Here is a 72,089-nt window from a genome sequence, read left to right as displayed (position 1 = left end):
TTAGGTTGCTTCTATATCTTGGCTATCGTAAATAATGCTGCAGTAAACATAGGAGTGCATATAGGAAATAGAAGTGTTAAATAACACTATAAACCAACTAGAACTAATAGATATATATGTATTGCTATATACAGATATATATGTATATCTATCTATCTATCTATCTATCTCCACAAAATAAAAGCAGAATATACATTCTTCTCAAGTGCACATGGGACATTTTTCAGGATAGACTATATATTAGGCAATATCATAAGCCTCAATACATTTAAAAGAATTGAAACCATACAATGTTATCTGATGACAGTGGAGTAAAATTAGAAATTAATAACATAAAAATACTGGGAAACTCACAAACATGTGGAAATTAAACAACATATTCCTAAATAAACAATGAGCCAAAGAAATCACAAGAGTGATTACAGAATATTTTGAGATAAATGAAACTGTAGGCACAACAAACAAAATTTATGGGATCCAACTAAAGTAGTGTTTACAGGGAAATGTATAGCTGTAAACACCTACATTAAAAAAGAAGAAAGATTCAAATCAATAACCTACCTTTCCACCTTAAGAAACTTAAGACAAACAAAAGAACTAAACCCAAACCAATTAGAAGGAAATAATAAAGATTAGAGTAGAAATTAATAAAGTAGAGAATAGGAAAAGAATAGAGAAAATTAATGAAACAAAAAGTTGGTTCTTTGAAAAGTTCAAGAAAATTGAAAAAACATTTAACTAGATTAACCAGGAAAAAAAAGAGAAGACTCAATTTACTAAAAACAGGAATGAAATAGAGGACATTACTACCAACTTTGCAGAAATAAAAAGGATTATAAATCTATACTATGAACAACTATATAGCAAATTAGTTAACAGACAAAATGAACAAATTGCTAGAGAGACACAAACTACCATACCTGACAGAAAAGGAAATAGAAAATTATGAATAGAACTATAATAAGCAGAGAGACTGAATTAGTAATTTTAAAACTACCCACAAGGAAAAAAACAAAACAAAACAAAACTAAGAATTTAAAGACTTTACTGGTGAATTCTACCAAATATTTAAAGAAGAATTAATAGCACTTTTTCATAAACTCTTCTAAAAACTAGAAGAGGAGGGAACACTTCCTAACTCATTTTATGAGGCCAGTATTACTTTGCCACCAAAATCAGACAAAAACATAGCAAGTAAAGAAAGCTAAAGACCAATATATCTTATGAAAACAGAAACAAAAATCCTCAACCAAATACTGGCAAACTGAATCCAGCAACATATAAAATTAATTATACACCATGACCAAGTGGGATTCATCCCAGGATTCCAAGGATGTTTTAACAACCAAAAATCAATTAATGTAATGCACCATATAAATAGAATAAAGGACAAAGCTCACATGATCATCTCAATAGATGCAGAAAAAGTATTTGACGAAATTCACCATCCCTTAATGATAAAAATGCTCCATAAACTAAGAATTGAAGGAAACTTTCTCAACCTGATGAAGGACGTCTTTGAAAAAACCCACAACTAACATTATATTTAATGGTGAAAGTTTTTCCCTAAGATCAGGAGTGAAACATGGATGTCTGCTCTAGTCACTTGTATTCAACATTTTTTATTGAAATATTTTTGACATATAACATTGTGTGAATTTAAGGTATACAACATTTTGTTTTGATACATTTATATATTGTAATATGATTCTCATTGTAGGGATAGTTAGCACCTCCATCACATCATATAATTATCATTTCTTTTTTTGTGGTGGGAATAATTAAGATCTAGTCTCTTTGCAAGTTTGATAATCATAATACAATATTGTTGTCTATATTCACTACACTGTGTATTAGATTTCCAGGATTTATTTACCTACTAGTTGCAAGTTTTATCCCTAAACAACGTCTCTTCTATTCAACATTGTACTGGTGGTTCTAACTAGGGCTTTGGCAAGAAAAAAAAAAAAAGGCATCCAGATTGGAAATGAAAAAGTAAATAATATTATCTCTATTTGCAGATAACATGATCCTGTATATAGCAAATCCTAAGGAATACACTAAAAACCTACTAGATATAATAAATGAGTTCAGCAAGGTCATGGACACAGGACCAAAATACAAAAATCACTTGTATTTCTATACACTAGCAATGAACAAATTGAAAATGAAATTAAGAAAATAATTCCAGCAGATGCAAACTATTATATATAGAATGGATAAACAACAAGGTCCTACTGTATAGCACAGGGAAATATATTCAATATCCTGTGATAAACCATAATAAAAAAATATAAAGAAGAATGTATATATACATATGACTGAATCACTTTGCTGTACAGCAGAAATTAACACAACATTGTAAATCAACTATACTTCAATTTAAAAAAATGATTCCATTTACAACGATATCAAGGAGAAATAGGAATAAATTTACTTAGGAATAAATTTAACAAAAGATGTGCTGACTTGTACACTGAAAACTACAAAATACTGATGAAAGAAATTAAAAACCTAAAATATTAAAAATCATCCCTAAAAATCTGCTTAATGAAATATTTAAATAAATTTGAACACTTTCAAAAAAATCATCCCACATTCATGATTGGAAGACTTAATATTGCAAAGATGGCAATACTTTCCAAACTGACCTACAGATTCAACTCAATCCTTTATCAAGAACCCAGCTGGTTTTGTTGCAGAATTTGATAAGCTGATCCTAAAATTCATCTGTAACTTCAAAGGACCCAGAATAGCCAAAACGACCTTGCAAAGAAGAACAAATTTGGAGGATTCACATTTCCTAATTTCAAAACTTTCTGCAAAGCTATAATAATCAAGACAGTGTGATCAATGGAAGAGCACTGAAAGTCCAGAAATAAACTCTTACATTTATGGTCAACTGATTGTCAACAAGGGTGCCAAGACCATTCAATCAGGAAAGAATGGTGTTTTCAACAAACGGTGCTGGGACAACTGGATATCCATGTGCAAAAGGATAAAGTTGAAACCCTACCTCCCACCATATGCAAAAATTAACTAAAAATTGATCAAAGACTTAAATGTAAGAGCTAAAATATCTTCTCAACAAAAGTGTTGAGCACAGAATACGTAGATTTTACTAAGTAGAAACATCAGATTTCTAGACTTGCAGGAATTAGTTTCCAGCTCTCCAAAAATGTACATTCATTCACTTTGTTATCTTCAAGATACCTTTGTTAGACTAGCTGTTTGCAATCAGGTCCTTTGCACCTATAAATTCATTGTATAGGCTTATCCATGTTTAAAATGCCCATAACTTTTACTCGTCATGAAGGATTCTGGATGTCATCAAAACTTAACCCTTTTTTTCTCAAGAAAAGTGTTCTCGGGGAAAAAAAGTACAGAGGTGACTTGAAATTGTGAAATCAAAATTGGATTCCAAATAAGTTAGAGTTTTCATAAGAAATTGAGGAAGCACTGTTTAATTTGACTGCCCTTTACTGGGTGACATTTTATTTTGAGTTCTAAAGCCATCTGATTTCCAAAATTTACATTGGCACTGTCTACTGAATATGCAGAACGATGAGCAAAGTTGATAAGATAGCAACAATCTTTAGTTTTATATTTTTTGCAGCTTCACTATGATCTTAAAAGAAATCAAGAAGATGATTTGAAATTCTCCTTTTTAAATCAAAGTATCTAAAAGCTAGGAGGAACATTTTTCAGTTGCCATGATTTGACACATCATTTGATTTACTGTAGAAAGCATGATTCTTGGTAAGATCTGACAAAATCAACTCCATGCTGCTAGGGGCCAACCCATCTTGTACCAAAATTTCCCCTTTTGTTCACCCACAGGACATTTTAGTTGCTATCTTGGAATGAGGAAACGTGACTTTATTCAAAGAGCAATGAAGAGAAAGATAGAATAATGCATGTTTGTTGGTATGGTGTATCTAGGGTAAATCAGTGGCCACCAATTTCAGCTGAACATTAATGTCTTTCTGGAAGACCCAAAGCATCTAATTGATTTATAAGCACTTATCTGTCTTATACTTCACTTGTGATATTCAATCTCCATATATGCTTACACATCCTGTTCTCTGCCACGCCCAGTCCCAAATTCTTTTCAGTTTATTGCGCAGTTATGTTCTGTTTTGGTTGTTCACCTCCCTAAGCCAGTTGTATGTGCCCTTCTATCTGTCATCAAAATAACATAGTCATTTATTTAGTTTTCTTTTTGGGTGATTTCTGGGTCAAGCTGGAGTTGGTATTGTGATTGTATTCATTTTCTTTATCTGACCACTCAGAGCACAATGCTCATCATGTTAAAAATTAAAGTACCACTATCTCCATACAAATTGCAACAGTTAATCCACAGGCAAAGTCAAAGACAGAATGTTACAAATCATGACTGAAATACATGTAAATTACAAACAAAGTTGCATTCCTCTGAGTGATACAACAATGAATGATGGGCTATTGTGAACAGCGGATCATGGTTGCCAACATCAGTGGTCAGGGTTAAAGACAGCAACGGTGACTACGGATAGATAATCGATGCCATTGGACACTGAAAATAGCACTGCTTTCAGCCCCTGCTTTCGGAGCCACAGTATGGGTTTGGTACCTTTCCCTCAAACATGAGCAACCATTGCTGAAAATTGATTTTTTGCATACTGGGGAAGAGTTTCCTGGGATGCAGGACTTTCAGTGCTAAAACTGGGACAGTACCAAGGAAATCAGGATAATTGGTCCCCCTATTATGTCTTTGGTAGCCTTCCAGAACACTGGAAGGGCTGTTTCTGTCAGTTTTGTCCAGCTTTTTTTTTTTTTTTTGCGGTACGCGGGCCTCTCACTGCCGTGGCCTCTCCTGTTGCGGAGCACAGGCTCTGGACGCGCAGGCTCAGCGGCCATGGCTCACGGGCTCAGCTGCTCCGCGGCAAGTGGGATCTTCCCGGACCGGGGCACGAACCCGTGTCCCCTGCATCGGCAGGCGGACTCTCAACCGCTGCGTCACCAGGCAAGCCCCTGTCCAGCTTTATAGTTGCTTTTGGGGGGAGAAGATGTGTTAACTTTCTTAATTTATCATGCTGGAAATAAATCTCTCATACTATGTATACTACATATTATTTTTAGTGTGCCTCTCTTTTACTAAACTGTAAACTCCATGACAATGGGGATTTTTGCTTGTTTTGACCACTGCTGTATCTCTGGTGCTTCGCACATCATTCGTAGGCACTCAATAAATTTTTTTTTTCTTTTTTTCAATAAATATTTTTTGATGAATAAATGAATTAATGACACCTGCAGGAGTGCTGGAGATTAAATTGGAAGAGGGAAAATTAAATCAGATAGCCAAGTCAGTAAACTGGTAGAGTGGTCCAGGTAGGAGATGGTAGAGACAGTGGAGATAATGAATAGTAGGCTGATTTTAGAGATAATTAGGAGTCAAAATTGCCACGATTACTGATAGAGTACAGATGAGTGGGGGGAGTGAAATAGAGGGTGGTGTCAAGGATGACTCCTTGATCTATGGCCTAAAGAACTGGGTGGATAGAGGTGCCAGTCAGTGAGTTAGCAAACAGTGGACCAGGTTTATAGGGAGAAGATCACCAGTTCTGTTTCAGACATACTGAGTTTGAGATGCTTTTGAGGTGACTAAGAAATTTCAAATAGGCAGTTGGATATATGGCCCTAGAATTCAGAGGAGAAATGTTGACTAGAGAGCTAAATGAATGTTTTGTCAGTCCCAGTGGGTGGTAAATAAAGTGGTGGGTGTGAATGATTACCAAGGAAGAGAGAGAACAGGGTCTAAGATCAAGCTGCAATTGTACTCTGCATGTGCTTAAGTTTTTCCTTGGATTAAAGAAAGGAAATCACTTGATTATCAACTGGAGCCTAAGTTAGGATTTCAAATCATAAACGTTTTAATGATTTTGCAATGCAACAATTAGAAGCAGTTTCCAGGTTTTCTCCTACTTTTCTTTTAGGTCCCATTTTTAGAGACGAGGCATGTTCATGGCATACTTGGTATCCATTGGTTGTGCTTTTTTTAAATTTTGGTGAAGGTTGTGACTTTAAGTATTTCTCATGTCCTCTTGTGTTTTCAGCACTGTGCTAGGTGCTACGGAGAATATAAGAGATACCTACCTTGTTGACTCCTGAGGAGTCTTCTAACTATTGGTAGGAAGAATTGCATATTAAAATTGGAAGAGATCTTAAAGATAATCTAGTCTGATTTCATCATGTTTTTTAGAACCTGAAAGTGTGTCCCAGAAAGATGAAGTGACATTTCAAGTTCAACATGAAGCGATAGAGATCTGATTAGAAGCCAGGGCTCCTGATTTCTGTCTAATCAAGTTCACTACTGTTTTTCACTAAATCACTCATTCATTTAACAAACACCGAGTGTCTAAATGTTCTAGGCACTTGTGGTAAATTATGCTACTTTTTCTTTTTTCTCCCGCTGTGGAGCACAGGCTCCAGACGCGCAGGCCCAACGCTCACGGGCCCAGCCGCTCCGCGGCATGTGGGATCTTCCCGGACCGGGGCACGAACCCGTGTCCCCTGCATCGGCAGGCAGACTCTCAACCACTGCGCCACCAGGGAAGCCCTATGCTACTTTTTCATTAGCATTCACGTCTGGTGATTAATAGTAGCATCCATGATACCCTGGGCATTCAATAAGCAGACTTGATGGACAACTGGGTGTGGCTTATAGCTAGATCATCCACTTTCCATTTATAGCCATTTCTTCTCTTAATGCCCGAGGGAAGAGGAAGTAAGTGGTAGATTAACATATGAAGCAATTAGAGAATAACATAGTGTATACAGTGTGTAATTAATTGCTAAATTGCATTAAATGATTCTAAGTGCAACAGAGAGTTGTAGGAGCCAAGGCCCAGAATACAAGACAGCAGTCTCAGACAGGAAAACGTCTCCCAACAGCAGTAACCACTGGCTCCCTGGCATGTTCCTGGCATGTCCAACATTTATGGGACAAGCACTATGCTAGGTGCGAAAGGGTAGAAAAAGGATTAGGACATGGTCTCTCCTCCCAAAGAGCTCACTGTCTAGTGGGAAAGACAGAAGTACATATAATTTCAATATAATGTGGTAAATGATGAGATCGAGGTCTGGCCAGGATGCTATGGGAGCAGAGGAGGGGAGCTTCACCCAATCAAAGGGTAATTAAAGCTTCTAGGAAGTGAAGGGCTGACACCTGAACCAGGTTTTAAAGGCTGCTAGGTCCTAGCAAGTCGAAGAAAGCTGTCAGAGGAGTTGTAGGAAGCAAGAACAGCAGAAATAAAGAAACAAAGGCCTTTTGTCTCCCTATTCCACTTATCGGAAAACCTGGAGACAGCTATAGCTACTCTTAAGTAGAACACTCCATATGGCTGCCCATAAAGCTAGCTCTTGTAGCTAATGGTTATTGAGCTCTGTGGGCCAGGAACTGTGCCAGCTGCTGCATGTGGATTATCTCAAGCAATCCTCAAAAAAAAAAATCCTTGAGACAGGTACTTCTGTCATCCTCAGTTTACAGACGAGGAAACTAAGGCTGAAGTAACTGAGAAGTTAACTTGAAACTCGGATTTTTGTCCAGGCCATTTGGTTTTTGTCTCCTGGCACAGACTATATCTCATTGTGAATATTAGCTCCCCACAAATCTTATTCATATATAATTCCTCTAGTTTTTAGACTTATTATTATAATATGTGAGATTAGTGTAGACTTGTCTGATCATGTTATTTAACCAACAGCAAAAATAGGGCCAAGGAACAAAGATGCTCAAGATTACCTGGGACCCAATGGCAAAGCCAATTATAAGGATGTGACCTCACATGTCCTCACTAACAACTATGTCTAAGAATGATATTTATCAGAATGAAGTCTCTTGGGCACTCAGATGAAACTGATGACATGCCCAAGTGAAAAGGTTTTTTTTTTTCTTGTTTTCAGCTTGAAGGCTATAGGTCAGTGGTTCTCAAACTTTCGTGTCTATAACAGTCTTACCTGGGGAGCTTGCTAAAAATATAGTTGCTGGGCCCCATTTCATATCTATGCCAGAATTACTGGGGTGGGGGGCTTGGGCTGCTGTATTATTAACAAACTCTTGAGATGATGTCATTCCATTCCAATTCCACTTCTCCCTGTTCTTCATTACAGTCTCTTTCCCATTCTCCATTTTCTACTCTCTTTTCCATTGTCCATTCTCCACACCCAGCTTCAAATTGCTAAACTAGGGAAAGACATCAACACAAAGTCTCCCGAGGTCCCCATCTCCTCACTTAGGTACAAGGGTAGCTCCGTAGGGTGGCCAACAACAACAAAAACTAAGTAGAGGGACTTCCCTGGTGGCTCAGTGGTTAAGAATCTGCCTGCCAATGCAGGGGACACGGGTTCAAGCCCTGGTCCGGCAAGATCCCACATGCCGCAGAACAACTAATCCCATGCGCCACAACTACTGAGCCTGTGCTCTAGACCCCGCGAGCCACAGCTACTGAGCCCCTGTGCTGCAACTATTGAAGCCCACACGCCTAGAGCCCATGCTTTCACAACAAGAGAAGCCACCGTAATGAGAAGCCTGCGCACTGCATTGAAGAGTAGCCCCCGCTCGCTGCAACTAGAGAAAACCTGCGCACAGCAACCAAGACGCAATGCAGCCTAAAATAAAATAAATTAATTTTTTAAAAAACTTAGAAAAAACAACCTAAGTAGAAGAGCATAGGCACCAAATGCTGGTAGCCTACATTAGCAGGAAGACCAAACAGATGATATGGCAGTTAAGGGATACAAAGAATAATAATAATTGTCCTTCATATTTATTGGGGCAAGAACTTTAATGTACATCATTATCTGTCCTTGTGCTCCATAACAGCTTTGCAAGTAACAGTAATCTCATTTGACTGATGTATAAACAAAGGCTCAGAGAAGTCAAATGAATAACCCGAGGTAACTGCTAGTTAGTGACAGGCCAGCAATTCAAACCCAGGTCTTCTGACTCTTATGCAGCATCTCACACAAATATATAGCATTCTATCGTTTTTCACAGAAACATTTAATATACTTAATCCATCAACTTTAAAAATAAAGAATAAAAAATATAAAATGTATCCAACATACAAAACACAAGTAGACTTCAGTTCCATGTAAGTGACATTTGCTTCCTTCTGAACCAATCGTGCAAAAGTTGTCATAATTTTACAGTGGTTTATGTGATTAATTGATTAAGGTCTTTCTCCCCCACTACACCCAAATGGACCATGTCCATATTTATCTAACACATAGTAGGTGATCAATAGGTACTTAATGAATGAATGCATAATCCACTGGTGTTGATTACAGCTAGAAGGGAGTGAATTTAGGCACTACGTGAATTTAGCCTTTTTGGTTAGGCAGGAGCAGAAATGTTAGCGGTATCTTACACAAAAACACTGAAGATGGGGAAAAAATTACTTTTTAGTTGCTGGATAGGATGAACTTGCTTGTACTAGACATAGTGATTTGAGCTCAAGGACAGGGCTAATCTAACCAGAGCAGATGCAGTTGCTAAATGGTTGTTTACAGGGTAGTGAAAGTCAAGAGACTGTATCAATTCTACAAAAAAAGAATGAGGGAAGTTTCTTAATGTGTGGTCCTCAACAGATTGGCATCAGACTATCTGGGCAGTTTAAGAAGGCAGATTCCTGGACCCAAACCTTCAGAATCCTCCGGGGTGGTGCCAAAGAATCTGCATTTTTAACAAACTTCCAAAGTTTAAGACTGGCTGGACTGGAAGGGGGTGGGGGTCTAGGACTCTGTCTAGGGAGAAGCCTGCATTTAAAAAGAGAAGAAGAGAAACCTACAAAAGAGACTGAAATAGCAGCCAGGGAGCCAGAGTCAGAGTCCATGTTACAAGACAAGGAAGGTGAAAGTTTCAGAACAAGTAAATGGCCTAAAGTGTCAAACGTAACAGAGACGTCAAGAATGAAGACGGAGAAAAGTTGTGAAGATGGATCTGGACCTGTCTTTTAAGACCCAACTCAAAACATTTCCTCCCCAGGGATGTATTTCCTGCTCCACTGGACAGAGTCCACCAAACTTTGCCGTATGTAATTCTATTATAGCATTTCACCTATTGCACTGAAATTCTGTTTTTCTTTCTTATTAGAAATACCTGTTTTTCTTTCTCATTAGACTGAGAATTCCTTGAAGGCAGGAGCCGTGTCTTACTCCTTTTCAAATGTCCAATGTCTGGCATAATACCTGGCATACAGAAAATATCTGCAAATGTCTGCCGAATGAGTGATGGGAGAGCAATGGGAGGGAAAGAACACAGTCTGGCAGTGAAGGTAGAGTCTAGCACTGAAGGTAAATGAGAGCAGGGCAATTGATGCTGCTGGAGCAGAAAATAAGTAGGGAATCAGTTCCTCCAGAGTACAGAAAAGATGTGATTAAAGCCACAGCTTTAGCTTTAAAAAGCAGAAAGGACAATTCTCTCTCTGAATCTTGAAGGAAGCCAGAGAGGATGGGTGTACAAGATAAAGTAGCTTAGCTCAGATGGCCCTACTCTAAATAAGTCAGGAAGTTAAAGACTTTGCTGAGAGTGAGGTACAAAAAAAAGCAGGATCTAGGGCCTGAAGCAAAAAGTGAAAGGAAAAGGAAGAGTGTTGGTGGAAGTGTGCTGGTGAATCAATAAGAGATGAAGAGATCCAATGCTCTATCCTCAGGCATTGTTAAGAGCACGTTATCACAATCTGACTCCTTTCTGTAGCCCTTGAAATAACAGGCTGCATGTATCAGTCATGCTAACTGGAACTGGCTACCAGACCTGGGACCTGAAACTAACTGGAGTCACTGATCTCTTCCTCTCCTGAACTCTCCCTGCACTTCCTTTCCACCGCAAATGCACGTGCTGCAGTCCATCCTCTATAGTAGCTATTTGTCTTTTCCTTGTTAGACTGTAAATAGTTGAGGGCAAAGGCTGTGTCTTATTCACTGTTGCATTGTACCTTAGCATAGTGCTTTGTACATAATAGAGGATGTCTGTACCAGGCACACACCTAATATAGCATTTATCACATCATACTGTGTTTGTTTGCTTGTCTGTCTCCCTTTTTAGACCATGAGCTCAAGGTCAGGGATTGAGTTGATCTATGTCTCTCTTGTGTTTGGAACTTAGCAGCTGTGCAGATGTTTATTCAATCAAATTTTGTTAGAAGGAATGCATGGATGAGAGAATGAATAAAAGAGAGTAAAATATGGGGATTTGTGAAGAAATCTAAAAAGATGACATACTGCACAGGCACTAAATTTTGTCAATTACACAATCTTCAGTCTCATCCTGACATCAGTAAGTGTGTAAAGTTGGTGGAAAATGATGCTGGGCCTGGGGGGAGGACCTGTTTTCAAACACACTGTGAATATTTGGAATACACATTCTGGATCTTCTTATGTAAATTTCCAGCCACTCCCTTTCAAGGGTACAGGGCCTGGGTGAAAGGGCTAAGGGTGCTGCTTTATCCACCCTTATTAGGTACCTGTTCGTATGGGATACAAGGTTACATCAAACATGGTTACTGTTCCCTTGAGGATTACAATTTAATGTTGTCATTGCAGTGAAAAATAAAAAGAATGATGAAGCAGCATAGAAACAGCAGTGGATCAAAACAATGAAAATCCACTGCTTTCCCCCGCCCCCCTTTTTTTTTTACAGGAAAAATAGCTACTTGAAGGGCATCTTTAAAATTTCATTGGTTTGTTAGGAACTTCTTTTCTTTTCTTTTAAACCACTGGCTAGCAGTCTGTGAGCCCAGTAGAAAATAACAAAAGCTGACCCTTACATAGGGCATACTATGTGCCCAAGCGTTATTCTATGTGATTTACATATATTAACTCATTTCTCTTAACAATCCTATGAGATGGACACCACTGTGATCTCCATTTTGGATGTGCTGAAACTGAGGGACAGAGGTAATGCAACGTGCTCAAGGTCATAGAGCTAGAAGTGGGGGAGCTGAGATTCAAACCCACACAATCTGGCTTCATACATCAGAGGAAAGCGCTCAGTTTAGGTGTCAGGTTTACTTGTGTGAAATATGAAGAAAATCACTTATCTTTTCTGATTATGAAAAATCTCAGAATTTATACAGGGCCTGTTATACGCCAGGGACGCTAATACACGGTTTACTGGCATTATCTCATTTCTTCCTCACAATAAACCCGTGAGATACTATTTTTATCCCCATTTTAAAGACACAAATTTAAGGCACGGAGATGAAAAATTATTCGCCCAAAGATTGAAATCCAGGCAGACTGACTCCACTACGAGCTTCTCAGTCTTTCCTGGCAGTAAAACGAGAGAACGGGGGACCTCAAAGGGATGCCACGAGAGTACAATGAAATAATGGATATGAAAAGGCCTCGGTGAACAAGTGCAAGGGATAAGGCCTACCCACTTGAATCACTGTTGAAAACTGGTTACCCGGGGCCTCTGGCCAACGGTTTCTAGTCCCAACCCAGCCCCTTCTCCGCCCAACCCACAGCGATATCTTTGAATCTCTTTCTCTATCTCCTCGGATCCTGCCCCCAAACACTTGGCTGAGCGGCGGACCGGAGAATAGAAGGTACGCGCGCGAGCAGAAGGCGGGGCCTGCCGCCCCGATCCGTACCGGGGGTGGCTTCTGCACATGCGTTGTGGCTCTACGGCTTCAGCTGCCTCCTCGCTGCAGCCAATCAGGGCCCGCGGCGCGTTCGAGACGTATTAACGCTATGTGAGTCGTTGCGTGCGAGGGGGGCGACGTAAGGGCGCTCCGCGAGCCCGTCTGTTCTCGAATGAAAGGAAACAACCTCCGGCGACAGAACCCCGCTCCCAGGCGCTGCCGGAGAACCAAGACCGAGTTCTTTCTCTTTCCCCTCATTGGCGCTTCTCCCCTGCCGTTCGCCTCTGGGCCCCGCCGGTGAGTCCCCACGGTACCTTGGGGCCCCCCATTCTCTGCCCGGCGGGAGAAGACAAGGAGGATGGCGGTGGCCAGGCCGCCGCCCCTGCCCGTTGTTAAGGGGGACTCTTGGTGGTCTCGCTTTATTGTCAGGGACCCCAGAAGCGCCGCTCATTGAAGGCGCTTGGCAGAGAGGCTGCTGAGAAAAGTGCTTCGGAGGAGCCAAGGGAGAGGTTAGGCTTAAGCCTAGACTTCGGGGGAGGGGGCGCAACATTTAAGGAGGACAAAATACCGGGAATTTTTAGCCTTTGCCATCGCTTAGGACATATTTGGGAAGGAGGGAGACTCCCAGTTTGGGAAGAGTGAGAGGAAGAATTGTTAGGATGGCAAGAAGGGTAACCTTACGGAATGAGGAAAAACTCCGGGGTGGGGGGAATTAGGGGTGAAACTGAGATAGGAAACGAAGACTATTAGAGGACGAACTCCTGGCGGGAGGAGGGTTAAAGAAAGTGGTAGGGTGATATTTTCCTGGATCCAGGAGGATTGGAAAAGGACAATTAGGGGACCCTGACTTTACGACCGAAAGGAACCTGCTAAAGTGCTTTATTGGAAGATAGTTTTGCGAGTTTATCTAGCGCTTGATTAGAGGGAGATCTTGGAGTCTAGTGTGTATTGAGGAATAAATAACGGAGAGGCTCCGGTACGTTATGTGTACCATCCTTTATTATATGGACGAGCAGCACGGCATTCTTTTGAAATTTCTTCGTTTCGATATTCTGCGTGGAAGTTGAAAAATCCTTTAATTTCGAAAAACCTTTTCTTTTTATCGGCTTACTACGTAATATCAGGTCTTATTCATACAGTTCAAATTCTTTCTCTACCCTTGGGTTTGAAACAACTGGAAAATTCCTTTAGTTTCCTTTTGAATAACCGCAAAAAGCAGTGCGAAGCATGTAATAATATCGTGCAACCAAATTCAGGTGCCCTTCCGGTTCATCTCTTATTCGTTTATTTCTCTCCAGTGTAACTTTCCTGACAGAAATACTGCTTCTTGGATCGTTTATATATTTTGATCTGTATATTTCAACTTCCTTGCGTGTGGAATTGTTTGATCTTCCGGAACTGCAGTTTTTGTTTTGTTTTGTTTTTCCGTGAAAATGGTCTTTCAGATATCAGACACTGAGTGAGCTCTCGAGTTGGTTCTTGAATGCTCTCCTTGATGTTTCAGGTTATTTCCACCTTGGTGCTTTAAAGCATCTTGGAAAATCTGAAATGCACTGATTGCTTCAGCCTAACTAATCGGGTTTTTATATTTTTTCGGACATGTAAATTATGTTTCTCACGCTGTTATCTTTGCCTCTTTATTTCTGCTTTATAACATTATCCATAATGCTATGTTTCTTTTAAGGAAAAGGTTTCATTGTTGGGTGGAAGCATCAAAGTTTGATCTCCGCATGCCCTGAAAAACCTTTTAGACTAAAATTAAAATGCCATATACTGTATGGATCATTATGAACCCCTTAATATTGGTCCTTGGAATGCCCTTATTCTCCTCAAGTAGAGACCACAAATGTGACAGCATTAGATAAAAATCTGCATTTTTATGATGAAGACATTTTTACTAGGAGTCATTGTTTCCATGATGTTCTCCACTTCATGTTTTACAAGGAGGCTGTAAAAAAAATTAGCAAGATATGCACAGATGCATTATTTGAATTTTAGTGGAAAAATCCATTTACTCATTGCACGTTGGGGAAAGTTTTTAATTGGTTTGGTGCACTTTTATGTGCGTTTCTGTTCACTTTACAAATTATATTTAAACTGATTACAGGAAAAATACACTAGAGTATTTTTGAATGCAAAATAAAGTGTACCTTTTTTTCTCTTTTAGATTTTGGGGTCTTTGATACCTAGAAAAGTAGGTTCTCAAAATTAGGATGAGAAATTTACCTGTTTATAAATGGAAAGAGGCAGGATTCAATATGGGTAGAATTTTGGGGACACCATTTTCAGAATTAATTTTAAGAATAAAAAGTGATGTTCTAATCTAGGAATTTACTTTGTCTTAAGCTGTTTTTATAGCTTATGCTAAGGTTGTACAGAAATTACACATTAAGACGTCTGTATAGATTGGATTCATAATGTGCCATCCTTTCAGCTGGCCAAGGATGACCAGGAGAAATGCTGAATACATTACAGTGCTTTCAGAGTGCTTACTGTTCATTGCACAGTAGTAAAGAAAGCTAATTTAGAACTCAAGTAGCAAATTCTGGAGCTATTTATGAATTTTGATGTTTTGCATATTTAATTCTAAAGATGTTGGCAGCTACATTCTTGATAAAGCAACTGAACACATATTTGCCTGAGCAAATGCAAACACACTTCCCCTTTTGTTTCTTTTGTTTCTCTGTTATGTTCTTTTTTTTTTTCTTTAATCCTAAAAGTATTTGCTGCCTGTTTTCAATCAGTTTCACGGTTTATAGCCAGTGCTATGAATACAGTACTGTTGTAAAGTATCCGATGCCATTTGGAAGAGTGAAGTATTTAAAATTGTAAATAGCCTTAAGAGTTTGTTAAACCCATCAATGCAGAGACTGTCAGGGCCTTTGAAGTTTCATTAAAGAGAAAAACCTAGATGTAAATTGCTGAGAAGACCTGTTTCTTTGTGACTTCGTGTTCAGTTTTAAGTATTTGCATTGTTACATTGTAAAGCACTGAATGGTTTGCAGCTACCACCTTGCTGGCTTCCAACTGCTCCTGTTCTTGTTGGTGAGCAAGTGCTTCTCAGAAAGAAACAGTGTAGTGTTAGTGAGTCCATTTTTTCAACATATTTTGAAAATGTTCAAATGTATGGAGGAATGGAAAGAATTTAGTAAATGTTAACACAAAAATTTGAGATTTTATTGACTGTAATGTGTGTTGTGGTAACCTGGGTCCTGAACTGCTTAGTTATGTTGATTTGGGAAACCTCCACAATTCAAATAACTGATTCTACATTTGTTTATAGTCTTCTGAAGAATCCATGTTGAGATTGATGATCTAAATCTGAAACCTTCCATGTTAGAGCTTTTCTTCCCTTTTTTTGTTTGACTATACTACCTATAGTTATAATTTGACTAAATTTAAGGCTCATTCAGAAAAATTTTCCTTTCTTTATACAGTATTACTAATTAAGGTATGAAAGTTACTACATTTAGAACACGACTGTCAGTTTGTAACTTTAATAAGCATATTTTTGGAGTAACTCTCAGAGTCAGGTAATACAGTTGTTTTTATAAATGATTGGTTCCTAAAGTCTGCGTTTTTGAATAGACTGGTGTAAAGCTGAATGTTTTCCTTACTTGCAAAAGGAATACAATAGCAAAAACTAATAAAGATGTATACATGGTTTTTTTAAACTTGAAAATAATTCAACTTTTAAAAATAAGTGTTCCAAAGTCATGGTTATGTAAATTCATTTCTCATTTGTTGGATTATCAATATGTGAGCTTTAAGGAGTTGTGCAGTTATAGAATTCTGTTCACCCTGGATATTGTGTAGTTCTCTTATTAGTTTTTGCTCTGCTCTTAGATGTATAATTCTTTGTCTCCTTGAAGGGGCACCTAGCTAGCTATACATGAAAAATGTTTTTCATTAATTATGTCAGCAGATGACTATTTTAATATCATACACTGTTCGTGTTTTATGTATCCATGCAGAAATAGTTCTAATTATTTCACATGTCCCTTAATTTGAGAGCAGTTTGATTTTTCTCAGTACTTCATTAACTTATCTTTATGCATATGCTGTACATTTTTTAAAATTACAGAGGTTTGAATATTAATTTGTCTATACTAAATAGCTATTTTTAAATGCATATATTAAGACCTAGGTCAAATATTAAGCAATTTATATTACTGTGTAAACTGATTTTTAAAACAAAATTAACCATTTTGTTGCCCTTCTTATTCTCTGTAGCATTTCTTGAGACATAAAGTGGCATTCTAAAGGCAATTTAAAAATCATGTCAAGCTCAGTTGAACAGAAAAAAGGGCCTACAAGACAGCGCAAATGTGGCTTTTGTAAGTCAAATAGAGACAAGGAATGTGGACAGTTACTAATATCTGAAAACCAGAAGGTGGCAGCACACCATAAGTGCATGGTAAGTATGCCCGCAGCAACCAAGAGATCTGAAACCATGAGAATCTTAATAATGAATATTCCTGATTACTAAACAAAACAAAACAGCAAAACCAGTTAAACTTCTAAGAAATGGTTTCTCCCTAATGCTATGCCATTTTTACTTGAATATTTCCTTTTAAATTTAGCATCTTATTCACTGTTTCACTGTAATTTCTTTATATATGAACCTTAATTTTTTTTAAATGTAATTTATAGCTCTTTTCATCTGCTTTGGTATCATCACACTCTGATAACGAAAGTCTTGGTGGATTTTCTATTGAAGATGTCCAAAAGGAAATTAAAAGAGGCACGAAGCTGGTAAGTTGGTATTTCTGCCTCTTGAGAATAAAACTTACTTTAAGCTCATTAAGGAGGAAATTGCTTATTTTAGAGTGTATCATGTTATTAACTGAGTGTAATTTTTTAAATTGCAGTCTTATTTTTTTCCCCAAATCAGCAAATTGCAAGGCTAGGTTTAACTTATTTGTCAATCAGTGAAAAAGGAGTGAATCAATATGTATATTCATTTTTTTTCTTTTCAAAAAGAATTAAAATCTTCTTGGAGGCCATGTTGACTTACAAAACAAGCAGTTTGCTTAATTTGAATATTTCATGTATTAAAGTCTTCATTCACGTATATTTTGATAATTAAAATTCTGAAATGTTTTCATTTTCCATTAATAAAGTAATTGTGATCATTACAAATGAAGATGACAGAACCCTTTCAACAGGAAAATGTTAGTAGTTGCTGCACAACGTATTTTACCATGGTTCAGCTATACAACACAGCATTTCTGACTTTGGATAACTTTTGGTGAATCTTACAGTTTTTCTGAAGCTGTGCTGAGTGTAATGTTCCTACAGTTGTCTTCACTACCAAGTAACCAGTTTGGCAAGATACTGTATTGCTCTTTTGGAGAGGTAGTGTCGTCTCTGTTGCTATTTAATACATTATGGTTTACATTGAGACAGTGTCTTCTCATTTGGTTATTTTTCTCCTCTGAGCTCTTTATTGAAATTACATCTGTAAATGTACCTTCAGTAGCTCCACTATCAAGTGTTTCATTATTTTAAAGATGGGTTTGGCAGAACATATATCTATGTTCCTAGGCACTAAGTAATCTCATATTTCGTAAAGAATCTAATGGGAAAGGGGGGGCTATCTTTTTTTTTTTTTTTTTGCGGTACGTGGGCCTCTCACTGTTGTGGCCTCTCCCATTGCGGAGCACAGGCTCCGGACACGCAAGCTCAGCGGCCATGGCTCATGGGCCCAGCCGCTCCGCGGCATGTGGGATCTTCCCGGACCGGGGCACAAACCCGTGTCCCCTGCATCGGCAGGCGGACTCTCAACCACTGCGCCACCAGGGAAGCCCGGGGGCTATCATTTTGATGTCAGGAATAATCTATTTTGAAAAGTAGTCAGTTTTCTAGTATTAGTTGAAAAAAAAAGAGAAAAGCAATACGAAGATGTTCAAAGATAACATTTGAGATTTGTTTTAAGGATAAATAGTCTCAAACCCTAGAATCAGTATTGGCACAAATGGGAATTCAGAGGTCAGACAGTTTTTGTTGTAGTGAGACCTTAACTGTGAAAATGTTTATATTCCCCACCCTCAAAACTGTAGATAGCAATAGAATGCTGCATTTTTTTAAAAATGCGTTTTTTTTTTTAATTTGGTGGTTTTAGATTTCTTCATGTTACTGTGGCTTGCTGAGTTTTGAGAACCAGAGCAGTTATGTTTTTATTTCCTAGTCCTTAAAAACAACTTTGGGTACAAAGAAAGAATACTATTTACTTGAAGCTAGTTGTACTGTAACCCTTATCACCCCATTATTTATTCCTTGGCATTATGAATATTCCTGGAAAATGCATCTACATCCTGACTTGTTAGCATTTTTGTTATTTGACATGGCTGCTCTAGTCAGAACAGGAGCAGGTTTGGTCCCTGATGTTACTGTGTTATTAACAAATGCAGTGCCTAGTTTTATATGAAGCAGCAGCATTCATCTGGCAGTATTGCTGAATTCAATGGAGATTTAATTTATTTGTACCTGTTTGTGCAGAAAGCATCAGAACTTTGTACAGATTTCACTATTATAAATGGTTTTGATTAATTTTTAATGGTATGGTGTAGGGAGTTAATTTTTTTGCCCAAGTGTAGTGAGTTATAAATAACTAAGCTTGTTCCTTGATCTAGGGAGTAGAACAGTATTGGAGGTTAAGACCACAAGCTTTAGTAACTAACTAGCTGGGTGACCCTGGGCAAGTTGATTTACTTCTCTACACCATGTTTTCTTCGCCTGCCAAAAGGAGATAACGGTAGTACTTGCCTTCCAGGGATATTGTGAGAATCAAAAAAGAGACGATACAGGATTTAGCATGGTACCTGGTACATGGTTAAGACTTGATAAATGGTAGCCCCTGTTGTAGTTATTGTTCGTAAGTAATAATAAGATCCTGCTAATATTGTTGTAGGCTAATGAAAAGGATGCTGGGCTGGGAATTCATGAGGCCTGTTTTTAAATAACTGCCACTGACACATTATATAACTTAGGACAAGTCACCAACAGTAAACGGATAATGCTGTATCACTGCTTACTAAACAGTGATGTTGCATAACTAAAGAGTGCTATAAGAGATATAAAGAGTTACCTTAGGAAAGGTGTGGGTTTTTTCTTTTTTCTTTTCTTTTTTGGCTGTGCCGCATGACTCGTGGGATCTTAGTTCCCCGACCAGGGATTGAACCTGCGCCCTTGGCAGTGAAAGCATGGAGTTTTAGCTAGTGGACCACCAGGGAATTCCCTTAGGAAAGGTGTTTTGTAGCCATTTTGAGGCTGTGGGCATCCAGCATTGAGGAATAGTGGCAGAAGGAGAGAACTTTTGAGCCAGGTATATAATTTTGCTCCCTTTCCTTCTCTTAAAATGTCAGAATTTAAATAATTTACATAGGGGCTAGGACTGGAGTAGCATTTGTATGTTTAATTTTGAAATAATTTTTAAGTCACCTTTTAACCTTTAGTTTTGTTCCTTCCATTACATCATTTTTACGTGAAATACTATCAAGTAACCAAAATTCCAGATTTTGGTTTTCTTATTTACTTTTCCCTTTGTAGATTTGTCTAAGCAATAAAAGGGCCATAAATCAAATAGAAAGGGAGAAAAAAAGTGAAGAGTTTCATGTAAGTAGGTAAGCTACGTGTAAACTAGATAATCAGTTTCCATAATTGACTTTTTAAGGCATTTTATCCTGTGAGTCTGCCCTGGCTCCTGTTCATCTAGATTTTAGGTGAAAAGTGGGTCATGAATTCCCGTTGAAAATAATGAAAAACAGGAGTGCTGGTCCATGGGTGCTTTTAAGACAGGTTCCAGTCTGTATCTCGTGCTGGCTCCAGAGATTCTCACTTGCCCCAAAGAAAAGTATAAAGAGAAGAGTCTGGGGTTTGAGGTGAAAGTATATAGGCGGCCAGATGGGTCAGAGTCTTGAGAGGATGGGAATTCACAGTAGAGCAGGAGGTATGGGTGGCAAGTGTGTTCTTGCTGCCATAGGCCATTTTCCAAGATTTTCATGTCAGCCAGAAGGATCAGGGAGGAAAGCCATTCCACACAAACATATTCATCTCTTTTACATCACCTTTAAGCACCAAGATGGACCAGGAGACATTTGCCAGCCTACTAAGGTTTTTATAATTTGAGACTCTGTTTTTGCAATTAAGACAGATTTTTTTTTTCCAGAATGGTTTCTAGTTCCTCTTGAATTCATATGTGGAGACACCACATCTGTACCATCTACGCTTATTCTCCAGCCATCTAGCCAAGAAATGCAAATTTCCAAGTAAGATTATGAGTTATCGTTGCCGTTTTCATTTGTTTAAGGAGACACTTGAGTATATTTGAAGAACATACTCTAGCTGGATGAAACTAGGTGGTGAGATCATTAAGAGTATCTACATCGGGGGAATTCCCTGGCAGTCCAGTGGTTAGGACTCGGCACTTTCACTGCTGGGACCAGGGTTCAATCCCTGGTCAGGGAACTAAGATCCCACCAAAAAAAAAAAAGGAAAAGAAAAGAAAAAGAGTATCCACATCAGATAGTTACTGTTAAAATTGGTACCTATGTCACATATATCACAGACTCTAGGAACAGAAGGAGTTGAGAGGCCATTTAGTTCACTTTCCTTCCCCTTAGGCAAGATTACCTAAAAGCCATGTAACATAGATTTTTTTGTCTATCTTATTTTAAATATATCAAGAAATTGTGATTCTACCCAAGCAACCTGAAACAGGACCAGTATTATATAACACTCTTCACAGTTGCGAAATTCATCCTCCTGTATAACTCAAGTATCTCACTTAAGTTAGAGTCATTTATTCTAGGTCTGCCTCTTTCCATTAAAGGAAATATTTGGTTTTTTCTATATTAAAAATGAAGAGTCCTTCATAAACTTGATGACTATCCTCAGGTCATTCCTAAACTTTCCCTTTTTCAAACTAAATTTTACTCACATGTCTTAAGAAGTCCTTTGAACATTTTTCCTGCTTTTTTCAGTAGCAGAAATAGCTAACATTTATTGAACACTTAATATGTGCTAGGAACTGGGCTAAGTACTTTAAATACATGAACCTTTTTAATCCTTACAGTCATATTGTGAGATAGGAAGGTATTCATTCTCACTTTACAGATTAGGAAACTGAGGCTCAGAGAAGTAACCTGACTATGGTCATATAGCTAGTAAGTGGCAGAGCTGGAATTTGAATCCAGGGCCAGTTAACTCCAAAGCCAGAACTCTTAATCTCCAAAGCCAGAACTCTTACTCTCTAGATTATACTAGACTGCCTTTTAAGCTACCTAACCAAAAATCACATTTTAAAAAATGTAATGATTAGAGCTTAGAAGTTTTCTAATAAAGATGGAAATAGTACTGAATTTAGGACATAATCAGACTCCTATTAATATATTCTGTTAATAGCATTGTTTTGGGGACAAAAATCCTACATACATACTATGTAAGAATATGCCAAGTCTCTATTGCCCTCAAGATACTTTTTGTAGCCTCTGAAAATAAAAAGACAAATTTTACATAGTGTTTAGTTTATTTACTCAGTACCAGTAGAGTGCTTGGCACCCCAAACAGGGTGTCTCATTTTGAGAGTTCATGATCTAGATATTGGGCATGCCATGAATCTGCATACATGACAATTTATAGATACACCTTTTTATTCTCTGCGGGAGGGATCTTGCCAATTTAGGTGGTTAAGACTACTTCCTAGAGATGGTAAGTTTAAAAAAAAAAAGGATGAGTCCATGAAATAGGTTAACTATAACAGAATGGGTCATTGAGACTGGCAGTAATGGATTAGAATTGAGAAAGGTGGGATGATTACAGGGTCTTCAAACATTAGACAGGAATTTCAACTTAGATAGGAGGGGTAAAGCAGGATTTTTCAGGAGACAGGTGATACACAGTAGTCATTGTGGAGGATGAAGTATAATAATGGCAGCATATTTGTCTGCTGTACATAGATGTCCTGCAGGCATCTTAAACTCAACCAGTATTTATCATCTCCCTACCCTGAAACCAGATTCTCTTTCTGAATCAGTTACCTTCAGTTCTTCCTTCTTCCACATCAGTCACATCGATTCTACTTCTGGGATGTCTCAGCCCTCTTGTCTTTCTTACTGCGACCCTTACTTACTGTATCCAGTCTTCCTCTTCCCATCCTTCCAACATACTGCTGGTATTTACTTGATCTCTACTTTTATAACCTAGTATCACTCACTTCCTGACTCCAAACCTTTACTTATTCCTTACTGCCTACAAAATAATATCTGCCCTTCAGAAGTCGTACCTTAACCCACTTTTTCCATTCCTAATGTCATCCCCTCTCCTCTCAGTTTCCCAAGTATCCTCTGCTTGTCCCCATATCTGTGCATGTACAGATGTTATTCATCTCCTAGCTGCCTCTCAGAACTTCTGTCTGTTTTTGAGTCTAACTCAACCTTCACCTCTGTCATAGAGTTTAACAGTATGCATTGTACTTGTTACACGTGCGCAAGCCATGCTTCTCCACTGTGTTGTGAACTCTGGGAGAGCAGACTGTATTTTCTTTGCCCAGCATAGGATTAAGTGGGGGAAATGCATGGAAAACACTTAGCATGATGCTTGGCGTATCATTTGTGCTCAGTTATACTCTAGTAAGTGGGCACTCATTAACTGTTGGCTGAATTTGAAGGAGGGAAGGGCTTCAATTGGATGATAGTGTGAAGCTTAAATAATGGGCTAGGTGTAAATTGACCACGGAAGTAATAGTATAAGCATAAAATTCCTGTGTTTTGGTTAATCAGTGTTTTAGTGTTGTTTGCAGCTCTAGCAGTTTGAAGGGGAAGGAGAGAAATCTAGAGGGAAAAATCAGGTTGGTTATTTGTTCAGGATGGTGGAGAGCTGTGTATGCCTCAAACAAGGGCGTTTTCATGTTTCTTCAACCTTCACTCTACCAGTAGGGTGTTAAATTTTTGTTGTTTTCCTCAGGCATTGTATTCGTCAAGGCCTCCATCTAGATTCTAGAAATCATCTGTCTGTCCATTTATCAGATACTTAATTGGGTGCCTACTTTGTACCAAGCACAATGCTAGACACTTTGTATGCAATCATGAATAAATGTACTTTAGCCTTAGAAGTATGAAAAGAATGCCACAGGGGAGCTGGGAGAGAGGACCATAATTAATTTTACCTGAGAAGTCAAAAGACTTCATAGAAAGTGACATTTGAAGTGTGTTCCACTGGGAAAATGATGCTGTAGAACTCAAAGGGGGAAGAGTTTCAAGGAGGAGGAAGTACTTTTGACAAGTATTAAATGAATATTAAATGCCAGTGCTATTTAAAGTAGAGTGTGTGTGGCTTATTTGGCATTCAGTAAGGGTAAAATGGAGCACCCAAAGTGTATAGAACGCAACCACTGCTTACTACATACAAAGAAGCAGAAGATGCCAGGTAATTAATGGTGCTACCAAATCCTTAGAGCACTGGTACTTAACCAACTATTAAACCAGAAAGGGGTGTGGGTGGGTTGCAGATAGGTATTTTCTGAAAAAGATTCCCAAGTGATTTTTGATGAACACTTTCCGTTACGGACCATTGCCTTAGGACAGGGGTTGGGACACTTTGTGTAAAGGATCAGATAATAAATATTTAAGGCTTTGCTAGCCATATTGTTTCAGTTGCGGTCACAGACTATACACAAAGAAGTGAACATGTCTGTGTGCCAGTAAAACTTTATTTATGAAAACAAGGTGATGGGCCGAATTGGGCTTGCAGGATCCTTGCCTTACAGTATTTTGGGGGAAAAACAGGTAAATTTTTTCCTGAAGATTTGTTCACTGGCTTCGTTGTCATCTGTGTAACTAAGTGTACATGCGTCATGAATGTATTTGTATAAATGTGAATTTTTTGAAAGCTCATTATGGCATGCAGATTAATTTAAATGTGCGCAGATACTTTACCTGTCGTTTATATAAAATGAACTTTGTTTTACTTTGGAGGTGATTAAGGAGAATGAATGTGAGGCCAAAGAGAAACTTCAGATCTAATGATGAAGAAAATCAGGTCTTTGACTATTACTGAATAAATTAATTTTTAAAAAATTCACAAATTTTTTTCCTTTGCCTTCATTGAATATTGATACTTCTTTGTAATTGAGAATACTGTAAATTTATGTCATTATATAATCACTTCTCGCTTATTTGTGCTAATGGAAGAGAACCCAAACCAGTAGTATAAAATAATCTATGTCTGGTTTTGGGGGGATGTCTTGGTACTTATTTGAGTATGGATTGTAGTTGGTGTTCTTCACAGATTAAGTATAGTAAGCAGCGTGGCACTTTAGAGTACCCTCAGCCTGAAAGACCTACATCTTAGAAGAGCTTAAACAAAAAGATCTGAGCTCAGAAAAACTCTGAATCTTTCAGATGAATAAAACAAACTTCAAAAGCTCCGATAAGATAATTTTATATTCCTCATAATGATGATTCATAAAGTTGGATGGAGTTGGAGTATGTGATATTGAGAGCTAGGTCAGGAGACTAGGTTAAGTAAGAGCTTGACAGGCTTACTTGCCCTCTGATTTCCAAGAGACTTCTGAAATTATTTATTCAGTAACTGCTTAGAATTATCTATTACTTCAGTAAAAAACAAGTGCTTTTCAGTAGCCCTGTTTTTTAGAAGCACTTGGAATTTAAGGTCCTAATCTATCAAATCACTTTTCAGTGACTTTGACAGCGTTCAGATTTCATTTTTGCTTTCTAGCTTTCTACTTAGACCTAATTATTTTATTATATAACCCTTATTAAGAATATTTTATTAAGTTTGTATTTTTTGAGACCTTCTTCAAAATGCTGTATATATATATTTTTTAATTGTAGCTGTAGGATAAACCAGAAACAGTTCTGAGTTCATGTTCCACCTTTCCGGGCAATGGTAATTTTTTTTTAGGGGTTTTTAACAAATCAAGTGGACAGCATCTGCGAACCAGATAATTCAGAGGTTACTCTGTTTTCTGACTGTGTTGGATATGTGAGGTATTACTCTATATCAAGTAATGAACCTGGAGTTAGGAGCATTTTTTAGGCAGCTCTGAAAACTTGCCCCAACCGCACTGTCCTCCATTCTAGTTTTAACCGGAGGTAGTGTTTTCTGTTATTAAAAATAACACAGAATAACAAACACCAGTGTAAGGTGAACTACTCTCACTTTATTTTTGTCTCGTTTCTCCTGTGAAAATATCCTAGGTACACTATTCCCAACTCCCAAGTGCTTTTTTTAAAAAGATTTTTTGACCTGGACCATTTTTAAAGTCTATTGAATTTGCTACAATATTGCTTCTGTTTTATGTTTTTGGCCCCGAGGCATGTGGGATCTTAGCTCCCCAACCGGGGATGGAATCCGCACCCTCTGCATTGGAAGGCGAAGTCTTAACCACTGGACCACCAGGGAAGTCCCTCTGATTTTTCTTTGTTTTGCTTTTGGTTTTTTTTCCTACAGACTTTTTTTTTTTGAAACCTCTTTCATTCTCTGTACATTTGTAGCAGTTTTCTTGCAGCAGGTATCTTGAGAGTAGTAAGTACTTGGCTGTGAGAATTTATATTTATACACTGGTGGTCAGTTACTGACATGCATAGTAGATATACAGCAGTTAAGCTGAGCAAGCTAAGACTTAGAGCTTTTCCCCAAGAGCCTTCTCTTTCTGCCTGTCCTAGAAGTTGGCAATCTCATTTGTTTTGCCTTGTCTCTGTCTGTGGTCTTAGTTGAGTTTTCCCTGAGCTTCCCCCATAGCAACTAAGAAAGCAGTATTTTTCCTTTTATTAACTTAAGACTTCTTCCTTTTGCAAAGTGAATTTCAGTCCTGGCCTATTTCAGTTGACTGAGGAGCAGGTATGTCCCAGCCTCTGTCTTCAGCGGGACTTTAGCTAAGTCATAGTCCTTTCAGTTCCGTTTGTCTCCTCTCATGCGTGACTTAGTTCCTCTTTCGTCTGTGGATCAGCTCCTTGAGACTCTGCTTGTGTGGCACAACTTAATCTTAACATAGTAAAGCTTCACAGACAGTAGAACCCTGGTTACCAGGGGCAGGAGGGGTGGGGGAAATGGGAGATGTTTGTCAAAAGGTACAAAGTTGCAGTTATGTAGGATAAATAAGTCTAGAGATCTCCTGTACAGCATGATGACCGTAGTTAATAATACCCTATGGTATCGTGGAAATTTGTTGAGAGTGGATTTCTGGTGCTTGTACCACATGCACTAAAAAAATGGCAATTATATGAAGAGATGGATATGTTAATTAGCTCAACTCTAGTAATCATTTCACTATGTATATGTATATTAAAACGTATACATCCTAAATATATATAATTTTTATTAACATTTTTTAAAAAGATAGTATGATACGTAAACATCTATAAGAGTCTCTTTTTCTAATCTTCCCATTTTGGAAGAAGTAATGGATTATTGAAATTTATTAGGTCTACTAGGTAGCAAACTGAATAGAGGAATAAAAGTAAAAGAAAAATCATTAACAACAAAGAAATTTTCACCTCTATTTAAAGAACTTGAAATCAGGGTATAGGCAGGATAAGCTGAGAATTGACATTTATACCTATATTGAAGACAGGAAGTTGGCCTTCAACAGAATATTTGATATGTGGGACAGACCTTTTTTCAGGGAAGAGGAAGTCCGCCACTGTCCTTGAGAAATGTGTTCCTGTCAGATTAACTTTGATTTGCCCACATGGAGAGCAACCTGGCTACAGTGCAAGCATGACACTCGTTCTGCTGAGGGCCCAGTAGGGCCTGTGACAGATTGGAGGGCAAATAAATGTTTTGTGTAAAGAGGAATACAGGATAACATCACTCAGGTCCAACCAACTGGTGCCTTGCTGTGTCGGGGGGGCCCGTTTTCCTATTATTCTACTTTTTTTTCAATAGAAGTCCTCTTTGTTTTATTTTCCATAATACTTTTTTTTAAAGAAAAGTATACTAGCCACCTATCTATTTTCTCAACTTCTTTAATTTTCTTTTTATCTCTTCTTGATTCTCTCTGCTCATTCTGTGTCCCTTCAATTGGATTGTTCGCAATTTCACCTTTCCAAATCAGACTTTTAAAATATTTTTAGATGTATTTTAAGATAATTATGTCAAGTCTGCAGGTATTAGAAACGTGAATGAGAAAAAGATATGCCATATGATATTAAAATCTTCAATAACAGAGTAACCTGAGTTTCTGTAGTTAACTGGTTATACTTTGGGCAGATTTGAATTTATAACCAGCCAAAACACGTTTTGATATATTTTGGGCATTTGGTTTCCTTCTCATTCTCGATAATTGAGTACTACATGGTAAGTCACAGTGTTTGTCTTCCAAAAAACTCGTTCTAGAAGCACTTGATGGATAAAGTCTATACATTTATAAAGATAAATTAGTCATACAAGGAAGTAAAATGGTAATAGCCAAAATGAATACTCTATCTTAAGTCCCATAGGCGTTCAAGTAAAAAGAATTATTTCAGGTGTTGCAATATAGTAGTGATGTCTTGAACACAGTAGTGTTCCCATTCTGTATTCATAGGTACGCAAGCAGATATACATTTTATATTTAGTTTTATTATGGACACTTTTTTGGTATTTTCTTAGTACTTTGCCAGAATTTCTTATACAAGCAGAAATACCTGCTTGTGTATGAATGCTGCATAAAATAGATCCTGTGAATTCTAATTAAGAAAAATTCCTACTCCTAGCCTTGAGAAGAATCTTCCACTCTCTGAAAACATTTTTATTGGGATATCTTCCTCTTTCTTTTCTTCCTTGAGATAAACTGACAAAAATGAGAATAAGCTTTTTCTCACTTAAAAAATTTTTATTTGTTCTGAGTTGCTGTAGTTAACTGGTTATACTTTGGGCAGATTTGAATTTATAACCAGCCAAAACACATTTTGATATATTTTGGGCATTTGGTTTCCTTCTTATTCTCAGTAAACTGAGAGATGGGTATTGAAATCATTTGCTAGAGTATTTCCAATGGTTTTTAAATAATTTTTTGTAATTTCCCCTTTGTAGAAAAATCAGAAAATATATGAAATGATGAAGAAGAAAACCAATCACACACAGTCACTCAGCATTTTGCTATGTTTACTTCCACCTATTTTCAGAGTATATGTTGTAAACATAATTAGCATACCTAACTCTGCATCCTGCTTTATTTTTTCACTTAATGTTATACATAAACCTTTTCCCATGCCATTAAAATGTTTTTGAAAAGAGTAAAGAACATTCCTACATATGGTTGTACCGTAATTTATTTAAACATTTTTCAGTGGTTGTTTTCCACAGGTGGTTTTACATTTTGGGCTATTCCAACTTTGCAGTGAAAATGATTGCATATAAATTGTTTAAGTATGATTTATTTTGTAGACTAGATTAATTCAAGGAAAATTACTGGATCAGAGAGTATAAACTTTTAATAAGTTCTAAGATAAATAAGGCAAGTTGCTGTCCAGAGAGTATACCAATTTCCAGCAGTATCTGAGAGTGCCCATCTCACTGTGTTTGCCAGTGCCGAGCCTCTACAGGATTTTTAACAGTACCTCTCCTTTTATTTTTGCTTGCTCATTGAACTCAATAATTTTTTTCAGAATGTACCCATGCAAACACATTTTTGATGTAATTTCAAAATGAGCTACTTGCAGTACAGTTCTTAATGAAGTAATGGTAATGTTCAGTTTATTAAGTTAAAAACCAAGTGACAGTATGTACAAAATTACATAGAAAAATACTTTCACGTAAGCATAGCAACACTGTAATGGTGTCTACACTTGGTGAGTATGAGTGATCTTTTAATTTTCGTTGTGCTCTTTCGTGTTTTCCACAATTTCTGTAAGTCTATGATTTTTTTGATTAGAAGTATAATTTACTAAAATAGTAGAACCTCATAAATAAGTTGTAGTACAAATGCTCCACCTCCTCAAGAATTTATAAGCCACCCAAAAGCATTTAACAGCTTTCCCTGCTTGATAATTTGGCACAGTGTTTCTTTTTACAGTATTGCTTTGAAGTTTCTATATTTATTTAAGGAAGTGGTGTATTTCTTTCGCATTAATAATGGGCACTGGCCATCATGTTTTCTGGGAAGTACCTGTATTGAGAATGTTTGTTTCTGACTTACATAGGAGTCTTTTTTAAATGATAGCTTGAATGAGAGGTTGAGTGTTTGACTTGCTTAGAGAAATGTAAGGCAATTTATTAGAATTTACATTAGCCTCTTGGTACACTAAAATTGCTTAGGAGCCAAGTAATGCAAAAATTAGGATGTTCTTTATGTTAAAATTAATCAAGAGGAAGGAGAACAGTTCCAAATGAGGCATCTAACAACAAAGAAACAAATGAACAGATTTTAAGATTTACCTTACTGTGAATTTATTTTTGCATGGCATTTATAGCTTAGGAGACAGCCTGATTAAAAGTCCACTCAGTACCGTATACTATGATATGTTAATCAAAACCACTAACAGTCATTGTTATGTACTTTTCTTAAAGAATTTGTTTCTAAATTTAGACATGAGCTAGTTAAACAGTATGAATTATCCAATAAAGTCAGAAGGTAAGGTATATTAAAATATCTTGAAAGAATCTGTTTTATCTACTTCCTTGACTTCATAATGTGAGAGGTAAGTAACAGATTAAATTAAAATAGATGAGCATGTTTTCACAATCAATTTGACATCACAAAATATTTTTAGGGCTCGAGGTATTTGAAAATCTACCTAATTCTTTTATCTTCTCTCCTTCCCTCACTTGAAATTGATTTTACCAGGTTCCCAAATAGTATGTGAGTTTTTTTCTAAAAATTCTCATTGATAAGTGGAAATGTGAAAGAAAATTTTTTCTGGAATGAGCCATTTTCTCCAGTTACTCATTTCCAGGAAGATCTGGATTGTGAAAAGGTCTACAGCTTACATTCCTGATTTACAACATTTCAGATTTTCTCTTAACCACAATGAACCAATAGATATTAATAATATTCCATTAATATTGTCATAGTTTAACATGGGAAAAAATACTCCCAGTAGAATTTGATTTGAATTATTTCTAGGTGAGAAAACAAGAAAAGTAGCATTATTAGTTACAGAACTTTTCAATAACCAATTTGTTTTCCTTGACAGAGATTTGATATGCCTCTAACCTGATTTCATAGCCATAGCAAAATCACACACTAATAATATTATTTTATTGTTTTCCTGTAGATGTGTTCTTTGTGCCATTGTCCTGGAGCTACAATTGGTTGTGATGTGAAAACATGTCACAGGACATACCACTACCACTGTGCATTGCATGATAAAGCTCAGATACGAGAGAAACCTTCACAAGGAATTTACATGTAATTATTTAACTTCTCTTTTAGTTTTTTTAAAACAGTCATACTTTCTTTAGGCCTTTGTAAAAATTTGTTCCCATTTCAAAGCATTTCATCATCATCGTAAAGGGTGTTTTTGGTAGGGAATTTAATGCTTAGAGAAATGGCATAGAAAGTTTAATGATAAGGTTTTTGGAATCCAGCTTGTGAATGGGGTGAAGTGTACTGCTCATTCTTAATTTGAAAAATGAATTTGGTTTGTTTACTTTTAATTTCTTCATTTTTTGTAGGGTTTATTGCCGAAAACACAAGAAAACTGCACATAACTCTGAAGGTACGTTATTCAGCCACTTTTCAATTTCAAGAGGAAATTTGAGTAAAATATGAGTGAATTATACTGTATTGACTTTCACCACAAGACATATCTCAATATTGAATACATTTTGAAGAATTAAAAGCATTCGGGTGCTTTCTTCAGTAGCACATATACTAATATTGGAACGATACAGAGAAGATTAGCATGGCCCCTGTGCAAGGATGACACGCAAATTCGTGAAGCGTTCCATATTTTTCACAACATTGTAAATCATCTATACTTTAATTAAAAAAAATAGAATGCTTAACCCAGTTCCTACAGAGATTCAAAGCCCTTTGAGAGCAGTTTTATTATATCTGTAAATTAATTCCCTTTTTATTCCTATTATTAAGATTTATAACTAAGATATTTAAGTATAGAGAACACGTTCTGTTCGCTTTTAAGTTTAAGCCCTATAAAAATTATTCAAGTTATGAATGAACCATTATGAGGGGGGAAAAAAGAGAGAGAAGCATTCAAATAAACTAATGTACATAGTGAAAAAGATCTGAATTTTTAAGAAAACTTTTACCCCAAAATTCTTATGAAGAGTATGTTGAGAATGTATTTATCTTTAGGGGGAAATGATGCTAGTGGTTACAGATTTCTGTGTTCAGGTAAGTATGTTAGTAGATTGTAAAGGTAATAATTAGAAACCTTGCTACTGTCAGATAAAGAAAACGTGAACTGGGGATACTAGTGCATTTTGTGATAAACAGGCTTTCTGTTAAATTTTTATTCACATTGTAGTACTTCTTTTTCTTAATACAGACATGTTCATAAGAGGTAATCACTTTTAAAATACAAAGTTTTAAAATTGTTTTATAGTTTATTTCCACTTAAATTTATACAAAACCAGGATAGTCATGTTCATGTATAGTTAGCCAAGCTGTAGTTGGTCTTTAAAAGGTATGGGAAAGTTCTCAAATTGAATTCTGACTTGTTTCAAACCTTTTCAAACAGATGGTTTTGATACTTTTACTAGCAATATAAAAAGGCTTAGATTTAATTTGAGATTGTTCTATCCTTCCATTTAGATTAGAGATCTTTAAAGTTTTTGTTAGCTTCTGAGAACGTGTTGCTTAGAATTAAGAATGGTTTGAACCTGTTGTTTTAGGAAGTTGTTGCTTTTATAAAGACTTACCTAGTTATCAGTGTTAGCATATTAAAATTTGTGGCCCTTTTTTGATCTCTTAGATCTTGGTTTTATAATACAAAATAGTATTGTTTCCCCTTCAGGACCAGATTGGTCTAAATACTTCAGAAGTGCTGGTTAAAAATTCAGTGTTTAGCAAAAACTTGTCATTAAGGTAAACATATTGGACAAATAATAAGAACAGAATGTTTTTGAGGTGATAAAGTACAACTGATAAACTTTATAGTGTTTTCCTTCAGTTTTTTCCTCACTTAATTCTGTAATTGAATTGAAAAACCTTTCGTGAAAGGTTAAGAGTAAACTTTCCCACCTTTCATTGCTTCAGGTTTTAACAGCGGATTTATTTGATTCTCTTCACAATTGTAGTGAGCATATATGAAAAGGCAAGGATTGAGACTTAATAATCTGACGAATACAAGTGTGTCAGCATACTGGGGCAGGATATTTGAGGGTGGCAACAATGATTAATATAGTCATCTCCCCTTTTATTTCCTCAGTTTCTGAGGCTGATAGTACCATCTAGTGGTAGAGATAAGTCAGTGCAGACTACATAAAAATAATTTTGACCACCTTTTTGCTTTGAGAAACTTTTTAATGAGGAAGATCTAAATTCATGCTTTTCAGGAGGGCTTTCCGTTTTTTTTAAGATTTTTTCATGTGGACCATTTTTAAAGTCTTTATTGAATTTTTTACCATATTGCTTCTGTTTTCTCTTTTGGTTTTTTGGCCCTGAGGAATGTGGGATCTTAGTTCCCCGACCAGGGATCAAACCTGCATCCCCTGCATTGGAAGGTGAAATCTTAACCACTGGACTGCCAGGGAAGTCCCAAGAGGACTTTTCTTTCAATATAGCTGGCAGGAATACTACAATTCAAATTTGTGATACGATTGATTTGAATTTTGGGTTCAGTGTATAGTTTGGTAGCACATTTGGGTTCCCTGTATTATTGACACATGTAGTATGTTTATACTCATCTTGTAGAACTTGAAAGGATAATATTACAGTTTAAAAGTATGACAGAGTTTCTGTTTATTGAATTTTGACTTTTATCACATTCATCTAGCTTGAATTTATTAGATATTGAGTGCTTTGTCAGAAACAGAACTTCCAATTATTTCATTATTCTAATGGGAAACATATATGCTACTTTATGATTGTAATTTATGTTGGGGGTTTATAGGATTGTATTTCAGGGACTGTCTTTGAGAATTGTATGGCACTAATCTATACAGCAAAGAGGAATTGATACCTTTGGCGATTTCTTGATCGTTTTTGCCATTTGTGGCTCAGTACCTACTTTGCTAATACTCAAAACGATAAATACTATGTAATTCAGTCTGTCATGTTAGCTTGATATAACATGAACTGTGCTTTGAAATATTAAATTTGAGAATCTCTTTACCATCTCCATACTTTTGCCTTTTCCAGAATGTCATATAGTTGGAATCATACAGTATGTAGCCTTTTCAGATTGGTTTCTTTCACTTCGTTGGCCTTTTTTTTGGTGGGGGGGGGGATTAGTTGTTAATGCTTACAAGAAAGGATCCAATGAACGAGAAGAGATTGAAGGTACAAGAAGGAGGATTCAGTGCACAAGTGGAACAATTGTCCTGTGATAAGGAGGTCCTTTCCACTGTAATAGGAGAGAAGGAAGAGGATAAGTGGTTCCTATCAGGTCTGTTTTCTCTGTGAGGGAGAATGTAGGGGGAGGGGTGGGGGTTGGAAGTTGAAGGAGAGAGAAGTTGTTTTGAAAGAATAGTTGTGAAGACCAGGGGAGGAAGTTTGCCTAGAGAAATGTAAAGTTTCTGGACTGAATTGGACCAGTTGAGGTTGGTAACCGTGAATTTATAAAGTGATGCCATCAGTCAGGTTGTGTGACATTTCTTACAGCAGTACAGGATCCTGGGTGTAGAATAGAGAAAGTATCTAGTTGGTTCATTCAGAATCGGAATTTTTCCAAGTGGGTTCAACATAAGAGTAAAGGGATAAGGGAGTTTAGAATATTTGCGAGAGTAAAGAAACTGAAAGGAATTAATAGACTGGAGGTCCTGGTAAGATTGAAGAACAATGAGAATGAAAGTACTTGGGAAAGCAATCATCTGTGGTTCCAAAGTATGATATAGTGATTTCAGAGGTAGAATCCTTTTAGGTGACTATGAGGTATCTGGGTATGATTATAGGGATTAGGTGGTTGATGGAGGACATCAGTGAAGTCTAAGGAACTGAATGGCTGGGTGTTGCTTGGATTGTCCATGTGGATAGTGAAATCACCCAGCATGATGGGCAGGGGTCAGGATGGAGAAGAGGGCTGTGAGCTGTGTGCTAAAGAAAGTGATGTGTGAGTGGAATGATTGGAAGTTGACAATTATTAGCAAGAAGGAGAGGAAGAAGGTAGCATAGTCTGTGGACCAGCAGAATGGACGTCATCTGGGAGTTGTTAGAAATGCCTGATCTGAAGCCCCACCCCTGACCTACTTAATAGGAATTTAAACAAGATCCCAGGTGGTTTGTATGCATATTAATTTGGGAAGCAGTGGTTTAGTTGAATGACATGGACCTCAAAGGTGCAGGGCTTTTTACAAGGGAATGGAGAATTAATGGCTCAACAATGCTGTCTAGCAGAATTTTCTGTGACGATGGAAATGTTCTATATTTGCACTGTCCAATATGGTAGCCACTAGCCACATGTGGTGATTGAGTGCTTAAAATGGTGTAGTGCCCTCCTATATGTTAGAAATGGACAGGAATAGCCAGAATTAAATCCTACATCTTATGTTCCCCCCCCCCCCCGTGGCGTGTTTTTATAATAAAAGGTTTATCCTTTACCTTTTTTTTAATAACTTAATTTATTTTATTTATTTATTTTTGGCTGTGTTGGGTCTTCATTGCTGCGCGCGGGCTTTCTCTAGTTGAGGTGAGCGGGGGCTACTCTTCATTGTGGTGTGCCGGCTTCTCATGGCTGTGGCTTCTCTTGTTGCAGAGCACGGGCTCTAGGCGCACGGGCTTCAGTAGTTGTGGCGCGCAGGCTCAGTAGTTGTGGCTTACGGGCTTAGTTGCTCTGCAGCATGTGGGATCTTCCCGGACCAGGGCTCGAACCCATGTCCCCTGCATTGGCAGGCGGATTCTTAACCACTGTGCCACCAGGGAAGCCCTTTTACCTTTTTTTTAAAGCAATATTTCAAAAATGTCAAATGTTCGCAATAGCAAATAGCTTTAGCTTGTAACAGATGCCAGTCTGTATTTTGTAGAAGTACTTTAATATGATAATTTGTCATCACTAAACATATGACTACTTATAAGGAACTGTGATTACAAATGAATGGTGGTTCTTTTAAAATCATTTTCATTAAGGGTATTACGGTCTTTGCATTAAATAATTTATATGGAGCAAAGTAATCTGTGAAGAGATAGAAAACAGTATCTAGAGTAGATGCTGAGTGTTAGATATTCACAGCAAGAATGTGTAGAATGTAAATCATCATCACAAACATAACCTCAGCTCAGTTTAAATTCTTAATTGTAAGGAGCCAAACTTGTGGTTTATTATACTTCTTAAATTACCCAATATAGAATGTTTTGCATGGGATGGGTACTCGAGAAATGTTTGTAACTTATTCATTTTCTTTGGCTTGAAACTAAGAACGGTATTTAACGTGTCACTTGTTCTGGGGTGACACTTCTTGTCCTGTAGCTTCTCTTGTGCTGGGTGTCAGTAGAGAAAGATGAATTAATAAAACAGGGTTTCACTCTGGGGGGAGTTACAGAATTTAGCAGCAGATATGTGACTAACTGATTAAAATACAGTGGTGATACATGGAAGTACTTAGAGATAAAGGGGCATCATGTTTGCATCTTACTCTTTAACCTTTCAGAAAAAGGTATATGGATAGAGGGAATGAATGATAACGTATATATGGTAAGATATTAACATTTGGGTGAAGGGTATATAGGAATTTTTTTTTACAGATTTTTATAAGTCTGAAATTAGTGATAAGTGCCACAATTACAGTGACCATAAAATCCCAGGTGTTCTGAGACAGTGTAAACAAATCAGGGACTTGGTGGAGCCCCTGATGGACAATTTGGGAGCTTTATTAGAGGTGTTTGTCAAATCATATCTCAGTTTATGTTTCAGGAAATAGTTATATTGGAAGTATGTTGAAAGTGTGTTGTCATTTATGTAGATTCAAGCCTTTGCCTGGTTTAATACTCCCTTAATATTTTCTTTCCCTTGTTCTTTTTCTCTAGATTATGCTGCAGTTTCCAATCTACATTACTTTTATTAAGTGGAAGTTTAGGGAGATTTTAATATGGTATCAAAGTGTTTAAAAACCTTTTTAATTTAGGTGCATTGAATACATTTATTAAGTACTGGAAAGGCAGTTTTGTACACTGGTTGAATATGGGCTTTGAATTCAGATGTATATTTGAATCTTAACTCTGCCACTTACTAGTCACATGATCTTGGGCAAGTTATTTAGTATCTCTTAGAACCTTAATACTGCATCTGTAAAATGGGGATTAAAAAAAACCCACCTGTAGGATTATTGTAAGAATTAAATGAAATGATGCATGTGAAGCTCTTAGCAATGTGCCTGGCACATAGTAAGTTGCTCAGTAAATACTACATTCTGTATCATTATGGTTGTAACCATTATTCCTTGAAAACTCTACCTACCTCTCTTACCACTCATCTTTTCATGTGCTCTTCCTTGGAAGATAATAGAATTTAAACTGTGTGATTTATTGACTCCATTTTCTTTCTTTGATTCACCAGATTTGTTGACTACCCATGTGCAAAGTGCTGTGCTAGGCATTATTTACACTCATCTTTGTTTTAGCACACTTTATAAACTTTCATTATAGGAAGTTTGAAACATACGCAAAAGTATGTTTGAAAAAAAAATCCCAATTCACAGAAAGATAGACAAGATGAAAAGTCAGAGGGCTATGTACTGGATGAAGGAAAAGATAAGACCCCAGAAAAACAACTAAATGAAGTGGAGATAGGCAACCTTCTAGAAAAAGAATTCAAAATAATAATAGTGAAGATGATCCAGGACCTCGGAAAAAGAATGGAGGCAAAGATCGAGAAGATGCAAGAAATGTTTAACAAAGACCTAGAAAAATTAAAGAACAAACAAACAGAGATGAACAATACAATAACTGAAATGAAAACTACACTAGAAGGAGTCAGCAGCAGAATAACTGAGGCAGAAGAACAGATAAGTGACCTGGAAGACAGAATGGTGGAATTCACTGCTGTGCAACAGAATAAAGAAAAAAGAATGAAAAGAAATGAAGACAGCCTAAGAGACCTCTGGGACAACATTAAATACAACAACACTTGCATTATAGGGGTCCCAGAAGGAGAAGAGAGAGAGAAAGGACCCGAGAAAATATTTGAAGAGACTATAGTAGAAAACTTCCCTAACATGGGAAAGGAAATAGCCACCCAAGTCCAGGAAGCACAGAGTCCCATACAGGATAAACCCAAGGAGTAACACACTGAGACACATAGTAATCAAATTGGCAAAAATTAAAGGCAAAGAAAAATTATTGAAAGCAAAAAGGGAAAAACGACAGATAACATACAAGGGGACTCCCATAAGGTTAACAGCTGATTTCTCAGCAGAAACTCTACAAGCCAGAAGGGAGTGGCATGATATACTTAAAGTGATGAAAGGGAAGAACCTACAACCAAGGTTACTCTACCCGGCAAGGACCTCATTCAGATTCGATGGAGAAATCAAAAGCTTTACAGACAAGCAAAAGCTAAGAGAATTCAGTACCACCAAACCAGCTCTACAACAAATGCTAAAGGAACTTCTCTAAGTGAGAAACACAAGAGAAGAAAAGGACCTACAAAAACAGACCCAAAACAATTAAGAAAATGGTCATAGGAACATACATATCGATAATTACCTTAAACATGAATGGATTAAATGCTCCGACCAAAAGACACAGGCTCGCTGAATGGATACAAAAACAAGACCCATCTATATGCTGTCTACAAGAGACCCACTTCAGACCTAGGGACACATACAGACTGAAAGTGAGGGGATGGAAAAAGATATTCCATGCAAGTGGAAATCAAAAGAAAGCTAGAGTAGCAATACTCATATCAGATTAAATAGATTTTAAAGAATGTTACAAGAGACAAGGAAGGACACTACATAATTATCAAGTGATCAATCCAAGAAGAAGATATAACAATTATAAATATATATGCACCCAACATAGGAGCACCTCAATACATAAGGCAACTGCTAACAGCTATAAAAGAGGAAAACGACAGTAGCACAGTAATAGTGGGGGACTCTAATACCTCACTTACACAAATGGACAGATCATCCAAACAGAAAATTAATAAGGAAACACAAGCTTTAAATGACACAATAGACCAGATAGATTTAATTGATATTTACTGGACATTCCATCCAAAAACAGCAGATTACACTTTTTTCTCAAGTGCGCATGGAACATTCTCCAGGATAGATCACATCTTGGGTCACAAATCAAGCCTCAGTAAATTTAAGAAAATTGAAATCATACCAAGCATCTCTTCTGACCACAGTGCTATGAGATTAGAAATGAATTACGGGGGAAAAAACGTAAAAAACACAAACACATGGAGGCTAAACAATACGTTACTAAATAACCAAGAGATCACTGAAGGAATCAAAGAGGAAATCAGAAAATACCTGGAGACAAATGACAATGAAAACACGACGATCCAAAACCTATGGGATGCAGCAAAAGCAGTTCTAAGAGGGAAGTTTATAGCTATACAAGCCTACTTCAAGAAACAAGAAAAATCTCAAACAATCTAACCTTACACCTAAAGGAACTAGAGAAAGAAGAACAAACAAAACCCAAAGTTAGTAGAAGAAAAGAAACCATAAAGATCAGAGCAGAAATAAATGAAATAGAAACAAAGAAAACAATAGCAAAGATTAGTAAAAATAAAAACTGGTTCTTTGAGGGCTTCCCTGGTGGTGCAGTGGTTGAGAGTCCGCCTGCCAATGCAGGGGACACGGGTTCGTGCCCCGGTCTGGGAAGATCCCACATGCTGCGGAGCAGCTAGGCCTGTGAGCCATGGCCGCTGAGCCTGTGCATCCAGAGCCTGTGCTCTGCAACGGGAGAGGCCACAACAGTGAGAGGCCCACGTACCATAAAAAAATAAACAAAAGTAAAAGCTGGTTCTTTGAGAAGATAAACAATATTGATAAACCATTAGCCAGACTCATCAAGAAGAAGAGGGAGAGGACTCAAATCAATAAAATTAGAAATGAAAAAGGAGAAGTTACAACAGACACTGCAGAAATACAAAGCATCCTAAGAGACTACTACAAGCAACTCTGTGCCAATCAAATGGACAAACTGGAAGAAATGGACAAATTCTTAGAAAGGTTTAACCTTCCAAGACTGAACCAGGAAGAAATAGAAAATACGAACAGACCAATCAAAAGTAATGAAATTGAAACTGTGATTAAAAATCTTCCAACAAAAGTCCCGGACCAGATGGCTTCACAGGTGAATTCTATCAAACATTTAGAGAAGAGATAACACCCATCCTTCTCAAACTCTTCCAAAAAATTGCAGAAGAAGGAACACTCCCAAACTCATTCTATGAGGCCACCATCACCCTGATACCAAAACCAGACAGATACTACAAAAGAAGGAAATTACAGACCAATATCACTGATGAATATAGATGCAAAAATCCTCAACAAAATACTAGCAAACAGAATCCAACAACACATTAAAAGGTTCATACACCGTGATCAAGTGGGATTTATCCCAGGGATGCAAGGATTCTTCAGTATATGCAAATCAATCAACGTGATACACCATATTAACAAATTGAAGCAGAAAAACCATATGATCATCTCAATAGATGCAGAAAAAGCTTTCGACAAAATTCAACACCCATTTATGATAAAAACTCTCCAGAAAGTGGGCACAGAGGGAACCTACCTCAACATAATAAAGGCCATATACGACAAACCCACAGCAAACATAATTCTCAATGGTGAAAAACTGAAACCATTTCCTCTAAGATCAGGAACAGGACGAGGATGTCCACTCTCACCACTGTTATTCAACATGGTTTTGGAAGTCCTTGCCACGGCAATCAGAGAAGAAAAAGAAATAAAAGGAATACAAATTGGAAAAGAAGAAGTAAAACTGTCAGCGTTTGCAGATGTCATGATACTATACATAGAGTATCTTAAAGATGCCACCAGAAAACTACTAGAGCTAATCAATGAATTTGGTAAAGTTGCAGGATATAAGATTAATGCACAGAAATCTCTTGCATTCCTATACACTAAGGATGAAAAATCTGAAAGAAATTAAGGAAACACTCCCATTTACCATTGCAACAAAAAGAATAAAATACCTAGGAATAAACCTACCTAGGGAGACAAAAGACCTGTATGCAGAAAACTATAAGACACTGATGAAAGAAATTAAAGATGATACAAAGAGATGGAGAGATATACCATGTTCTTGGATTGGAAGAATCAATATTGTGAAAATGACTATACTACCCAAAGCAATCTACAGATTCAGTGCAATCCCTATCAAATTACCAATGGCATTTTTTACGCAACTAGAACAAAAAATCTTAAAATTTGTATGGAGACACAAAAGACCCCGAATAGCCAAAGCAGTCTTGAGGGAAAAAAACGGAGCTGGAGGAATCAGACTCTCTGACTTCAGACTATAGTACAAAGCTACAGTAATCAAGACAATATGGTACTGGCACAAAAACAGAAACATAGATCAATGGAACAGGATAGAAAGCCCAGAGATAAACCCACGCACCTATGGTCAACTAATCTATGACAAAGGAGGCAAGGATATACAATGAAGAAAAGACAGCCTCTTTAATAAGTGGTGCTGGGAAAACTGGACATCTACATGTAAAAGAATGAAATTAGAACACTCCCTAACACCATACACAAAAATCAACTCAAAATAGAGGAGAGACCTAAATGTAAGACTGGACACTATAAAACTCTTAGAGGAAAACATAGGAAGAACACTCTTTGACATAAGTCACAGCAAGGTCTTTTTTGATCCACCTCCTAGAATAATGGAAATAAAAACAAAAATAAATAAATGGGACCTAATGAAACGTAGATTCTTTTGCAAAGCAAAGGAAACTACAAACAAGACAGACAACCCTCAGAATGGGGGAAAATATTTGCAAATGAATCAATGGACAAAGAATTAATCTCCAAAATACATAAACAGCTCGTGCAGCTCAATATTAAAAAAACAAACAACCCAATCGAAAAATGGGCAGAAGACCTAAATAGACATTTCTCCAAAGAAGATATACAGATGGCCAAGAAGCGCACGAAAAGCTGCTCAACATCACTAATTATTAGAGAAATGCCAATCAAAAGTACAATGAGGTATCACCTCACTCCAGTTAGAATGGGCTTCATCAGAAAATCTACAAACAACAAATGCTGGAGAGGGTGTGGAGAAAAGGGAACCCTCTTTCACTGTTGGTGGGAATGTAAATTGATACAGCCACTATGGAGAACTGTATGGAGGTTCGTTAAAAAACTAAAAATAGAACTACCATACGACCAAGCAATCCCACTACTGGGCATATACCCTGAGAAAACCATAATTCAAAAAGAGTCATGTACCACAATGTTCATTGCAGCTGTATTTACAATAGCCAGGTCATGGAAGCAACCTAAATGCCCATCGACAGACAATTGGATAAAGAAGATGTGGTACATATATACAATGGAATATTACTCAGCCATAAAAAGGAACGAAATTGGGTCATTTGTTGAGACATGGATGCATCTATAGACTCATACAGAGTAAAGTAAGTCAGAAAGAGAAAAGCTAATATCGTATATTAACGCATATATGTGGAACCTAGAAAAGTGGTACAGATGAACCAGTTTGCAGGGCAGAAATAGACACAGATGTAGAGAACAAACGTATGGACACCAAGGGGGGAAAGCGGCAGGGTGGTCGTGGTGGTGGTGTGATGAACTGAGCGATTGGGATTGACATATATACACTGATGTGTATAAAATTGATGACTAATAAGGACCTGCTGTATAAAAAAATAAAATTAAGAAATTTAAAAAAATGTAGGGACATGAGGAGAGCATAAAAAAAAAAAAGCCCCATCACCCAGCTTTAGTAACTGTCAGCTCCTGGCCAGTCTTGTTTCATCTATACCCTTACCCACTTCCTCCACCTGGATTATTTTAAATTCAATCCCAGCTATCCTATTTCATTTTGGCACACTTAATTAAGAATAATATATTTATGTATGTTACATATTTATATATGTATATGCATATGCCTAAAAGAAATCATTTTTCTGATAACTTTACTGGAAAAGCAGAGTTTACTTGTGACCAGGGGCATGCAGAGCAAGTGCTCACCACGTTCCCATTGGAGACGGCAGGGCAGATGACCTCCAGTCTTGCTTTTGTAGCTGCCCTAAAGATTCAAAGCAGATGTGGTAATGCTTACCCCAACTTGAATGCTTGGCCTTTTTCTTAAAAAACATTCCGACAAATGTTATTGAGTGCCTGCTGGGTGTAGGCAAATTGGGAGTTTAGAAAAGAAGCCCCTTGTGGACAAAGAGCTTAAAATCTACACAAGGTATGACAAGTAATAATTAACAATTGAATAGAATTTCATAGTTTATAAAGTGCTTTTCTCAAACATTTTCTTAAAGCAGCCTTTTCAGGAAGGTGTTCTTATTAGTCCCATTTGATATACCAGGAGACTTGCGAGTGTTAAGTAACTTCACCAAGTTAAGGCCTAGAAAGTGGCAGACTTCAGACTTTCTGTCCAGGGGTCCTTTCTACTTCATACTGTTAAGTGATGTGAGAATTTAGGAGAAGGAAGGAAATGGGGCTTAAACCAGGAAGATATAAGATGAGGAAAACATTGATTAGGAGGGAGAAGAGAATTGGTAAAGGGACAGATAGGGCTTATACAATACTAGGAGGAGGGGAGAGTTGGTTTCCTGGTAAGTTGGTCACCCCCCTGTCGCATAGGGGCAATCAGAAGGGTAACAGAGAAGGGCCTGGCCATTCTAAGGTGACATGGACATCTGTACTCATAAAGGTGGGGAACACTTGGTGGCACAGGAAAGGAGGACAACCTTATTTTGCTACCTACCTTATCAAGTCTGGATTTTTAGAAATTGTAGTTGTGAATACAAGGGTAAGGTTTTATTTTCTCCCATATTCTTTTGTTTGAATAGGTATATGAACATTGTACAAAAATCAGCAATACAAAAGAGTGTAGACTGTAAGTAAGCTTTCCTCTCATCCTTGTCCTTGTATCTCAGTTTCCAAATTTTTTTTGCTAAAAGCAACACCTACTGTCAGTTTCTTTTGTGTCCTTCCAGAGCGATGCATACATAAGCATATGTATAGCTATCCTTTTTCTAACTTGCAGGAGCATATGAAGATGTTTATTTCCATGATAGTGGGTATTACTACTTCCAAAGCATATAGTAGTGACTCACTGACATGTGTTTGTCCCAACTCTGCTACTCCCTAGCTTTATGATCTTAGGCAAAACTATTTAACTTTTCTGAATTTACTTATCTATAAAACGGAGGATGGGGATGGTGACTGATACAACCTCATGGGGCTGTTTTGAGGTTGAATAAGATAATGCATGTAAACTGCATAGCACATCCTGTATAGTCAAAACTCAAAAAGCTCTAATGTTAGCTCTTATATTTTGGGTATTTGCATTTACATATTAAGTGAAAAAGGGCAAGATGCAGAATAGTATGCTTAGAATGCCATTTGTTTGTATATGCTTTTAAAACGGATTTGCATATGCATAGAAAATAATAGCTGACATTTATTGAGAGTGTCTTATGTGCCAGGCCCTGTTCTAGATTAAGTACTTTACAGGAACTAACTCATTTAATTCAAGAACCCTCTGAGGTAGGTCTCAGGTCCAAGGACACACAGTCTGTGACAGATCCAGGATTCAAAACCAGGCTCTCTACCCTTGAGATTGAGAAAAGAAGCGTTAAGTTAACGGTACCTTGAGAGGAAGGGAGTGAGTATGAAGAAAGGGAAGCAAGGAAGCTAGGGTACCAGCTGGGAGTGCAGAGCAGATGGAATTGGAAGGTGGAAAGGAAGATTTTCCCTACTTTTATGCAGATAGTTCTTTATAATTATTATTAAAAATAACTTTTAAGAATGTTAAAACATTTTCACAGTTTTGAATTGGAAAAATAAACAATAAGTAACCATGAAAAATTTAAACAAAGGTGCTGTGACTAGCTTCATACTCACATTTTCATGTGCAAATAATTTTCAAATATTTTCTAGGATAAATTCCCAAAAATAAAATCACTGGGTCAAAGGGTTTAATCTTTTTAAGGTTCTCAATATGCATTGCCATATTACTTTCTAGAAAGATTGTGCTAGATTATATTCCCGTCAGCAGTGGCTGACTTTACCCCCTCCTTTCACCACACTGGATGTTATAAATTCTTTTAAATACAAACGTAGTACATAGCCCATTGTTAAAAAAATTAAAATAGTACAAAAGTACTATAAAAGTAATTCAGAAAGCCCTCTCTTCACCCCAAAATCACACTCTCAGTAGTAGTAGAGTTCCTACTACTAACAGTTTGTAAATCTTCCTAGAACCTTTCTTACATACGTACAATCTTACATATATATGCATATGCTCACTATTTGTAATACAATGGCATCATAGTATACATAGATAATGTTATGCAACTTGTTTTTTTCATTCTGTGATGTATCAGACACCCTTCTCTGTGCATACAGATCAACCTCATTCTTTTTAACAGTTGTGTTACATCCCATAGAATAAATAGAACCATAGTTTATTTAAGGATTTCTCTTAATAAAAATCAGTTATATTTATTTTTTATGTGAAATAGGAATAAAACTGCATTGATCTTCCTCATACGTATGTGCTTATGTACTTATGCAAGTGATTCTATAGGATAAAGTCCTAGAAATGGGGATGCCAGGAGAGACTCTGTGCATTTAACATTGGGAATCAGTACTGTCACATGTACCAACAGTGTATGAGAGTGTCCAGTTCCCTACAACTGTGCTGGATATTATCAGTCTTATAATTTTTACGAATCTGATTATCTCATTTAATTTCCATTTCTCTTGTAATTAGTAAGGTTGTGCTTCTGCCCATGTTTTTTCAGTCATTTATATTTCTTCTGTGAATTGTCAGTCCTATCCTTTGCACGTTTTTCTTTCAAGGTTTGTCTTTTTAAAATTGATTTGAAGTGCTGTCTGTAAAATATAGATATTAATTCCCTGCCACTAAATGGCTTCTTAGGTGTCCTAACCCCAAGATTATAAAAAAAATAATCTCTTCCATTTTCTTCTGTTACATTTCTGGTTTGTTATTTTATTAGATTTTTTGGATCCATCTCTAATTTTTTCATATAGTATGAGAAAAGGAATCTGAATTTTTAGAAAATGGGTACCCAGTTGTGCCATTATGTCTCTCCCCCACTCATTTGAAATGCTACCATTATCATACTCTGATTTCCCATATGCATGTGGGTCTCTTTTCAACCTGGCTTTCTCTTCTGACATGTGTCTATTCCTATGCCAGTGTTTTAACTACTGTTGCTTTATGGTATATTTTGATACCTTTTTTAAAAAAAGATAGTCTTGTGTATTATATATTTACTCTTCTAGAAAACTGTGGAATCAACTTTCAATTCTGTTTTATCAGCGTTTCATTAAATTAGGTTAGCAAGAACTGATACCATTCTAATGTTGATCCTATTCATCCAGAAGCATGGCTTATCTCAACATTTTTGTGGGGCTTCTTTTATATTTGTATTTCTAACACATTTTTTGTTGGGTTTATTGAAGTTTTTTACAACTACTTAAAGACTGCTATTTTGATAGGTGAAAATGGTGTATCACTTAATTTACACTTCTTTGACTTAGAGACATCAAATTTTCTAAAAGTGTATTTATTTATTTATTTTAAAGTTTACTTTGGCTGTGTTGGGTCTTTGTTGCTGTGCGCGGGCTTTCTCTAGTTGCGGCGAGCGGGGGCTACTCTTCATTGCGGTGCGCAGGCTTCTCATTGCGGTGGCTTCTCTTGTTGCAGAGCATGGGCTCTAGACGCGTGGGCCTCAGTAGTTGCAGCACGTGGGCTCCGTAGTTGTGGCTCACAGGCTCTAGGGTGCAGGCTCAGTAGTTATGGCGCACAGGCTTAGTTGCTCCGCGGCATGTGGGATCTTCCTGGACCAGGGATTGAACCCGTGTCCCCTGCATTGGCAGGGGGATTCTTAACCACTGTGCCACCAGGGAAGTCCCTAAAAGTATATTTAACTACTTATGTTCTACGAATTATTTGATCATACGGTTCACCCATTTTTCTGTTGAGGTCTTAATCTTTTATGAGCTTATCAGATCATAAAGATACTAATCCTTTGTCATAAGTACAGCAGATATTCTTCCAGTTTGTTTGCCTTCTAATTTTATCACTTTTTTTTACTTTCAGAAGTTTAAAAGTCTAATATAATTAAATCTGTCAATCTTTTGTGATTTTTTTTTTTTTTTTTTTTTTACTATTGCTGGTAAAGTCCCCTAAAATTTTATACTGAACGATTCCATGTTTAGGACAGACAAATACGCCATCTGGAAAACTAGCCATGTTGGCCTGATAATGGAATCAGTTAAGTAATTTCTTTATAGGTGTTTAACAATGTAGTGTTATTATAGTGTTAGTGATTATTTGTTTTCATTGTAAATAACAGAATATTATGTATATCATATATATGCTGTAATATATATCAGGATGATTGGAACATTTGGTTATGATTTTTCATTTTAATTTTTGGCACATGCAAGTAATTCTAATAGCTTTAATGAAATTCTGTGTCTTAAAAATTGTCAGATTGAATGTTTAAAGTAGGTGGCGTGTTCTGATGTGAAATTTGCTATAGTGTTAAGATCAGAATTATCTTTAATTGACTTGTCTGTCTTCACAGGGAGAGTTATTCACATGAATTTGTCTTATTGCCTATAAAACACTATCCACTTTTACCTTCCCCCCCTTTTCTTCCCTTAAATCCTACCATAGTTAGGTGAAGTTACATTGATATAAATTTTTATTAACTGTTTTGCAAATGGTCTAATGCTCTCAGTTCTTAGAGTTTATATATTCAAATATACTGATTAAATTACCCTTTTCTTATCATAATGAATGTGCTTTTATTGCTTAGGAAAAAACCCTTTAAAGTATTTATTAGGAAAGATCAGCATCTGAGAAGAGGAGTTGATATGCTTTCTCATGGAAGAAATTAGTCCGTGGAATTATAGTCGATAATTTATGGTAAAAGAAAAAACAATGTAGGTATTAGAACTATGCCTAAAACTTTCTATAGTTTGACACTAAGACAAGTGAATATTTGATTTTTATACCTTTTTGAACACTAAGTACATTGTCTTATATACAGTAGGCCCTCAATAAATATTTTTAGTGAATAACTGAATGAAGCACCTCTATTAATGGTAGAAATACTTTTCAAATTACTGGGAAGCACAGTTCTAAAACTTCTCCATAAATTTTGTTTAATCCATTAACGTATACACAGACAACCTGCACCATAGCTTTTCTACCACTTATGTTAGAAATTCCTTTTATACTTAATATTTGTTTAATTACTTGATCAATTGGTTAGTTCATTTGTAGATATGTTCCTTGGTGAATTTGATCTTTTGATTTTCATGATAGTTTAAAGAGCTATCTAGAGCAGTGCTGTACAATAGAACTTGTCTGTAATGATAGAAACATTCTATATCTGTGATGTCCAGTAGAGACTCAGCTTGCCACATGTGACTAATAAACACGTGAAATGTGGTCAGTGTGACTGAGAAACTGAAGGTTTAATTTTTTTTTTTTTTTTTTTTTTTTTTGCGGTACGGGGGCCTCTCACTGTTGTGGCCTCTCCCGTTGCGGAGCACAGGCTCCAGACGCGCAGGCTCAGCGGCCATGGCTCACGGGCCCAGCCGCTCCGCGGCATGTGGGATCTTCCCAGACCAGGGCACGAACCCGTGTCCCCTGCCTCGGCAGGCAGACTCTCAACCACTGTGCCACCAGGGAAGCCCTAATTTCATTTAATTATAAATGACTTAAATTTTAAAAAGCCACATGTTGCCAGTGGCTACTATATTGGACAGCACAGATACACCTACTTTATTTTCATTTAGCTTTCCAAGTTATAGCAAGTTTATTTTCTGGGTAATTGTTCTGATTTCACCAACAGTGTGAGGTAAAACTCTTTGAAACCTATGGTAAAAAAAAAATTATACAAGATCTAATTCTAAAAAATTCCCTTATTAGAGTTTAGAAATGTTTATTGAATTATGTGCACAGTTAAGATCACAAAACTCATTTTCATAGAATTATAACTTTGATGGAAATAATTAATTTTACAGTTATTATAGTAAAACTATTTCTTTGTATTTCATTTTTGTTGCATTTATATGAAATGTTAGGCCACTATATCAAACATACCACAGATCATTTCTCCCCATATCTTGAGGTGATTTTATTCTAAGGAGAAACATATGTTCTAAGGACCCATGAACTAATGCTCATTTTAAGATTGGTCCATGTAAAGCTTTTATTCATTTTTAAGCAGCTGATCTAGAAGAAAGTTTTAATGAACATGAACTGGAGCCTTCATCACCTAAAAGTAAAAAGAAAAGTCGCAAAGGAAGGCCGCGAAAAACTAATTTTAAAGGACTGTCGGAAGATACCAGGTCCACATCCTCCCATGGAACAGATGAAATGGAGAGTAGTTCCTATGTAAGTAGAAAAATGTTGGATTCTTTCTTTTTGTTGCACCATGAATATTTCATCTGAACTGTGTTGATAGGTAAAGTTAATCATTTGAAGTGTTAACTAAGCTTGAGGTACTGATAGCATATTTTCATGGATTTTTTTTCAAGGTTTTCATTTTCTTTTACATTTGCAGAGAGATAGGTCTCCACACAGAAGCAGCCCTAGTGACACCAGGCCTAAATGTGGATTTTGTCATGTAGGGGAGGAAGAAAATGAAGCAAGAGGAAAACTGCATATATTTAATGCCAAGAAGGCAGCTGCACATTATAAGTGCATGGTAAGTATGGTTCTTTTTATGTGCTTGTAAACACAAGTTTTGGAAAAGCATTTAGCTAGTAACCAAATATAGAACTTTCCTCCCCAGCATTAGTGTTTTAGAATTATGAATAGTGTATCCTATAATCTCAAATCTTTTTTTAAAAGTATAATTGACTTACAATATTATATTAGTTTCAGGTATACAACATAGTGATTCGATATTTTTATACATTACAAAATGATCACCACGATAAGACTACTTACCATCTGTCACCATACAAAGTTATTACAATATTATTGACTCTGTTTCCTATGCTGTACATTATATCCCCATGACTTATTTATTTTATAACTGGAAGTTCTATAAGCCCAAATCTTCATAAACTCTAGATTTTAAAAAATATAGCCTTTATGATTTAGTGCGATTTAAAGTAATCCTAAGTATAGTTACTATGTTCCAGATAATCCATAATTAATGATTTCATAACTGTAAAAATTTCAGCTTTATAAACTTGTCTTGGAAGCTATGTTTGGCCTCCACTATAACCTCGTAAAAGTCTTTCTTATTGCACTTCATATACTATATTGCAGTTATTCATTTATGAACCTCTTTCCCCTAATAGACTCTTAAATCGCTTGAGGGTAAGAACTATATCTTATCTTTGCATCCTTAGATCCAGGTCTGACATATAGCATATGTAAACATTTTTGAACTAGATTGTATTGAATTACTCATCCCATTTATGATTAGGTTTTAAAAAATTATATTATTTAGGGAATTCCATGGCAGTCCAGTGGTTAGGAGTCCACGCTCTCACTGCCAAGGGCCCGGGTTCAATTCCTGGTCGGGGAACTAAGATCCCACAAGCCACATGGCATGGCCAAAAAAAATTTTTTTTTTAAATTATATTATTCATATCAGAGGTTCTTAACCAGAGATGCATATCAAATTTACCTGGGGAGCTTTTTCCATAATATGTACCCTTGGAGTAGATCCCAAACATGTCTAGTTTGAAAAAAAAATCTCTAGGTGATTCTCATCTGCATCTATGATGGAAATTTGTCATTTTAAACTATTTTTGAAACTGTGGAAATGTAAAATAGTTGAGATGACAGGGTGACACTGCTGAACTCTCCTTGTTAAATGAAGCATTTAATCTTGGCTCCACACTGGCAACCTTAGTTTTATTCCATTGTCCTTATTTTGGGTTATATTTTAATCAGACGTGAATAGATTAAAAAATATTTGAGTCAGTACTTGATTATTATTAAAGAAAAGTCATCTTTCTCAGGATATTAAAATAATGTAACGTAAGTGTTCTTAAGTTGTTTAATCTTTTTCTCACAAGGATTCTGAATATTAAATGTTCCTGCATTTTTCTTTTCTAGTTATTTTCTTCTGGCACAGTCCAGCTCACAACAACATCAAGAGCAGAATTTGGAGATTTTGATATTAAAACTGTACTTCAGGAGATTAAGCGAGGAAAAAGAATGGTCTGTGCTTTTATGTTTATGCTATGCAACATTACTCTTCTGACTTTGTGCTTTAAATTTAGAACACATCTCAAATTTATCCAGTCATCAAAAAATTTAATATAAAGTAGTTCATATGTTAAAGTGAAGTATATATTTGACTTATTTGTAATATAATAAAGGATGCTGATGTTACTGAAAGTTATTCCTCTTTCTATGTAACTTCATTACCTAAGACAATTATACTGAGATTTATACTTCAGGGTATCTGAGAGTCTTTTAGTAAAATAAATGAAGATGTGAACATGACACACCTTATTAAGTTTAAAATGTTAAATTGTTTAAGCTCGCTTAAAGAAAAATTCCATGACCCCAATAGAACATTGAGAATCCCCCCTTGTTGTTATTCATTCTTTTTTTTTAAATAAAAGGAGATTTTTCCAGAGCCTTCTGTTTAGTTAAAGTTCACATACATAGTTATATCTTTTAATATGTTTATCATAGCTTTAAAGTTTCCTTTATAAAATGTGCCTAAGTCTCATGTTTTTAAACATACTGAATTACTAATAAATAGCTTTAAGAAATAATGGCATCTTTATTTGATGACTTACTCCTTTACGGTCTGTGAATATTATAAAATGTCATTGGAATGCAGAATCTTTTCTTTAAGACAGCAGTTGTCTCTAGAAATGACTATTTAAAAATTTTTTTATTGTGAAAATTTTCAAACATCAAAATTAGAAAGACTAGTAACACACGTCTATCCATCACCTTGACTCATCAGTTATCAAGAATTTGCGGCACTCGTTTCATCTATGCCTTTTATTCTTGTTGCTTGAAGTATTTTAAAGCAGAGCTGAGACTTCATATCATTTCACCTCTACATATTTCAGTATGTATCTCTTAAAAGTTGGACATTTTCTTACCTAACCACAATGTCATTACACCTTATAAATTAACAATGAGTCTTCAGTGTTATTTAATACCTAGTTCGTATTTCCCCAATTGTATCAAAACTATCTTTTTAAAGTTGGTTTGTGTGAATCAGAGGAGGTTCACATATTACATTTGGTTGTTATATTTCCCTTAAGTAATCTAGGGCACTCCCTCCTCCCTGTCTTTGTTGTCTCTGTTTTTGTTTTGTTGTATGCCATTGACATGTTGAAGAAAACAAATTAATTGTCCTGTAGAATATCCCACATGTTTTATTTGTCTGTTTGCTTTTTCACAATGCTATTTAACTTGTCCCTCTATCCGCCAGATTTTCTTTTAAAGTGGAAGTTAGATGTAAAGCTTGATTAGATTCATTTTCAACATTTTGGGGGGTAAGAACACTTCACAGGTGGGACTATATCATCCATATTTTATCACATCAGACAAGTCATAATGTCTGACCTTGGATTCAGGTGGTGAGTTGATCCCTCCGTTGTGAAGCTCCCCTTCGATCTTTCATCTGGTGGTTTCAGGCATTGTTGATCTTTGTCTGAATCCATAAGAAATGACTTTTTCTTTGTGGAACTGTATTTTTGAAGGTATAAAGATTTTTGATGTCAGTTGTTCCATTTAAACCCAGTTCAGTTTTTTGATACTTTGATTACTCTTCTAAAAATGAAACTCCTTTAAAACAGAATGTGGAGTACTAAAAAAAAAATAAAGGGGAAAAAAATCACTTCATCGTATGTAGCACAATGTTGTGTCATACAGCTAAAGTCAAATAGGTGACTAGGATAACAATTCACATTCTCTTGATCAACTTATTTACCTCTGCACTGTTGAATCTTAGTGTCAACACTAACCTAGCATTTCCCCAAGTGTGCTCCAAAGGAAGTCAGTCCATCGGGATGCTCTCCCACTGCTCCAAAGTTAAAAGGGCATCTGGAGTTCAGTAAACTTGGGAACTGTTTACTATACCCTCCTTCCTGGAGGAAGGCTGTCAGAAGTTCTACAATCAAGTAATCTGTTGAAAACTAGCATTTCTCAAACTTCTCTGACTATGAAACCCTTCTTCCAACAATCACCTTAAGTCTTAAAAAGATGTCAGCCCCTTTAGTCTGTTTCTGCCCTTTTGCCTACTTGGTAGCAATCCCTCTCTGAGAATCTTCTCATTCTTCCCCCCCAGCCATAATAGGAAAGGAACTGATCTCAGGGAGAAAAAGAAGCCAACCACTAAAATACAGAATATATTTTTGTGTGTGTGTTTGGCAGTATTAAGGAGTGTTCCCTTTATGTTTAGATGTCAGCTCTCTGATGGTTAGTAGAGTTAAATAATGGAAACATCAGGGGTGACTACATATTAGAAAGTCTATCAAAGTATGATTTAAATTGCAGTGTTATTTAATACATATGCTATACAATAAGTTCAGTGCACTCTTTTTCAATAGAAAAACTGGCTGTTTTCTTTGTAACGTGGACTGTTTGGCTGAAATAGCTAAAATAGAAGAAATAAGATTGCATAAACTTTGAAATACTGCTTATGATTATTCTTTCTCTTCCCTTAAACAGAAATGTACACTTTGCAGTCAGCCCGGTGCTACTATTGGATGTGAAATAAAAGCCTGTGTTAAGACTTACCATTACCACTGTGGAGTACAAGACAAAGCTAAATACATTGAAAATATGTCACGAGGAATTTACAAGTAAGAGAACAATTGTCCATTTTCCTAAACTTGTCAGTAAGTAACTGCCCTTAAATAGATGACATTAGTTTACTTGCTCACTCTTCTTAGGTGGTGTTTAGCCAAGTGTAGAATACTAAGGACTCTGTATAAGAAATGAGTACTGCAATTGACATTTTCCTCTGCCTACACATCCCTGGATTAGCATTCATTCAATCAGTATTTTTATGCTTCCTGTGTGCCAGGCATTGTGCTAGGAGCTGGGCATACATTAGTGATCAAAACAGACAGAGACAGTGTCCTCATGAAAGCTTACAGTCTAGTGGGAGAGAGATATATCAATTAAATGGTCACATAAATATACAATCATAAACTTCGTAAGTGCTGTAAAAGATGTTACAAAGCGCTGTGACAGCATGTAACAAGGAGGAGCTAACCTACTAGTCTGTAGTGGGGGAGTGTTTGGGAATTTCCTTAAGGAAATAGTGCTTGAGCAGAGATATGAAGGGCGAAATGAATGTGGGCATTGGGAAGGCGTTCTAGGCAGAGAGAACAGCGTGTGCAAGGCCCTAAGATGGGAGAGAAACAAGGGTGCAAATGAGGGGGTGGGTGGTAGGAGGCTACTGCTGAGGGTCCAGGTGAGAATTGTGGGTAACTTAGAATAGGATATAGTTGTGAAGGCAGAGGTTGAAAAGATACACTTGGAAGACTGATGAAAGAGTAAGGTTTGGAGATTTGGGATTACATGTTACCCTCCTTTTTATGGGCCTCCACTTACCAGTGCTGCGTTGGGCTAGTGTTATCAATGTGAATCTACAATGGTTCCCTTTGTTTAATCGAATGGAGAATAAGTTGGTAGAGATCCCTGAATATTTATTTGGTTTGCCTTTGCAAGTTGTAAAGCACTTCCTCGCTCTCACATTCCCAGCGTGCAATAAACCAGTGACTCGGGGTCTCCTATTCCATGGACAAAGCAGTTTGCGTAAGCAGTCACCAAGTCATTTGGGTGATTGCGTGAGGTGCTAATGCTGTATTATAAAATTGGCCAAACTTCGCTTAATAATAAAGGCACATGTTTTTCAAGTGAGTTCTATCAAGCCTTGAAGGAACAGATAATTCCAATGTTATTTAAAGACGTCCAGCACATAGCAAAAAATGGAAAACTTCTTGGTTCATTCTGTAACACGTGCATACCTGTGACACCAAACCTAACAAAGACAGCATTTAACAACAAAAATTTTAAAACTAGAGACCAGTCTTAACTTTTATAAATATATGTACCAAAATCTGAAATATAATATTAGCAAATCAAATCCAGGGCTGTAGTCTAACAATTTAAAGATTATTCAAAATTAGGAAATATATAAATGTGACCTGTTACAATTAATAAAGAAAAATCCTAGTGGATAGTGAAAAGACATTTGATACCATTCAACATCCATTTCTGAATTTTAAAGTAAGGTAGCAAGAGTGCTCTTGGTGGTAAGCTAGGAGTCTTAATAGAGTGTTAGGAGAGACAAAAACGGCAAACAGCTTATTTAGTGTTAAAGTAAATGGACCATGGTTCTTAGCCAGAGCTGAGCCTCAGAATCGCCTGGAGGTGGATACGGCCCTCTTTAGAAATGTTCATGCCTAGGCCCTACCCTCAGATTTAAATTCAGTGGGTTGAGTCCCAAACCATGTATTTTGATGACTCTGCAGGTGATTCTCAGGTTCATCTCTAATTGAGAGCCACTATATCAATACACTTTCATTCAGATCAGGAACAAGACAAGGGTGCCAACTGCCAACGTTAACTTTCACTCTTTTTCTGGAGGGTTAAGCCTGTGCAATGAGAAAAGGAAGGAAAATGTATAGTAAATGTTGTGAAGGAGAAAAATACAATTGTCAATATTATTGATATTACTGTCTACCAAGAAAATCCAAAGAAATCAGCTCTGAATTTATTAAAACTTATAAGAGCTCAGTAAGGCTGCTGAATATGAGATGAATTCTTAAAAACAATTCCAGTAATAACTACTTAGGAAATGTAAAGGAAAAATGTCTATCCCACCACACACACACACACACACACACACACACACACACACACACACACACGTGCATACACATACACCAATGGTGAACCTTTTTTAAAAATAGCATTTTACATAGGACCCCAATGAATGACGAAATATATTATGTTCCTTGATAGGCTCAACTTTGAAAGATACCTATTCTCCCCAAATTAATCTATATACTTAATACAATTTTAATGAAATCCAACTTTTTGAGTTTTATCTAAAAAAGTAAATGTGGTATTATTGTCTATTAGTAATGATTGTTACCTTATATAACAGGAAAAGAAATAGAAGCTTAAACAAGATAGAAGTTTGTTTCTCCCCTAAAAGACGTCCAGAGGAAAGCAGTGCAGATGTGGTAGGCAGCTTTTCAGTGTTATCGTTGGCCTCCATTAGCGTCTTTCTGCTGTCTCCTCCTTGGGCTTCCTTCCATAGGAAGCAGGAGGAAGCAAGGGCAAAGGAAGATGGAAGGACAAAGTAGCTGTTGCTCCAGCTGAGTCAGGCTTTAATCAGCCTTCCTAGAAGTTCCATACATGCTTCTGCTCAGCATCTCATTTGCCAGAATTTAGTCATATGTCCAAAGGAAGCTGGGAAATATACTCTTAGTGGACACATTGCTACCCAAACAAAATATGGTTTAGTACTATGGAGGGTGGTGGGGGATAGATAGTGGGGTAGCCAACTAGTATAGCACATGAAGCCAAGAAAATTTTTAATGCAATTGAGAGGAGAAATCCCCTGTTAGATATCAAAGCCAATCATATAGTAATTAAAACAGTATCACATAAGATAGATCACAGAAGATCACAGAAGACAGATCCGTGTCTTTGTTGGAATCTTATAAATAATTGTGGTAGCATTTTATATATGTGGAGACAATGGATTAATTCAGTACCTGATATCTATACAGTTGGCTCTCCATTTAGAAAACGGTCTTGACCCAGGGAACTCTACTCAATATTCTCTAATAACCTATATGGGAAAAGAATCACTGATTCGCTTTGCTGTACACCTGAAACTAACACAACATTGTAAGTTAACTATACTCCAATAAAAATTTAAAAACAAAGAAAAAGAAAAGAAAACAATCTTGAGTATAGGTGGCCTTTCTAAGCATGATAGGGAACTCAGAACTTTTATTTGACTACATTAAAATTAGACTACCTAAAGAGAACTCCAAATCATTACGAAAAACACAACCCAGTTTAAAAAATGGGTAAAGGACGTGAACAGGCAGTTTATAGAAGAAATAGCCATGGGTTATAAGCACATGAAAAACTGTTCAACCTTATTAGTAATGAATCAAATGCAAATTAAAACAAGATCTTACCAATTTTGGCAAAGATGAATAGGATTTAGACTATCTACTGTTAGCTAGGTTTTTGAGACACAGGCATTCTTATTCCATGTTAAGGTTGAATATAATAAATTGGTACAATTTTTTAGGAGAGCAATTTATTATTGGAGATGAAAACCTTAAAATAGTATATATCTTTTGCTACTAGTGTGCTTGTAGGGATTGAGCAGACAACAGTGCAGAGATGTATGTGCAAGAAGTGTCATTGCATTATCGTTAGTGATAGTGGCAACACCCACTAGGGCATCTTCTTAGACTCAACTATACTTCAAACTGACAAGATTACCCCAGATGGCATCAGTCTACTCAGGAAGAATATAGACAAGAACTACAGCTTGCCAGCAGGGTGGCATCAAATATTCGTCTTCTCTGAGAGTCCTTGCAGCAGTCATTGTAGCAGTACAGCTCAGGTCCAATAAGATATGATCCACATTGGGGAAAAGCCTCATACCCCATTGGAGTCAGCACCTCTTAACAATACAGTCATATAGGCATAGATAATTTTCAGGTTACACCACACTGAAAGAGGACCAAAGATAAGACTTCTTATCAGAATATGCATATTTTTCCCAGTCCAGGTACAGTCTACCAACTGGGGGGGTAACATAGCTTAGTAAAATAGTTGACACACTAATTTTTGTTAAGTTGCTAGAGGAAGAGAGCTAAAGAGTTAACCAAAGGTGAAATTCTCATGTGGAATGGGAAAAGATTTTTAACTTTTCACCCACAATAGCAAAGAAAGAAAGAGAGAGAGAGGGAGGGAGGGAGGGAGGGAGAAAGAGAGAAAGGAAGGAAGGGAGGAAGGGAGGAAGGAAGGAAGGAAGGGGAGAGAGAAAGAAGGAAAGAAAGAAAATCAAATCAGAATTCTATCAGGAGATTTAGTAAATAAATTTTAGTACATACATGTATCTAGTGGAATACTATGCAGAAATTAAAGAATAAAGTAGACCCATGTGTAGAGTTGTGGAGAGGCATTTCAGTGATTGAGTCAGGGGAAAAAGTTGCATAATTCTATTTTAGCATATAAAAAGTACGTGTGTACACACACGTACAAGATTTGTGTATGTTTTTTATACATAGAAAATTTTCTAGGAGCATAGTCAGCAAACTTAATAGTTGTCATCTCTCATTCGTTGCATAGGGGTGGAGAAGAGGCAATTTTATATTCTCCTTTATATGGTTCATGAGCAATCCATTATTTTTAAAAGTAGCCAATAATATTTTAAAATAACAGGCCCATTTAAAATGTTTAGAATTAGATATGTGGAGAATTATTGTGTTTACATTTTAACTTTATTTAGATATTTTCACAATAGTTATCCGTTTTCATTTCAGGAAAAGATGGAAAATGTAGATAAGAAAAATAAAACCAAATGTCAACTTTAATTCTACCACCAGAGATAATAACTTTAAATCTTTTGGAATATTTTCTTCTAGACATTTGTGTGATTGTGTATATGTGTATATTTATAAAAACAAAACTTTCTTATATATACTCTTTTATAACCTGTTTTCCACTTACTATATCTTTAGTAGAGGCATTTTTTTTCTGTGACGTTAAACAGTTGTACATCACCATTTTAATGGTTGCATAGTATTCCAGTGTATGGGTGTACTAGTTTGTTTAATCAGTTCTCTTTTTAGACATTTAGATGGCTTTTATTTTTTAGCTGTTAGAAAACCATGTTGCAGTGATCATTTCTAAACAAAAGTATTTGGACTGGGATCCATGATGATTTGAAATGCTCTTTTTACTTTTTCACATTGAAATTTGTTTCTTAAATCTGCTTAGAAGTGGATTCCAGATTTTTTCATAGAGACCATGGAGTTCAAATGAGTCCTTAAGCAGGCAGTTTGGGGAGAGAAGAATGGACAAATGAAAGGAAATGCAAGGAGGAATATTTCTGAATGAAGTGGCTTCCTTCCCTCCTACATGTGACTTGCTTTCTTTCTTTACCAGCCCTTTCTGGATCCTGAATATATTCATATTAAAAAGGCGAGGGAAGATTATATAGTGATCTGTTTATCCTGTTTTATTGTCTTTATTGTATTTCTAAGCTATTTAAATATGTATTTTTCTAAAATGTCAGCCTCCCACCATAAAACAGTAAGTTCTGTGACAGCAGAGATCTTGTTTGACTGGTCAGCACCTGCGGCCTTGGTGTCCAGACTGGTGAAAGACACATAATAGGCCTATGGGAAATAGTCCTTGAGTGAAAAATAATCCGATAAAAAGATTAAAATTTGTTCTAACAAGAAAGGGCTCATCCTTTTAGATAAAACTCTGTTATAAAAATTTCTAAAAGCCCACAAAAATAGAAGAGTATAACAACCCCAGTCTCAGCAGGTACCAACTTATTGCCACGGTTGTTTCATCTACATTTTTTTTCTTTCTGAGGTATGTTAAAGCAGAATCCCAGATCTCTTGTCATTTTATCCTTACATACTTCAATATCACTATGCTATCATCACATCTTATAAAATTAACAGTAAATTCTTAGTATCATCTTATACCTGGTTCACTTTGGCATTTCCCCAGTTGTCTTGAAGATGTCTTTTTAGACTTGATTTGTTCAAACCTCAATACATGCAAGGTCCTTACATTGCATTTAATGGATGTCTCTTAAGTCTCTCTCAATATAGAGCAGTCCCCACTCCACCCTTGCCTTTTCCTTCTACCTGTTAAGGAACCCTGATAAGTTGTCCTGTAAAAGTCCCATATTCTAGATTTATCAATTTGCATTTTCCTGATGTCATTTACCTCATTTCTCTACCCCTCTGTATATCCTGTAATTTATAAGTTGGCTCAAAGGCTTAATTAGATTCAGGTTATATTTGGGGGAAGATACTTCATAGGTGCACTATATAGAAGTGATATTTGATATTTGAACTCATGATTGAACTCATGATTTAAAGTGATTCCTAACATGCAGCGTTTGAAGAGTAGAAATTCTCCATAGTTCTTTGAAAATGTTTTAAGAATAAAAAATGATGAGCAAAACTAGGTCAGAAGTCAGTTGTTATTGCTGCCCCCCCCCAGCCCCACCCCTGCCGTTTATTCTACTCACTTGTTAGAAACTTTTCATGTTAAACCTAGTCTTACACCATTTGTGGCAGATGAATTCCTGTGATCATCTTTTATCCGTTGCTGACCACAAGAGGGCATCCACTGAACATTTTCTAAGCATTGTTCCATCTTGTCATCTTGTGTATAATTGACCTAAAACTGAGCTCAGATCAGCTCCCACCCTTCTTTGATTATTGTAGGGGTATTTAACTATAAAAAATATAGTGATGTATATACAGTAAAGTGGCCTAAACCTTTGTTCAAAATCACCTGCATTGCTATTTTCATTAAAAACAATGAATTTCAAGTATATACCCAAGTAAAAGGTTGTCGGAACAGCATGATGTCAAAGTATCCCTCCAGAGATGGTTTGTTAATTTCAAAGAGGGAATACTTACCCTTACGATAGAGAAATCTGGCCGTTTCTACCACCTTAAAGCAAGTGAAAACAGCACACTCATAGCAGGACATTCTGAAATTACATGCATCCTGAGGTATGCAGGATTACCTACAAAGTATCCTGGACTAACAAAGGAAAGTTGAACCTAAACTTAACCAAGGCCTTAGACCTTGTTTCTAGTTTACAGGAAATAAAGGGTGAGAGAAAACCAAATAAAACATTCACAGGGACTTCCCTGGCGGTCTAGTGGTTAGGACTCGGCGCTTCCACTGCCGTGGCCTGGGTTCAGTCCCTGGTCAAGGAACTAAGATCCCACAAGCTGTGCAGAGCGGCCAAAAAATGAAAAAAAAAAACTGTAAAAAAGACTCTTAAAAACCAAACCAAAACAAAAACATTACCACAGTTAGATAAATCCAAAATGTGGTGTAGTTGATGAGGCATATGGTCTGACTCTTCCCAGAAGGTCAGTGTCATGGGGAAAAAAAGAAATTAAAGGAGCCAGTCTACATCATGAGAAACATAGCTAAATGCAGTACCTGGAAAACTGTTAGGTGACTCATAAAGGTGTTCTAGTAAAGGCCAGGACACTAATGATGAAAAGGTACTTGAGGAGTTTGAGTAAAATTGTTTCATGAAATGTGAGCAGAAAGCAGCAGCATGTATACAATTTATATTATTTCCTAAAATGTGCTTTGAAATTATGTATATGAACCATTATAGAATTTCATTATTTCATATATATACCTAAAAGTTGATATTTTCATGTTGGCCAAGAACTTTTTTTAATCTCATTGGGCAAAGTGAGGAATTGCCTTATATTTGGACATATGTGGTTTTATTTCAGACGAACTTTTATTATTTCATTAATAGAGTGCTTTCCTTTCTATCTTTTAGACAGAGATGGACCTATAGCTAATTGTGGGGTGTTTTTTTAGTGTGGATGAGGAAACCCAGATTTTAAATGGGCATGGACCTCATCCACTAATGACATAAATATATTCTCATCAACAATGACAAAACATTTTGAGATTTTTATCTTTCATCATTGTAGACTATATTGTAAAAATCATAGTGGAAATGATGAGAGAGATGAAGAAGATGAGGAACGAGAGAGTAAAAGCCGGGGAAAAGTAGAAATTGATCAGCAACAACTAACTCAGCAGCAACTTAATGGAAACTAGGTATGAAAGTTAATTATATTGGCTCTGTTGTCAGGATACAGTATACACACTGATAAATACGTATTGAGGTAATAATGTGCAGTATGATTTTTTTAATGCTATTATGTTTAGTTAAGCATGTTACTAGAATGCTGAGGATGTGTAGGCTTGCATAGTTTTTTTCTTTTAACTAGCTGATTTTGTAATAATAAACACAAGCTATCCACTTTATCAATAAATGTAGTTGTAATGTCAAACCAATAAGATATTCTTGCTCCTCAATAACATTATATTATTGTGTTCCCCTCAAGCATCATATTTTACATTTTTTTATCATCTTTTAAACAGGTTCATGGGACAGAGTTAGAAAACTGGGAATGAATAAGACATCCATAACTACTATTCTTTTTTCACTGTTTTCTAAAATCAAAAAGGGTTTGTAACTTTTTACTGCCCAACTCTTAGATCCTTCATTGAACTGCCTAAAAACATCTTGTTTGTTTTATGAGCCTTCACTAGATGGCAGAGTTTGACATGTTGATATTACGTAGCTGTAGTTTGCAGTTTCTGGGAAGCAATTGAAACACTATTAACCCTGTGTATAGTGTCAACAGTTAAAGCAGACATTGAAATGAAGTAAGCTATATTTCTGGACTGAACAAAGTTCTACTGTTTAGAGTGTCTAAGTTTGTTTAGTGGATTCATACTCAAGGGAAAGCATAAGCAAATTTCACTTTACAGTGCAAACACGCCTCTGGTGGCAGCACATGGGAATTTATGAATTTTTTTTCCGCACTCAAGTAATGGAGGCGAGAAATGAAGAGAACCTTCTTTTTCTCTTGGCTTCGACAGCACATGCTAAAAATCTCTTCCAAGAAGTGTGCTAAAGCTTTTCATTTGGTTCCTGTTAAAGTTGTTCTCACTGACCAGCATGGACTCAGGCAACTGGTGATTGATTATAAGCTCTGAGCTCCAGTGCTTACGGCAAAATTCTCTTGACAGTAACCCTCTTCTCTTTTCATGTCATACAAAGAGCTTCTAGCAAAATGATTGGATCCTTTCAAGTTTAAACTAACATTTGGCAACAGCAAATTAAGCCTCTTTAACCTTTAAAGGGTTACCACTTACTAAGGACTTTAGCCACCGTGTCTGAAACCCGTTCCTCTCAAGTGCCGTGTTGTTGTGGAACACTTCATATATTGGCCCAAAGTATGTAAGGAGATCTCATGTGCTGTAGAAGTAAAAAAAAAAAAACAGTCTTTGCATAAAGCAGTATTTATTTTTAATTTTGTGACCACTATTTTAGAAACTTTATTTAATATTTTTAATGTTTTCATTAATTGCTTTGCTTATCTATAAAATAGGATTCTGTGTCCTATTTTTCTTCTGGTAGGGTTCAGTGGTGTTTTATTGATCATCTGAATTGTTCCTCAAAGCCTAAGAACCCAGCTTTTTAGAAAGGATTTTCACACTGGCATTTCTAGCTAGTGATATTTTCTTCCACTTACCTGCTGAAGCACATTTATATATTTCTTTATGGCAAAACCAAAAAATTTTAGTTGTGTTCTGCCGAATATTACCATAGCACCTCAATATCAAGGGTAGGGATTCTGATTTCTGAATTATTAGTTAACCTACCACATTAAAGCAAATTAGCCAACAAGAAATAACATGTTAACTTGACTGTACATTGAGATATTCTGCAGCTTATGGAAAAGCATTTTAAAAATGTAACAGGTGGAAAATTACACTGTGCTTAACGACTGATTTTTTTTAACTGCTAGTCCCTTAAAGTCACATTTGTCAAGTGTGTATTCACACATTTACTTAAACCAAGGGACTCGATGACTGCTTTATTTTAACCATCTTTTATTATTTTTAGAAGGAAACTAGCTTTAGTAGTGGATTGCCCTATATGTTTTTCTCCTTTTGCTCTAAATATACCATTGGATTTTTTGTGTGTGTATGTGATGAATTTTCAAAATTCACCATGACTTGAAGTGCAACGACAGATCTAGATGTTTGTTTACCAAACTATGTGACTTTTCCCAAAGGATCTGTACTTTATTTCCCTACAGCAGCTTGAAACCCATTATTTTAAATCTTTGAATCACTGTGTCTAGATCATTTTTACATTGTGTGCCATAGACTTACCCATGGAATAATAGAGCACCTTCATTTTTGGACAACTACTGTAATGATGTTTTTAGGAAAAATGGAAGGTGCCGGGGGTAATAATGGCCAGTCAATAATCATGTAATGGACTTCAAATACAATAGCTGTCAGTTAATGGATTTGTTATGTAATAAACTGTATGACTTTGTATGGGTTTCTTCAACCCTTTCTCTGCCACTAGCAACCAGAATAGCACTTTACCATTTGGTTGGCTAGATAAGTGGCTGGCTACCTATTTTTCTCACTGTGGTGTGATTGGCTAAATAGTCTTTCATTAAAAATTGAAATGTAAATTGAAGTCACATGAAAAATCACCTTTGGTTGTAAACCTCCAATATTTTGATTCTCTATCCATGTTTTCGTCACATGCTGAGTAAAAGTGCCTTACAATGTAAAAATTGTACAGTACTTATGTTCCCAAGTAGCATCATCATCTTCTGGGTAGTAATTACATCGTGGTATGACTATTTAGAAAAATGGACCTCAGCAGTGTATTTACCGTTCATCTCCTAAGTCCTTAACTGTAGTTTTAATAAGCATGACATTATTTGATAAGTATATAACATTTACATCATTTCAAAAAATACTGCCATGACTGTCTTTTATGCGTATTTTAGCTTGAAATTTTGAAGCGTCTTTTCTTTTCTCCTTTTTTTTTTCCCTTTTTTGTTTTGTTTTCGTTATCGATATTAAACAGTGTAATCTTTGCAAGCGTATATTGAAGATTATTCTGGAGCATTTATTGCCTTACCAGAAATGTTAGTAAGAAATGTTCTTTAGAGTAGAAAGATAGACTTGAGTTTCTATACTTTAATAAGAGCTCTTTGTTCCTGGGGGGAGGGGGGATGGGAGGGGTGAGTTTTACTTTCATCTCAGTTTATTAAATACCCACAAATGAAATACATTTTATTTCAAGGATCATCCATTTTAGAATTTCAGATAGTACTTGCTCAGGAGTACATGCTACTCAAGATATTAAGAGAATAACAAGATATGTAGATCTACTGTTGAATCAGAATCTATGTACTTGAACAAATGTGTGACTCAAATATCTCAAAGCAAAAGAAAAGTGTTCTAGAATGTTGTTGCTTTTTTAAAAAGCACTAAAGTTAGACCAAGGTATACAGTTTTGTTCTAACAGACATTTAGGTTAATTGTAAAGATAAGGAATGCATTATGGGTCAAAATCAAACATTCCTCTCATGTTATGTATATTTTGTTCCTGTTATATTGGCTTTATTTTCAGAATTGTAGTTTGTAGTATTAGTTTCCTTTTATTGGTATTCTTGCATATACTATTCATTCAATAAATGAGTTATGACTTTCATGTTCGTATTTATGTCTTTTTTGTGCAAGGGTATGATGAAGCTTATTTGTAACAGCAATAGTACTGTGTTCCTTTTAGTCTTGCTTTTATTTCAAGGTGAAATACCTAGTTTGTTTAATAAATTTGTCGTTAAACAAGTATGAGAGAGAAAAATGTGAATTTGAGTTTAGTTCAAAGTTTCACACATAAGGCTTTATCAGGGAGAGAATCAGCACTCTTTCAAAAGTATGATAGAACTGCATTACATTTTGGTTCTTTTATCATTCCATGATAAAGATACCTACAACTTAAATCGGGTCCTCTGGAACCTAGTTAGAAGGTGATTTTAAAAATAAACCAAAACTCGTAGTACAATTTATCTGCTTGCTAATAAGGGTGCAGGATAATATCCTTGTCATAAAGGGATTCCACCTTAAAGATTTAAATGTACTCCCTTTACTCTGGACAGCTTACTTCTAGCAGTAGTGCTCATGTATTGAGATGGTCCTATCCAGGGCAGAAATCAAAGTTTTAATTGGTAGAATTTGCTCATTCCATACATACAATTCCTAACCTGTGTTCCTGCATTCCTACTCAAAAGGAAAAAGAAATCAAGTAAGAGGTTCTGATTAATGCTGGAACTATAGGAGAGTGTGCTTTATTGCAACTGTTACACGCATGCTTGGCAAGTGTGTGTGTGTGTGTGTGTGTGTGTGTTGAAAATCCATTACTTAGTTTCATTTTAATTACCCCATAAAATTATAAAGAGAATTATGTGGTTTTCTTTACCTAATTGAAACTGTTGACAGCTGGGGTTGGGGTGTTTTTTGTTTGTTTTCTTTTCTCAGCTGCAGTCATCAGCAATTGCTGATGATCATTCCAAAAGCATAAACGTGCTAGAATTTCCTACGAAAATTCTATGGCCAGCAAATGGCCAGTCCATGTTTTTAAGGGAAAACCCAGTCCCTGAGACAGTGCTGCTTTATGTATCAACCAGTGTTACATAATTTTGCCGTGTTCAGATAATGAGGTAACTGGGACATTAAGGACAAGGCAAAGGTGCATTCTTGATTTTTCTTCAGAAGATGAAAGCTATAAAATACCAGTTATGATGAAAGTTAATGATAGTATTTTACCTTGTTAACTGTAGCAGACGTGTTCTCTGTGTGGTCAGTGTACTGAAGTTAGTCAACCAGACCTGGGTCTTTGTCAAAAGATAGCAGATCCGTAAACATCCAAATTCTACCTTTGCCTATACCTCTATAGGCTATAAATGTGTTTTTATGTTGGGGGTGAGGGTAGCAGTGGGGAGATAGGGAAGGTACAGCTGGGCAAAGAGCTAACTAGATCTGCTGTGTGAATGAAGGGCAACCTTTTAAATGGAACCTGAGAGAGTAGATATTCAAGGGAGTGTTAGGAGCAGGGAGATAGAAATAAACTGTACTTTAATGTGGACATTGGATTTAGACTGTTGAGTTTCTACAAAGTCATTTGTACAAAAGGGTAAGGTTTTTCTGTTTGAGTAGCTTTAAAATCACAGCTATTTACAGATTTCTTTTGAATTTTATTTTATTTTTTATACAGCAGGTTCTCATCAGTTATCTATTTTATACATATTAGTGTATACATGTCAATCCCAATTTCCCAATTCATCCCACCACCACCACCCCACCACCAGATTTTTTTATTTATAAAAGTAATATATATACCCATAAAAAGAAATGAAGTACTGATACATGCTACAGCCTGGATGAAGCTAGCTAAGAAGGGGCTAAGAAGGCAGCACAAAGTGTCACATATTGTAGGATTCCATTTATATGAAATGTCCAGAAGAGGCAGATTCATAAGAGACAGAATGCAGTTTAGTGGGTGCCAGGAGCTGGGGGGAGGGGAGGATGAGAGTAACTGGCATGGAATTTCTTTTGGGGGTGATGAAAATTAGATAGTGGTGATGGTTATATAACTTTGTGACTATACTAAAAACCACAAATTATATGCTTTAAAAGGGTGAATTTTAGGGAATTGCCTGGTGGTCCAGTGGTTAAGGCTCCGCGCTTCCACTGCATGCCACACGGCACAGCCAAAAACAAAAAGGTGAATTTTATGTTATGTGAACTTTACCTCAATTAAAAAAATATGTAGTCATTGTACAAAATTAAAATATAAGATATATCAAGCAAAATGTGAGAATCCCCCCCTTTTCCACAAGCCTACTCCCCAGTATTTGATGTGTATTCTGCCAAATGCCTGTGTACAGATATAACTTAGACACGCTTTTTTTTTAGCATAAATAGGCTCATGCTGTACCTACAGTTCTGCACCTTGTCTTTTTCGCTTGAACAACATCACAAGGTGTCAGCACAACTAGATTTCTCACATGCTGTTTAGCGGCTCCATGGCATTGTAGGGTATGGTTCTGTCCAGTCTCACGTGCACCTTCATGTCCTTAAGCAAGTAATTTCTTAGGCTAAATTTCCAGAAGTGGAACTGCTACGTAAAGGGCATGTACATTTAGAGTTTGGATAAAAATTGCCCTCCAGAAAATTGGTACCAATTTAAAAGTCCACCTGTAGGGATTAAGCTTCCTTGCTCTGCTACTCCAAAGAAGTGCTTTTTAATGAAAAGAGGTGTGGTACCTTTTTTAAAAAAAAAAATAAAACCATACATGCTCTACAGAAAATTCTATGGGGTTTTGATTTTGTTGTAAAGACCAGATAGACTGTATCTCAAAGTGGAATATGAATTATCTTCGGGAAAATGGACACTATATTTCATTTGTGAAAAGATTAAGTCAAAAGGTTTTGTTTTGTATGTATTATTAACAGTAGTAATTGGTGAATCATTTTCCTTCCTTCTGCTTTCTGAACAGTAACAGCTTGCTCGTAGCTGTTCATTGTTGCCAGATGGATCTGCTTCTCTTTGTGTCCAGGGTCGAATATGGCTCAGTTTAGTGTACTTGAAGGGGTTGTGTACTGTTTTGCTGAAGAATTCCTATGACCTTTATCTGTCGTGATGGTTCCTACTCCCCAAATCATGACTCCAACAACTGGTCAATTATGTAAAAATAAGATAGAATCACTTGACCTTTTCAACTAGTTGTTTTGTCCTTGTATGAATAAAATCTAAGACTAACTAGAAAAATTGACTTGATATTTATATCATGCTTTTAGCTTATTTGCTAGAAAATTGTTTTTTTCATTTAAGAATTTCAAGCAACAGTTAGTTACCTGCATGTCTGAAAATAAAGTAAGAAATAAAAGTAAAAATAACATGAATATTTGGTTATCAAGAAAGTTCCTAAATAAAGAATAAATTGAATGTAGTCAGGATGAATTGATGCCGTATGATGCCGTTAGTTTTTTTCTAATTCTCAAAGTCACATTTTGTGCTAACTGGGTATTTATGACATTAGCCAAACAACTATTTTACTTAAAAAGATTTAAGTCAGATGTATAATATTACAAAAATAATTTTTAAGTATTTTACCAATAACCTGACCTTTGGTCATGTTTCCTTCCCCCCCCCCTTTTTTTATATGCTTATAAAATAATTAAGTCTTTAAGGAGGGGTGACAAAACAGGATGACTACACTAGAGAGTTCTTTCTGTAACTTTGAACTGCAGCAATCATGGAGACTGGTGTTACTTTCACTTCAGAGGTTAGCCATACAACTTAACACAAAGGCTTATTTTCAAATGTTCCTGACCCTTAAGCCCAATAGGCTTATGTTCTATATTTAGTATTGATTTAGTATTACCAGGAAGCAATAATTCTTTGGACCCTGGTCTCATATGTTCTTGGTTAGAGAGCAAGCACAAAAGATAAGCAGTGTCTGAAAGTTTGCAGATCAGAGAGCTGGAATTTTGGCATTATCCTCAAATACAACAGTCTTTCCGGACCTCCCTTAGAAGAGTTGTTCTTAAGCATTTCAGCTCATCCCATGTGCCCAAACAGCCTAGGGCAGCTATCCAGTATGCTGGGGGTGGGGGTACAGGAAGAGGGGTTAAGGAAAATGTATGTCGCTTAGGGAAAAGACTTGACAGGTTTTCTTTCTCCCTGGGAAAGAGGCAAGGTAGGAGATTTAGGTAGCCTTTACTGCATTTAATAACTGAGGTCACTCCATTCCATGAAACTTGGAAATGCAGCCAACTATTTGTAGGCCACTTCCTAGAAAGATTGACACAAAACATTTAGAACATTCATATCTTTATTCTTTTTTTCCTTTGATGCCCTCCTGGAAACTCTCTTACCTTAATTTCCATGATCTATACCACCCCTTCAAGACCAGTCCTTTCCTGACTCTTTTCCCTACCCTGATCTAAGTGTTCCATGGTGTCCTGGTCTTTGCCCTCTTGTACTGTTCTCGCTTGTCACCACAGTCTACTGCTCCAGCTGTCACCTGTGTGTTCTGCTGATGAGTTCCAGTCCCTACCCACAGTCTGCTCCACCCGCTGAAGCTCCATGCTGAGTCTCAAATGAGACTCTGTGCTATTCTCCTGGACATTTTTACTCAATCTGCTGGCTACTCAAGCATGAGTCTCAAACCAAGTTGTCCTGATAGTGCTACAGTTCATCTACTTTGATTTCCACATCTACTTCCTTAGAATCTGTCATTCTGTCTTTTGGATCCATCCTCTCTATTCTTACTGCTGATTAACTAGTTTGGATTCTACTGGGTTTTGTTTGTATGTTTTTCTTTTTAACTTTTTGCCAAGATTCCTAACTTCTTCCACTCTGTGCCCGTGTTCACCAGACTCTTAGTTCCTTCGTTTTCTTTATTGGGCAGTTTTTGGTCTTGCTTCCTTAACTACTCAGTTTGGATAAGATGGTTAATCACCTCCATTACCCTTTGACACCACTGGCCTCAACTTCCCACTTCTTGTAATTCTCTTCCACCTTTTTGTCTCCCCTCTGCCTAGAGTTCACCCCAGTCTTACATCTGGGGAAGATGACCTGCTAGAGGACATCACAATGCAGACTGATGCCACCAAAATTTTGGTGTTTAGTCTCAAATTCTCCATATCAGTCTGCAATCCTTTTTACTTACGTATGGACTCTAGATTTTGGTGGCCTTGGCTCAGATCCCATGTAACCTTGACTAGGTTGCTGACTCTCTCTGTACCTCCATTATCTCATCTTTTAAATGCAGGTGAAAATACTACTCCATGCATAGACCTGTGAGGATTAAAGGAGGGAACCCAAACTGAAGATCTCCGTCCCCTAATCCACCGTCCCTTGTTCCTGTGCTCCCTTCTAGTTTTACCCTATTTCTTTCCTCTTCTCATATAATTTTCTTGAAAGTCAAGTCCCCACTTGATGTCTCCACTTACATATCTTTATTATCCATTCCTTAGCGCACTGTACTCGCTTCTGTCTATACGTCTCCATTTCTCTCAACTACATTAAAACCACTCGAGCAGAGTTCACCAGTGACTGTTGCTAAAGCCAGCGGGCGCTTTTGAGTTCTTACCTTACTTGACTTCTTGACTCTGTTTAATGTCCCTGACAGTCCAAGCACCATCATATGGTTCTCTGCCAGCCTGCTTTTGCAGATGACCCAAAGATAAGAGTAACTCATAAGGTGACAGGAGCAAGATTGAAAGGGCCTTCCAGTGGTTGGGACTGTACATGGACTATCTACCTAGCCCCTCCCCACTAGCAGAGATTTAATAGGTACCTATGCAAAATCACAATCTGGTCTTTCCTTGGCAAAGGACCTACACATACAGAGTGGGGTGAACTGTAGGCACCTGGGAGGTAAAAGGGTAGAAGGGAAAGTTGAGAGAAGGAAGATGTTGAGGCCATGGGTATCAAGAGGTAATGAAGTTGATTAGCCAACTTGCTTGTGAAAAATGCCACGTGGTAAAGGCAACTCAAAGCTTGAAGCACATCAGAAAGCAAAATGCATTTATGTTCATAGATACACATATATAATTCTTGTTTAGTAGAAAAAATCAAAGTTAAGGTATTTGCCTACTTATAAAACCTATGAAAAATCACCAGAGGTACAATGGTGAGACAAAAGCTGGGGAACTGTAAAAATTCTAAGCCTGTTATGCAGATAGAATCAGGCAGCAGACACCTGAAAAGGGGCCACACAGGAGCAGAGGGAGGTGGATAAATTAAGAGCTTTATGGTCTGAAGACCTGGGTTTGAGTCCTAGTTTTACCACTAGTAAGTGGTAACTCTGAGCAAGGTAACCTCCCCTTCTCTCAGCCTCAGCCCCACCCCATCTGTCAAAATAGTATCCCTGTTTTATATATATATATATATATATCCCTTAAACCACTGGGTTGTCTTAAAGAGCAAATAAGATAAAGTTATTTTAAGTGAAATCAGCCGATTCATGGTAGATAACAGTACAGAAAAGTAATAGCTATTCCCTTTCCACACAGTGATCCTTCAGATATAAAAGTGAAGCTATCCCATTACTTTTTAAAGTTTTTAAAAAATATTTTCACTATTCACAGATGACCTGACGCTCATCGTACCTAATTTAGAAAATACAGATAACTAAAAAAAATTTTTTTAATCCCTCATAATCTTGTGGACCATAGGTCACCATTATATTTTTTGTAAAATCTTCAATGTTTCTATGCATATATGTAATCATATAAAATGGGCTCATATTATACCTACTGAGTTGTATTCTGCTATTTTCATTTAAAACTTGGAAATTTCTTCACAGGTCAGTAAATACACTCTATCATTCTTACTGGTTGCATAATAGTACATTTTGTGGCTGTATCACAGCTTATTTAACCATTTCCCTATCATCAGACAGTTAAGTTGTTTGCAGGTTTTTTTGTGGCCATTATTTTGCTAGTGCAAACAGTGCTGATCTAATCAT

The 72,089-nt window shown here is 36.6% G+C and overlaps 1 protein-coding gene and 1 non-coding gene across 6 annotated transcripts; both read left to right on the top strand.

Annotated features, from left to right (window-relative positions):
- The first annotated feature begins 12,765 nt into the window (after positions 1 to 12,765).
- PHF6 (PHD finger protein 6) lies at positions 12,766 to 65,260 on the top strand. Of its 5 annotated transcripts, none has more exons than XM_027092415.1 (11): positions 12,768 to 12,923; positions 16,860 to 17,043; positions 17,280 to 17,381; positions 30,848 to 30,981; positions 31,248 to 31,291; positions 49,163 to 49,332; positions 49,502 to 49,645; positions 51,016 to 51,120; positions 53,602 to 53,735; positions 61,650 to 61,779; positions 62,792 to 65,260. In XM_027092415.1, the coding sequence occupies exons 2-10, from the start codon at positions 16,906 to 16,908 to the stop codon at positions 61,777 to 61,779; spliced, it is 1,101 nt and encodes a 366-aa protein (XP_026948216.1). In that variant the 5' UTR covers positions 12,768 to 12,923; positions 16,860 to 16,905; the 3' UTR covers positions 62,792 to 65,260. The 5 variants fall into 5 exon arrangements, with proteins under 5 accessions (XP_026948218.1, XP_026948219.1, XP_026948216.1 ...); XM_027092414.1 differs by having other exon boundaries at positions 12,769 to 12,923; positions 62,107 to 65,260; XM_027092416.1 differs by having other exon boundaries at positions 12,770 to 12,923; positions 49,166 to 49,332; positions 62,107 to 65,260.
- On the top strand, positions 31,423 to 31,529 carry LOC113612555 (U6 spliceosomal RNA). The gene has a single exon (XR_003429878.1). It is a non-coding gene; the product is annotated as a U6 spliceosomal RNA (small nuclear RNA).
- Positions 65,261 to 72,089: the final 6,829 nt, after the last annotated feature.

This window comes from Aethalodelphis obliquidens, unplaced genomic scaffold, assembly GCF_003676395.1.
Source record: "Aethalodelphis obliquidens isolate GAN/ISIS:26980383/991018 unplaced genomic scaffold, ASM367639v1 scaffold78, whole genome shotgun sequence".
In the NCBI taxonomy this organism is placed as follows: Eukaryota; Metazoa; Chordata; class Mammalia; order Artiodactyla; family Delphinidae; genus Aethalodelphis; species Aethalodelphis obliquidens.
Note: the sequence above shows the minus strand (reverse complement) of the source record. Positions and strands in the feature narration are given on the sequence as shown.

Bases quoted from the DNA above. Each gene is read 5' to 3' on its own strand.
- PHF6 (XM_027092415.1), top strand. From the start codon at position 16,906: ATGTCAAGCTCAGTTGAACAGAAAAAAGGGCCTACAAGACAGCGCAAA. The intron at 30,982-31,247 runs GTAATTATTTAA...CATTTTTTGTAG, and splicing joins CCTTCACAAGGAATTTACAT to GGTTTATTGCCGAAAACACA. The intron at 31,292-49,162 runs GTACGTTATTCA...TTCATTTTTAAG, and splicing joins AACTGCACATAACTCTGAAG to CAGCTGATCTAGAAGAAAGT.